The sequence below is a fragment of the Salvelinus alpinus genome, chromosome 30 (genome assembly GCF_045679555.1).
Source record: "Salvelinus alpinus chromosome 30, SLU_Salpinus.1, whole genome shotgun sequence".
Taxonomy (NCBI): domain Eukaryota; kingdom Metazoa; phylum Chordata; class Actinopteri; order Salmoniformes; family Salmonidae; genus Salvelinus; species Salvelinus alpinus.
In genome coordinates, this window is record NC_092115.1 from 12662832 (window position 1) to 12723779 (window position 60948).

The 60948-nt window shown below is 41.9% G+C and overlaps 4 protein-coding genes across 4 annotated transcripts; all 4 read left to right on the forward strand.

Annotated features, from left to right (window-relative positions):
* Window positions 1–23955: 23955 nt before the first annotated feature.
* Window positions 23956–28748, forward strand: LOC139560630 (regulator of G-protein signaling 8-like). The gene is made up of 5 exons (XM_071377575.1): window positions 23956–24251; window positions 25190–25288; window positions 25704–25765; window positions 26378–26544; window positions 28111–28748. Exons 1-5 carry the CDS (start codon window positions 24130–24132, stop codon window positions 28369–28371), a joined length of 711 nt encoding a protein of 236 aa, XP_071233676.1. The 5' UTR covers window positions 23956–24129; the 3' UTR covers window positions 28372–28748.
* Window positions 28749–35201: 6453 nt separating this feature from the next.
* On the forward strand, window positions 35202–36799 carry LOC139559563 (regulator of G-protein signaling 21-like). The gene is made up of 3 exons (XM_071375661.1): window positions 35202–35310; window positions 35542–35708; window positions 36629–36799. Exons 1-3 carry the CDS (start codon window positions 35202–35204, stop codon window positions 36797–36799), a joined length of 447 nt encoding a protein of 148 aa, XP_071231762.1.
* A 6444-nt stretch (window positions 36800–43243) lies between these two features.
* Window positions 43244–45579, forward strand: LOC139559851 (regulator of G-protein signaling 21-like). Its single transcript, XM_071376233.1, has 5 exons — window positions 43244–43407; window positions 43614–43673; window positions 43765–43823; window positions 43976–44142; window positions 44527–45579. Exons 1-5 carry the CDS (start codon window positions 43325–43327, stop codon window positions 44710–44712), a joined length of 555 nt encoding a protein of 184 aa, XP_071232334.1. The 5' UTR covers window positions 43244–43324; the 3' UTR covers window positions 44713–45579.
* Window positions 45580–57284: 11705 nt separating this feature from the next.
* On the forward strand, window positions 57285–60522 carry LOC139559969 (regulator of G-protein signaling 21-like). Its single transcript, XM_071376468.1, has 5 exons — window positions 57285–57441; window positions 57661–57735; window positions 59388–59449; window positions 59581–59747; window positions 60084–60522. Exons 1-5 carry the CDS (start codon window positions 57386–57388, stop codon window positions 60276–60278), a joined length of 555 nt encoding a protein of 184 aa, XP_071232569.1. The 5' UTR covers window positions 57285–57385; the 3' UTR covers window positions 60279–60522.
* The last annotated feature ends 426 nt before the right edge of the window (window positions 60523–60948 follow it).

Consider the following 60948-nt stretch of genomic DNA (forward strand, 5'->3'; position numbering starts at 1 on the left):
GCCCTTCTGAATTTTCAGACCAGGGATCGAATTACAGGGGTGCACCTGGGCACCTTCATAAGCAACAAAACTATTCATGTAAAGTGGGCACCCTCATACGTATCAGCAATTGTCCAGCCCTTAGTTTTAGGGCGCCCTTAGGACTCAATGTATAAATCAAACCCTGGTCTGCACCAGTGGAAGCTGCTGATGGGAGGACATGCTCCTGAGTGGCGCAGTGATCTAAGGCACTGCATCTCAGTGCAGGAGGCTTCACTACAGCCCCTGTTTCGAATCCAGGCTGTATCACATCTGACTGTGATTGGGAGTCCCATAGGGCGGCGCACAATTGGCCCAGCGTCGTCTGGGTTTGGCTGGGGCAGGCCGTCATTGTAAATAAGAATTTGTTCTTAACTGACTTGCCCAGTTAAAAAAAGGTTACATTAAAGTATACATATATAATAACGGCTGGAGTGGATGGAATCTTATCAAAGACATGAACAAAAATGTGTTTGATACGTTTCCATTTATTTCGTTCCATCCATTATTATGAGCCGTCCTCCCCTCAACAGCCTCCAATGGTCTATACTATACTCCACTCTTGTTATAAAGTTGACCCACAAAATTACCTACTGTATATCATTAATTTGTGGCTTTAGCTGAAACACTATAAATGTGGGGAATATAGGGCATAAAATGCTAATTATGTTTTTGTAGTGTCTCTGAAAATGGTCACGCTCACCCATCTCTTACTCACGTGCTTCTTTAATGAGTCGGTATCTAATGATGCTTGAAATTATTGCACAGGTCACTGCATGGGGCAAATTAAGTGTATTCTTTATTTAATAAATGCGCTTTGATGAGACCCTAATGAATTAGGCAAAACCGAGTGTTGACTTATATCAATGGGAATAACTAACAAGGTGTGTAAGAAAGCTGGGGCCAGTTCATGTTAGAAAATAGTTGCACTGTGTGTGATGAAAAACAGTGTAATTTATCAAGGCAAACAGTTGGGCAATCCTTATAGGAGAGGTCAGCAGATGGTTATCATTGAAAGGCAGAAAGGAAATTGACAACTCTTTGATGGGCACAGAATTCATGTTTAGGGCCAGTGCAGGGAAAACTCCAGTGCAGGGAAAACTCCAGGGCAGGGAAAACTCCAGGGCAGGGAAAACTCCAGGGCAGGGAAAGGAAAATCTTCTGGTCCTATTCATACTCAATACAGAATGACTCCATTTGATCTAAGCTATTCCGTTGTTATACTCTAGAATCTCGAGACCAACAGAAAATGAGCACGTCAACAAAAGTGACATACAGTATAACTGCAGTTAAATGTCACTATTTAGATGTTTTTTATTAGACCATGCTGACACATAGAATGAACACATCAGAGCTCTTGCTGCATGAACTGACATGTTGTCCAACCAATCAAAGGATCAGATAATGAATCTAGTACTGAAAGCATAAGCTACAGCTATCTAGAACTGCGGTGCATAAAATGTGTAGTTGACTCAAAGAGAGAGGAAAACAATAGTTGAACAGATTTGAACAAATTAATTTCTTCTAAAATCTTGGATAAGCAAGAGAGAGAGATTTCTTAATTTCTTTAAACTTTCGCTTACTTAGCTAGCAAATGCAGCTATCTAGTTTAGCCTACTCAAACACCAGCTCAAACAGAGGGATGCTATGTTAGCTGGCTGGCTATAACTATCCAACACAACACTGGAACTCTTCCAAGTCAAGATAAGCTTTTGGTTTGACTAATTTATTGCCACCGGGGCTTGCCGTTGTAACTGATAAACTGCTTAGTGACTGACTGTACACTGTAACGTTGTTGCGTAATTGTAGCAGGTTTTCTAACGCGTTAGTTCTATTAGCTACTGTATGTTGACTATGATGCTACTTTAGCTAATATGGTGACAACGATGTAGGCTGTGTGTAGCGGTTATGATATGGTTTGGCTTGGAAAGGTTTTTTCATCTGGTCTCCTATAGCTGATGTGTTGTGCATTGAAGTCCACAAGCGAAGGGAAAAGGTGAGAGGAGGAGAGGGCATAGATGCGAGAAGGAATACAAGGTGGCTGCTATGAAAGTGAACTGTGTTTACACGTGATCAGGGGTGCATTCATTCCTCCAATTCTGTTGAAAAAAAATCTTAAATGGAAGCAAACGGAACGAAACGGGGATAGACATACCTGAATTTGTCCAATAGAAACTCTTGTTTGCAACTAATATTTACACCCTAGATCAGCTAGATGCAGGCAAGAGTGTGCAAGGCGTTAATTTTTCTTTCGACCTACACGCACCTACGTTGTAAACTGTCATTCAAGGGTTAGGTTGTAGCAACCTCATGATGGGTATAGGGAAAATGTGAGTATCATGTTGTAGCCTAAACCTATTGATGTTACATTGAACTGGGTGAACGGAATATGAATGACAGTCATCCAATATGCTGTAATAGAAATAAGGCCATGCTCATTATTCTTTTTTTATTGTCCTCCTTCATCTTAGACGGCACAGACCACCACTGCACACAGATAATCACTGGAATCTGTTTCAAAGGCCAGACTACAAACAGCTCCCTTTAATTTACACACACTGAGAGAAACCAGCGGTAGACGTTGAACAGAACCTGCCGGATGAATAGAAGGCGATAGGAGTGAGGGAAGGCAGGGAGAGATGGAGAGAGAGAGTAAAGATGAGGAGAGATAGGAGTGAGGGAAGGCAGGGAGAGATGGAGAGAGAGAGTAAAGATGAGGAGAGATAGGGTGAGGGAGAAAGCAGGGAGAGATAGAGAGAGAGTAAAGATGACAAGAGAGAGAGAGAGAGAGGGTGAGGGAGAGAGCAAAGCTGTAGGGAGAGAGAAAGAGTAGAGAAGTCAGGAATGAGAGAGGAAGAAGAGGGGAGAAAGAGGGAGAACGAAGAGAATAATAATAAGGTATTACACTTCTATTGCGCTTTTCGTAACAGAAAGAAATCTCAAAGAGCTTCAAAAGCAATATATCCAATCATGAGTATATAGCTAGACAAGTCAACCAATAGAGGCCAAGTCTGAGTGTTGCATCCTCCAAGATGGAGAGGATCTGTTCAAACAGATTGTAGATGATGGTGAAGGAGTCTCATGCCTGAATGGGATGGAATGGAGGGAGAGAGAAGGAAGGAGGGAAGGAGAAAAAGAGGAGAGAGAAAGAAGAGAGGGGAGACAGGCAGAAGGAGAGGGGGATAGATGACATATCCTTGTATCCTGTACGTTATGTGTTAATACAGAAAAGTCACATTTTAGATTCAACAGCCAGATTTACAAATGGAGGTTTAAAAAGTAACTTTGCAAACAGCAGTGAGTTACACTAAGAATCACAACAACTATTTATATGACTCTTTATTCATAAGTTATATTCATCAAGAATCAATGGCTATATATCATTCAATTAAAAGTCCAAAAATGGATGTAGTAATCCCAGATTACCCCTTTAATATATATATATATATGTGTATATGTATACCAGTCAAAGGTTTTAGAACACCTACTCATTCAAGGGTTTTTCTTTATTTGTACTATTTTCTACATTGTAAAATTATAGTGAAGACATCAAACTATGAAATAACTCATATGGAATCATGTAACGCATATGGAATCAAAAAACTGTTTAACAAATCTAAATATATTTAAAATTGGAGAATCTTCAAAGTAGCCACTCTTTGCCTTGATGAAAGCTTTGCACACTCTTGGCATTCTCTCAACCAGCTTCATGAGGTAATCACCTGGAATGCATTTCAATTAACAGGCTTGCCTTGTTAAAAGTTCATTTGTGGAATTGATTTCCTTCTTAATGCATTTTAGCCAATCAGTTGTGTTGTGACAAGGTAGGGGTGGTATACAGAAAATAGCTGTAATTGGTAAAATACCAAGTCCATATTATGGCAAGAACAGCTCAAATAAGCAAAGAGAAATGACAGTCCATCATTACTTTAAGACATGAAGGTCAGTCAATCCGGAATATTTCAAGAACTTTGAAAGTTTCTTCAGGTGCATTCGCAAAAACCATCAAGCGCTATGATGAAACTGGCTCTCATGAGGACCGCCACAGAAAGGAAGACCCAAGCTGTGTTCAAATACCCTAACATACTGTATACTACATGCTTAATGAGTACAGTGTCTTGCAAAAGTATTCACCACCCTTGGCGTTTTTACTATTTTGTTGCATTACAACCTGTAATTTAAATTTATTTTTATTTGGATTTCATGTAATGGACATACACAAAATAGTCCAAATTGGTGAAATTAAATGAAAATAACAACTTGTTTCCAAAAATTCAAAAAAATACAAAACAGAAAAGTGGTGCATTCACCGCTGTATTCACCCCCTTTGCTATGAAGCCCCTAAATAAGATCTGGTGCAACCAATTACTTTCAGAAGTCACATAATTAGTTAAATAAAGTCCACCTGTGTGCAATCGGAGTGTCACATGATCTGTCACATGATCTCAGTATGTATACACCTGTTCTGAAAGGCCCCAGAGTCTGCAACACCACTAAGCAAGGGGCCCCACCTAGCAAGCGGTACTATGAAGACCAAGGAGCTCTCCAAACAGGTCAGAAACTTTGAACATCCCACGGAGCACCATTAAATCCATTATTAAAAAATGGAAAGAATAGGGCACCACAGCAAACCTGCCAAGAGAGGGCCGCCCACCAAAACTGGCGGACCAGGCAAGGAGGGCATTAATCAGAGAGGCAACAAAGAGACCAAAGATAACCCGGAAGGAGCTGCAAAGCTCTACAGCGGAGATTGGAGTATCTGTCCATAGGACCGCTTTAAGCCGTACACTCCACAGAGCTGGGCTTCACGGAAGAGTGGCTAGAAAAAAATAAGCAAACATGTTTGGTGTTCGCCAAAAGGCATGTGGGAGACTCCCCAAACATATGGAAGAAGGTACTCTGGTCAGATGAGACTAAAATGATACTGCATGATGCTGTGGGGATATTTTTCATTGGCAGGGACTGGTAAACTGGTCAGAATTGAAGGAATGATGGATGGCGCTATATACAGGGAAATTATTGAGGGAAACCTGTTTCAGTCTTCCAGAGATTTGAGACTGGGACGGAGGTTCGCCTTCCAGCAGGACAATGACCCTATTCAAACTGCTAAAGCAACACTCAAGTGGTTTAAGGGGAAACATTTAAATGTCTTGGAATGGCCTAGACACAGCCCAGACCTCAATCCAATTGAGAATCTGTGGTATGACTTAAAGATTGCTGTACATCAGCGAACCCATCCAACTTGAAGGAGCTGGAGCAGTTTTGCATTAAAGAATGGGCAAAAATCCCAGTGGCTAGATGTGCCAAGCTTATAGAGACATACCCCAAGAGACTTGCAGCTGTAATTGCTGCAAAAGGTGGCTCTACAAAGTATTGACTTTGGGGGGGAATAGTTATGCACGCTCAGGTTTTCTGTTTCTTTGTCTTATTTCTTGTTTGTTTCACAATAAAAATTATTTTGCATCTTCAAAATGGTAGGCATGTTGTGTAAATCAAATGATACAAACCCCCCAAAAATACATTTTAATTCCAGGTTGTAAGGCAACAAAATTGGAAAAATGCCAAGGGGGGTGAATACTTTCGCAAGCCACTGTATATACTACATACTATATACTATTAGTTCATTTTAGTTCATGGTATCGTTTCAGTTGAGCGTACTAGCGCTTCGCCTGTCTACTGGAAGTAGATGCTGTTGCTATGCAACCTCTTGCTAGCTTGTTAGCGTAACTAATGACAAGCTAGACATTTTACAATTTCGGGTGTGTTCATAAATTCAATATGGAGTGCCAGAGTGCACTCTGTGTGTCCGTAAATCCAGAGCGTTGTCAGATTGTCCGCTCATAAATTTAGAGTGTTTCGCTCTTGGAGCGCACACTGGACGCCCTGGCCGAGGAGAAGGGTTGATCCAAGTGTTCAACGACAGTCAAGCACCCAAGCTAACTGGCTAACATTGGCTAGCTACTTCCAGACACAAATTGGAGAGAACACCTCACTCTGATAATTTTACTTGCCCTAGCAGAGCTGGTTGAGCTATTGTCATGTTATCCGGAGCGTTGGTGACTAACTGTGCTGCAAGCAACAATTTAATTATGCTTTTTTTGCCAACGTTTACTGACACCGGCCATATTCAACGGGTGTCGAGCGGAAGTCAATTCATCATTTATTCTGCGCTCTGGCAGACTAAGACGAGAGTTCTCTGAAATTAACCATGTCCATTGAAATGCACAACGACCATACCTCGAAGCTAAGTATGATGTGAAAAATCAAGTCAATAAACGTTGGGTAGTTAGTTAGATAGCAGATAGTTAATATACTGTCTGGCAAGTTCGATGTATTAGTAGCCAACTAATGTGAGGTAACTAGCGAACATACCGGTACATGCTGCTGTAATACTATGCGGTTCATAAGGATAGCATAGCTAACAAATTGTCAGCCAACGTAACTCATTTTCTTAACATTTGTCATAATTAGTTAAAGCAATGAATTTGTATCTGCTCTTGTCGTACTTCGACTGCATATTTTCCGCCATTTCTTCAAATCAGAAAACATTCTGAAGCCACGGCCATTTTCTGAAGAATTGCATTATGGACCGGTGGAAATTTGTCCTTTGGTCTGATGAGTCCAAATTTGAGATTTTTGGTTCCAACCGGTGGAAACCACCTTCACCGGTGGTTTCCACTGTGAAGCATGGAAGAGGAGGTGTGATGGTGTGGGGGTGCTTTGCTGGTGACACTGTCTGTGATTTATTTAGAATTCAAGGCACACTTGACCAGCATTGCTACCACAGCATTCTGCAGCGATATGGCAGCCCATCTGGTTTGCACTTAGTGGGACTATCATTTTTTTTTTCAACAGGACAATGACCCAAAACACACCACCAGGCTGTGTAAGGGCTATTTGACCAAGGAAATGTATGGTTTGGGATGAGATGGTTTGGGATGAGTTGGACCGCAGAGTGAAGGAAAAGCAGCCAACATGTGCTCAGCATATGTAGGAACTCCTTCAAGACTGTTAGAAAAGCATTCCTCATGAAGCTGGTTGAGAGAATGCCAAGTGTACAAAGCTCTCATGAAGGCAAAGGGTGGCTAATTTGAAGACTCTCAAATATTCAATATATAGTTTGATTTGTCTTTTTTGTGGTTACTACTTGATTCCATATGTGTTATTTCATAGTTTTGATATCCTCACTATTATTCTACAATATAGAAAATAGTAAAAAAAATATATATTTTTTTTTTTACCTTGAATGAGTAGGTGTGTACAAACTTTTGACTCGTACTGTGTGTATATATACAGTTGAAGTCGGAAGTTTACATACACTTAGGTTAGAGTCATTAAAACTCGTTTTTCAACCACTCCACAAATGTCTTGTTAACAAACTATAGTTTTGGCAAGTCGGTTGGGACATCTGCTTTGTGCATGACACAAGTCATTTTTCCAACAATTGTTTACAGACAGATTATTTAACTTATAATTCACTGTATCACAATTCCAGTGTGTCAGAAGTTTTTATACACTAAGTTGACTATGCCTTTAAACAGCTTGGAAAATTCCAGAAAATTATGTCATGGCTTTAGAAGCTTCTGATAGGCTAATTGACATAATTTGAGTCAATTGGGGGTGTACCTGTGGATGTATTTCAAGGCCTACCTTCAAACTCAGTGCATCTTTACCTGACATCATGGGAAAATCAAAAGAAATCAGCCAAGACCTCAGAAAAAAAATGGTAGACCTCCATAAGTCCGGTTCATCCTTGGGAGCAATTTCCAAACGCCTGAAGGTACCACGTTCATCTGTAAAAACAATAGTACGCAGGTATAAACACCATGGGGACCACGTAGCCATCATACCGCTCAGGAAGGAGACGCGTTCTGTATCCTAGAGATGAACGTACTTTGGTACAAAAAGTGCAAATCAATCCCAGAACAACAGCAAAGGACCTTGTGAAGATGCTGGAGGAAACAGGTACAAAAGTATCTATATCCACAGTAAAACGAGTCCTATATCGACATAACCTGAAAGGCCGCTCAGCAAGGAAGAAGCCACTGCTCCAAAACCGCCATAAAAAAGCCAGAGTATGGATTGCAACTGTCATGTTTTGTCATTGATTATCATGTCTTGTCCCTGTGCTTCCCTTCTATTCGTTTCCCTCTGCTGGTCTTATTAGGTTCTTTCCCTTTTTCTATCCCTCTCTCTCCCCCTCCCTCTCTCCCTCTCTCGCTCTCTCTCTCTCTATCGTTCCGTTCCTGCTCCCAGCTGTTCCTCATTCTCCTAACTACCTCATTTACTCTTTCACACCTGTCCCCTATTTTGCCCTCTGATTAGAGTCCCTATTTCTCCCTCTGTTTTCCGCTTCTGTCCTTGTCGGATCCTTATTTGATGTTTGCTGTTCTGTGTCCTTGTTCCGCCCTGTCGTGTTTTTGCCTTCTTCAGATGCTGCGTGTGAGCAGGTGTCTATGTCAGCTACGGCCTGTGCCTTCCCGAAGCGACCTGCAGTCTGTGGTCGCGTCTCCAGTCGTTCCTCTCTACTGACGAGAGGATTTCAGTTTTCCTGTTTTGGATTTACCTAAGATAATATCCAGGAGTATCGTTTTTTGTTTAAGACTGGAATAAAGACTCTGTTTCTATTAAGTCGCTTTTGGGTCCTCATTCACCAGCATAACAGAAGGATCCGACCAAGAATGGACCCAGCGACTACGGATTCTCGCAACACTGCCGTCGAGTTCCAGGAAGCAATGCTCGGCAGACACGAGCAGGAATTGTCTGCTGCTCGTCATGCCGTTGAGACCCTGGCCGCTCAGGTCTCCGACCTTTCAGGACAGTTTCAGAGTCTTCGTCTCGTGCCACCAGCTACTTCCTGGTCTTCCGAGTCTCCGGAACCTAGGGTTAATAACCCACCATGTTACTCTGGGCAGCCCACTGAGTGTCGCTCCTTTCTCACCCAGTGTGATATTGTGTTCTCTCTCCAGCCCAACACATACTCAAGAGAGAGAGCTCGGATCGCTTACGTCATATCACTCCTTACTGGTCGGGCTCGGGAGTGGGGCACAGCTATCTGGGAGGCAAGGGCTGAGTGTTCTAACGATTATCAGAACTTTAAAGAGGAGATGATACGGGTTTTTGATCGTTCAGTTTTTGGGAAGGAGGCTTCCAGGGCCCTGGCTTCCCTATGTCAAGGTGATCGATCCATAACGGATTACTCTATAGAGTTTCGCACTCTTGCTGCCTCCAGTGACTGGAACGAGCCGGCGTTGCTCGCTCGTTTTCTGGAGGGACTCCACGCTGAGGTTAAGGATGAGATTCTCTCCCGGGAGGTTCCTTCCAGCGTGGACTCTTTGATTGCACTCGCCATCCGCATAGAACGACGGGTAGATCTTCGTCACCGAGCTTGTGGAAGAGAGCTCGCGTTAACGGTGTTCCCCCTCTCCGCATCTCAACCATCTCCTCCCACCGGCTCAGAGACTGAGCCCATGCAGCTGGGAGGTATTCGCATCTCGACTAAGGAGAGGGAACGGAGAATCACCAACCGCCTTTGCCTCTATTGCGGTTCTGCTGGACATTTTGTCATGTCATGTCCAGTAAAAGCCAGAGCTCATCAGTAAGCGGAGGGCTACTGGTGAGCGCTACTACTCAGGTCTCTCCATCAAGATCCTGTACTACCTTGTCGGTCCATCTACGCTGGACCGGTTCGGCTGCTTCCTGCAGTGCCTTGATAGACTCTGGGGCTGAGGGTTGTTTTATGGACGAAGCATGGGCTCGGAAACATGACATTCCTCTCAGACAGTTAGGGAAGCCCACGCCCATGTTCGCCTTAGATGGTAGTCTTCTCCCCAGTATCAGATGTGAGACACTACCTTTAACCCTCACAGTATCTGGTAACCACAGTGAGACCATTTCCTTTTTGATTTTTCGTTCACCTTTTACACCTGTTGTTTTGGGTCATCCCTGGCTAGTATGTCATAATCCTTCTATTAATTGGTCTAGTAATTCTATCCTATCCTGGAACGTTTCTTGTCATGTGAAGTGTTTAATGTCTGCTATCCCTCCTGTTTCTTCTGTCCCCTCTTCTCAGGAGGAACCTGGTGATTTGACAGGAGTGCCGGAGGAATATCATGATCCAACTCAAAGAGAGCCAACTCTCTTCCTCCTCACCGGTCGTATGATTGTTGTATTGATCTCCTTCCGGGGACCACTCCCCCTCGGGGTAGACTATACTCTCTGTCGGCTCCCGAACGTAAGGCTCTCGAGGATTATCTGTCTGTTTCTCTCGACGCCGGTACCGTGGTGCCTTCTTCCTCTCCCGCCGGAGCGGGGTTTTTTTTTGTTAAGAAGAAGGACGGTACTCTGCGCCCCTGCGTGGATTATCGAGGGCTGAATGACATAACGGTTAAGAATCGTTATCCGCTTCCCCTTATGTCGTCAGCCTTCGAGATTCTGCAGGGAGCCAGGTTCTTTACTAAGTTGGACCTTCGTAACGCTTACCATCTCGTGCGCATCAGAGAGGGGGACGAGTGGAAGACGGCGTTTAACACTCCGTTAGGGCATTTTGAATACCGGGTTCTGCCGTTCGGTCTCGCTAATGCTCCAGCTGTCTTTCAGGCATTAGTTAATGATGTACTGAGAGACATGCTGAACATCTTTGTTTTCGTTTACCTTGACGATATCCTGATTTTTTCACCGTCACTCGAGATTCATGTTCAGCACGTTCGACGTGTACTCCAGCGCCTTTTAGAGAATTGTCTCTACGTGAAGGCTGAGAAGTGCGCCTTTCATGTCTCCTCTGTCACATTTCTCGGTTCTGTTATTTCCGCTGAAGGCATTCAGATGGATCCCGCTAAGGTCCAGGCTGTCAGCGATTGGCCCGTTCCTAAGTCACGTGTCGAGTTGCAGCGCTTTCTCGGTTTCGCTAATTTCTATCGGCGTTTCATTCGTAATTTCGGTCAAGTGGCTGCCCCTCTCACAGCTCTGACTTCTGTCAAGACGTGCTTTAAGTGGTCCGGTTCCGCCCAGGGAGCTTTTGATCTCCTCAAGAAGCGTTTTACATCCGCTCCTATCCTTGTTACTCCTGACGTCACTAAACAATTCATTGTCGAGGTTGACGCTTCAGAGGTGGGCGTGGGAGCCATTCTGTCCCAGCGCTTCCATTCTGACGATAAGGTCCATCCTTGCGCTTATTTTTCTCATCGCCTGTCGCCATCGGAACGCAACTATGATGTGGGTAACCGCGAACTGCTCGCCATCCGCTTAGCCATAGGCGAATGGCGACAGTGGTTGGAGGGGGCGACCGTCCCTTTTGTCGTTTGGACTGACCATAAGAACCTTGAGTACATCCGTTCTGCCAAACGACTTAATGCACGTCAAGCTCGTTGGGCGTTGTTTTTCGCTCGTTTCGAGTTCGTGATTTCTTATCGCCCGGGAAATAAGAACACCAAGCCTGATGCCTTATCCCGTCTCTTTAGTTCTTCTGTGGCTTCTACCGACCCCGAGGGGATTCTCCCTGAAGGGCGTGTTGTCGGGTTGACTGTCTGGGGAATTGAGAGACAGGTAAAGCAAGCACTCACTCACACTGCGTCGCCGCGCGCTTGTCCTAGTAACCTTCTGTTCGTTCCTGTCTCTACTCGTCTGGCTGTTCTTCAGTGGGCTCACTCTGCCAAGTTAGCTGGCCACCCCGGCGTTCGGGGTACGCTTGCTTCTATTCGCCAGCGGTTTTGGTGGCCTACTCAGGAGCGTGACACGCGCCGTTTCGTGGCTGCTTGTTCGGACTGCGCGCAGACTAAGTCAGGTAACTCTCCTCCTGCCGGTCGTCTCAGACCGCTTCCCATTCCTTCTCGACCATGGTCTCACATCGCCTTAGACTTTATTACCGGTCTGCCTTCGTCTGCGGGGAAGACTGTGATTCTTACGGTTGTCGATAGGTTCTCTAAGGCGGCACATTTCATTCCCCTCGCTAAGCTTCCTTCCGCTAAGGAGACGGCACAAATCATCATTGAGAATGTGTTCAGAATTCATGGCCTCCCGTTAGACGCCGTTTCAGACAGAGGCCCGCAATTCACGTCACAGTTTTGGAGGGAGTTCTGTCGTTTGATTGGTGCTTCCGTCAGTCTCTCTTCCGGGTTTCATCCCCAGTCTAACGGTCAAGCAGAAAGGGCCAATCAGTCGATTGGTCGCATATTACGCAGCCTTTCTTTTCGAAACCCTGCGTCTTGGGCAGAACAGCTCCCCTGGGCAGAATACGCTCACAACTCGCTTCCTTCGTCTGCTACCGGGCTATCTCCGTTTCAGAGTAGTCTTGGGTACCAGCCTCCTCTGTTCTCGTCCCAGCTCGCCGAGTCCAGCGTCCCCTCCGCTCAGGTTTTTGTCCAACGTTGTGAGCGCACCTGGAGGAGGGTCAGGTCTGCACTTTGCCGTTACAGGGCGCAGACTGTGAGAGCCGCCAATAAACGTAAGATTAAGAGTCCTAGGTATTGTCGCGGTCAGAGAGTGTGGCTTTCCACTCGTAACCTTCCCCTTACGACAGCTTCTCGCAAGTTGACTCCGCGGTTCATTGGTCCGTTCCGTGTCTCTCAGGTCGTCAATCCTGTCGCTGTGCGACTGCTTCTTCCGCGACATCTTCGTCGCGTCCACCCTGTCTTCCATGTCTCCTGTGTCAAGCCTTTTCTTCGCGCCCCCGTTCGTCTTCCCTCCCCCCCCCCCGTCCTTGTCGAGGGCGCACCTATTTACAAGGTACGGAAGATCATGGACATGCGTTCTCGGGGACGTGGTCACCAGTACTTAGTGGATTGGGAGGGTTACGGTCCTGAGGAGAGGAGTTGGGTTCCATCTCGGGACGTGCTGGACCGTTCGTTGATTGATGATTTCCTCCGTTGCCGCCAGGGTTCCTCCTCGAGTGCGCCAGGAGGCGCTTGGTGAGTGGGGGGGTACTGTCATGTTTTGTCATTGATTATCATGTCTTGTCCCTGTGCTTCCCTTCTATTCGTTTCCCTCTGCTGGTCTTATTAGGTTCTTTCCCTTTTTCTATCCCTCTCTCTCCCCCTCCCTCTCTCCCTCTCTCGCTCTCTCTCTCTCTATCGTTCCGTTCCTGCTCCCAGCTGTTCCTCATTCTCCTAACTACCTCATTTACTCTTTCACACCTGTCCCCTATTTTGCCCTCTGATTAGAGTCCCTATTTCTCCCTCTGTTTTCCGCTTCTGTCCTTGTCGGATCCTTATTTGATGTTTGCTGTTCTGTGTCCTTGTTCCGCCCTGTCGTGTTTTTGCCTTCTTCAGATGCTGCGTGTGAGCAGGTGTCTATGTCAGCTACGGCCTGTGCCTTCCCGAAGCGACCTGCAGTCTGTGGTCGCGTCTCCAGTCGTTCCTCTCTACTGACGAGAGGATTTCAGTTTTCCTGTTTTGGATTTACCTAAGATAATATCCAGGAGTATCGTTTTTTGTTTAAGACTGGAATAAAGACTCTGTTTCTATTAAGTCGCTTTTGGGTCCTCATTCACCAGCATAACAGCAACTGCGTATGGGGACAAATATCGTACTTTTTGGAGAAGTGTCCTCTGGTCTGATGAAATAAAAATAGAACTGTTTGGCCATAATGACCATCGTTATGTTTGGAGGAAAAAGGCGGAGGCTTGCAAGCTGAAGAACACCATCCCAACCAGGAAGCATGGGGTGGCAGCATCACGTTGTGAGGGTGCTTTGCAGGAGGGACTGGTGCACTTTTCACATAATGAAAATATGTGGATATATTGAAGCAACATCGAAAGGCATCAGTCAGGAAGTTAAAGCTTGGTCACAAATGGGTTTTCCAAATGGACAATGACCCCAAGCATACTTCCAAAGTTGTGGCAAAATGGCTTAAGGACAACAAAGTCAAGGTATTGGAGTGGACATCACAAAGCCCTGACCTCAATCCCATAGAACATTTGTGGGCAGAACTGAAAAAGTGTGTGTGAGCAAGGAGGCCTAGAAACCTGACTCACTTACACCAGCTCTGTCAGGAGGAATAACCGAAATTCACCCAATTTATTGTGGGAAGCTTGTGGAAGGCTACCCAAAACGTTTGACCCAAGTTAAACAATTTAAAGGCAATGATACCAAATACTAATTGAGTGTATGTAAACTTCTGACCCACTGGGAATGTGATGAAAGAAATAAAAGCTGAAATAAATCATTCTCTCTACTATTATTCTGACATTTCACATTCTTAAAATAAAGTGGTGATCCTAACTGACCTAAAACAGATTATTTGTACTTGGATTAAATGTCAGGAATTGTGAAGAACAGAGTTTAAATGTATTTGGCTAAGGTGTATGTAAAACTCCGACTTCAACTGTATGTGTGTGTATACTGTATATACTACAAAATGTTAAAAAATATATATATGAAAATGCCTTAAATTACAGCAGCTCTCCAAAAATCTGGGACGGAGTGTCTCATTGTTAAATATGACTCACTTGCTCCTACACAGAGTAAAGTACACCCAGTCTAAATCCAATGCACGTTCTGAATGGTAATACCACCTAATTATATCTCACATGCAATTACTGGTATAACTCACGTAAGTGGACCAAATGTTAGTGGGGGTATTAATCGCAGTGTGGTACAACACTAACATGCTCCCACACACTCCTATGTGAGATACCTCCATGGACTCTCGTGGAGGACTTTACGTTCCCTGTATTGCCTCATCAGGGAACAATTATGTTTAGGAAAATACAGAACAGACGAGTAATGTTCGTTTTTGTTCCTAATGTCTTCTGTTTAAAGAGGTACTGCCTGTAGCTTCAATCGAGCCATTTTCAATAATCCTCACAGTTGAATCACAAAACAACCATGGAAGTATGATACTTTTTTAATGTTCACAGAAACACATTTTCTGTCTACAAATGTATCCGAGTCTTTTGAAATTACGCCTTTTATTGACAGTGTGTGATATACAGTGCCTTGAGAGAGTATTCACACCCCTTGACGTTTTACACGTTGTTGTGTTACAGGGTGAATTCAAAATGGATTCAATTTAGATTTTTTTTTGTCACAGGCCTACACACAATATCACATAATGTCAAAGTGGAATTATGTTTTACAAATTAATAAAACATTTAAAGCTGAAATGTCTTAAGTATTCAAGTCAATAAGTATTCATCCACATTCTTATGGCAAGCCTAAATAAGTTTAAGAGTACAAATTAATAAGTTATATAATAAGTTGCATGGATTCTCTGTGTGCAATAATAGTGTTTAAAATGGTTCTTGAATAATTATCTCATCTCAGGGAGAACACATTCAACCGCAAAGACCAGGGAGGTTTTCCAATGGTAGATGTGTAAAAAATAAAAACAAAGCCGACATTGAATATCCCTTTGAGCATGATGAAGTTATTAATTACACTTTGGATGGTGTATCAATTCACCCAGTCACTACAAAGATACAGGTGTGAAGAAGACAGTGAATGTTCCTGAGTGGCCTAGTTACAGTTTGGAATTAAATCTGCTTGAAAATGTATGGCAAGACATGAAAATGGTTGTCTAGCAATGATCAACAACCAATTTGACAGAGCTTGAACAATTTTGTAAAGAATAATGGGCAATATTGTACAATACAGGTGTGCAAAGGTCTTACCGAGAAAGACCGAGAAAGACAGCTGTAATCACTGCCAAAGGTGAGTCCAACATGTATTGACACTCAAGGGTGTGAATAGTTATGTAAATTAGATATTTCTGTATTTAAATTTCAATATATTTGCAAAAAATTCTAAAAACATGTTTTTACTTTGTCATTATGGTGTGTTGTGTGTAGAAAGGTTAGAGAAAAAAATCAATTTAATCCATTTTGAATTCAGGCTGTAACACAACAAAATGTGGAATAAGTCAAGGGGTATGAATGCTTTCAGAAAGCACTGTATTTCTAAGCATACAACACCATTGAAATAGATGATGAATAATTTACTAGAAAGTGATGTACAAATTGAGTATAGTACATATTGCTTTTCGTCATAAACAAGCCTGCTGTCCCTGAGGAGGAATCATCACAGAAAGGTATTGTTTAGATGAAGGTGATCGGTACATCATCCGAGCGATTCCTCCGCCAAACCACCCATCCTGTCCAGGCGTCACTGGAGCAAGGCTGGAATGCCTGTCACTGTTGTTGGCCTGACATTTCATTTTTTTCTCCGAGAAGGTGTTAAACATTGACCTCATACACTTCTCCTTTATGACCCTGCTCAGCGCTATGGGGTGTGTTCGATTTTCTCTCTGGTTTTGTCAAATGGTTGGTGGACCTAGGCTAAGTGATAAGCCCCAACACCTGTGCCCATGCAACATGTTGTCATTATACTCGTATCTTATGCGAGAGAAAGAGACGGAGGAAAAACAGCCTTGAGTTTTCAATAGTGTGCTCAATACGCATAGATATGAAATGCTTCACAAATCTTTTTTTTTTTATGTTATTCAAATCAAATTGTATTGGTCACATACACATGGTTAGCAGATGTTATTGCGAGTGTAGAGAAATGCTTATGCTTCTAGATCCGACAGTGCAACAGTATCTAATAGGTCATATCTAACAATTTCCACAACAAAACCTAATACACACAATCTAGTAAAGGAATGGGATGAGAATATATAAGTATAAAATATATGGATGAGCAGTGACAGAGCGGCTAAGATGCAATAGATAGTAAGGCTAAATAGTGAAGGATACAGTATACAGTATATATACATATGAGATGAGTAATGCGAGTTATGTAAACATTCTTAAAGTGACATTATTAAAGTGACTAGTGTTCCATTTATTAAAGTGGCCAATGATGTCAAGTCTGTAGGTAGGCAGCCGCCTCTCTGTGCTAGTGATGGCTGTTTAACAATCTGATGGCCTTTTCAATCTCTCTGTCCCATCTTTAATGCACCTGTACTGACCTCGCCTTCTGGATTGAAGCAGGGTGAACAGGCAGCGGCTCGGGTGGTAATTGTTCTTGATTATCTTTTTTGCCTTCCTGTGACATTGAGTGTTGTAGGTGTCCTGGAGGGCAGGTAGTTTGCCCCCGGTGATGCGTTGTGCAGCCCACACCACCCTCTGGAGAGCCCTGCGGTTGTGTGCGGTGCAGTTGCCGTACCAGGCGGGGATACATTTTTTCAGCCTCCTGAGTTTGAAGAGGTGCTGTTGCGCCTTCTTCACCACACTGTCTGTGTGCCTGGACCATTTCAGGTTGTCTGTGATGTGTACACCGAGACACTTAAAACTTTCCACCTTCTCCACTGCTGTCCCGTCAATGTAGATAGGGGGGTGCTCCCTTTGCTGTTTCCTAAAGTCCACGATCATTTATTTTGTTTTGCTGACATTGAGTGAGAGGTTATTTTCCTGCCACCACACTCCGAGGGCCCTCACCTCCTCCCTATAGGCCGTCTCGTCGTTGTTGGTAATCAAGCCTACCACTGTAGTGTCGTCTGCAAACTTGATGATTGAGTTAGAGGCGTGCATGGCCACGCAGTCATGGGTGAACAGGGAGTACAGGAGGGGGCTGAGAACCCACCCTTGTGGGGCCCCAGTGTTGAGGATCAGCGGGGTGGAGATGTTGTTTCCTACCCTCACCACCTGGGGCCAGCCCGTCAGGAAGTCCAGGACCCAGTTGCACAGGGCGGGGTCGAGACCCAGGGTCTTTAGCTTAATAATGATTCCATCATTCTCTGTGGTGCTGCTCTGTTGATGTAAAAAAACGCTAAGACTAAACTTTCTGATGTGTTGATGGGGAAATGATGCACTGCGAATAGTTATAGGCATTTTGTATTGATTACGACAGCTCAGATACTTACATTGTATTTATGAGTTTCACAAACCCCAGTTTAGACCACAATTAATCTGAAACCTTGATTTGATTTTCCAACACTGAGAGAGAAGACAGAAATCTCTCTTAAGGAGAAAATGTTTATTGATCCAGGCGACTTGGCATGTAAATCCTTATTTATATGTGTGGTGCTGTCTGTCCAGCACTGGGCAATGGGGAGTGTGGAATTCATCACTATTGGCACCTGGACCTGATTACAACAGACTCTGAAACTCTCATAGACCTATGATAAAGAACTCTGTCCGGCCCTCTTTACTATCGCATCACTCAGAGTGTCTGTACGATGGGACAGTGCATCGCTACAAAACACCCTGCTCTCCGCAGTCACCTTAACTTAGGCTAACCCCCATTGAGCCACTACAGCCTGGGTCCTGGGCCTACAAAAGGCCGAAATGAAATCCTTTAATATCTGTAATTCAATATGGGGGGGAGCAAAGCCACTATGTGTCTTTTTAAGAAAAGTAAAGTTTTCTTAAAGATAGGCGTTTGAGATGAAGTAAAGGAAATGGACTTCTTGTGATCATAAGGTTGCATCTTTAGATCACAAATGACAGTTGTGGCTGGCTATACCCTGACTATACCCTGGCTATATTGTGCTTGAGGTAGAAAGCTTCATTGTTTTACACAGCAGTAGGTGGCAGCATTGAGTCTGTGTGCTGGTATGACTATAACATGATAACAAAAGTACAAAGCCCTAGTGCAGAGTCTGAAACTTTCAAGTTTCAACTAACTACTGACTTTTTGGAGCCTGACTAAGCCAGACTTGGTTGCAGATAAAACATACACATCAGATAAGGAAACATGGTTTCTGGTAAATTAAGTTTAAAAAAAATGAAAATGAAAACACTTGAGAGATACTGCTACTGAGATACTGATACTGAGATACTGATACTGAGATACTGATACTGAGATACTGATACAGAGATACTGATACAGAGAAACTGCTAGAGATACTGATACAGAGATACTGATACAGAGAAACTGCTAGAGATACTGATACAGAGATACTGATACTGAGATACTGATACTGAGATACTGATACAGAGATACTGATACAGAGAAACTGCTAGAGATACTGATACTGAGATACTGATACTGAGATACTGCTACTGAGATACTGATACAGAGATACAGAGATACTGCTACTGAGATACTGATACTGAGATACTGATACTGAGATACTGCTACTGAGATACTGATACAGAGATCCTGATACTGAGATACTGCTACTGAGATACTGCTACTGAGATACTGATACTGCTAGAGATACTGATACAGAGATACAGAGATACTGATACAGAGAAACTGCTAGAGATACTGATACAGAGATACAGAGATACTGATACAGAGATACTGATACAGAGAAACTGCTAGAGATACTGCTACTGAGATACTGATACTGAGATACTGATACTGCTAGAGATACTGCTAGAGATACTGATACAGAGATACTGCTACTGAGATACTGTTACTGAGATACTGCTACTGAGATACTGCTACTGAGATACTGCTAGAGATACTGATACAGAGAAACTGCTAGAGATACTGATACAGAGATACTGCTAGAGATACTGATACAGAGAAACTGCTAGAGATACTGATACAGAGATACTGCTAGAGATACTGATACTGAGATACTGCTAGAGATACTGCTACTGAGATACTGATACTGCTAGAGATACTGCTAGAGATACTGCTACTGAGATACTGCTACTGAGATACTGCTACTGAGATACTGCTACTGAGATACTGATACAGAGAAACTGCTAGAGATACTGATACAGAGATACTGCTAGAGATACTGATACTGAGATACTGCTAGAGATACTGATACTGAGATACTGCTAGAGATACTGATACAGAGATACTGCTAGAGATACTGATACTGAGATACTGCTAGAGATACTGATACAGAGATACTGCTACTGAGATACTGATACAGAGGTACTGATACTGAGATACTGATACAGAGATACTGTTACTGAGATACTGATACTGAGGTACTGATACTGAGGTACTGATACAGAGATACTGTTACTGAGATACTGATACGGAGGTACTGATACTGAGGTACTGATACTGCTAAAGATACTGATACAGAGGTACAGAGATACTGATACAGAGATACCGCTACTGAGATACTGCTACTGCTAGAGAGACCTTGATACATTTCTCTTCCACAGCCATTTGCTCATTATACCAGATTCTGTAAATATAATATATATGGTTTTCTTCTTCTAGTCTTCCTCCATGTACATCCCCCATTTGCTATTCGGGATCTATGTAAACACACACTGGCTGCAGTTCCTGCTGCCCTGCTTTGAGACCTACAGTACACAGTATGCAAATGTCTCTGAGCTGTGGTTAGCTCTCTGCGTTTAGAGCTGCTAACCGTGTGGTTTCTCAAAGGAAATTATGTCACTTGAGATCTTGGTATGCAGGTGTCATTGCCTGCCTCTGTCAGGCCCAACGAGTTGAAAGCTGAGAGAGCTTCTCTTCCTGGAAGCCTGTAGCTTTCTGGTAAGGGTCTAACATAGTAAGGGAGATCCCAGAGTTGATATACTATGTAAACAACAGCTGAACCACCTCCCCACAGACGAGAAATGTCAATTCCAATGTATTTGGTGGATGATTGGAAATGAAGTCAAAGCGCACGAACCAAAATATTTTCTTCTTTCTAGGAAGACATTATCAATATACTATAACAGGGTGTACGATGAGGCTGCTGAAATTGACAAGCTTAATAAAATGGCATGTTTTTATTTTCCCTATATTTGCCGATGTCACTTGTTAAATGATTATAACCCAGTTTGGAGAAGGTGTAACCGATGTGAAATGGCTAGCTAGTTAGCGGGGTGCGCGCTAATAGCGGTTCAATCGGTGACGTCACTCGCTCTGAGACCTTGAAGTATTTGTTCCCCTTGCCCTGCAAGGGCCGCGGCTTTTGTGGAGCGATGGGTAACGATGCTTCGTGGGAGGCAGTTGTTGATGTGTGCAGAGGGTCCCAGGTTCGAGCCCAGGTAGGGGCGAGGAGAGGGACGGAAGCTATACTGGTACAAAGGCACCAAGCAGCGTGCTATTCATTAACAGAATACCCAATAGGGAGAATGATGAAAAGTTATATGTAGAGGGTGTTCCACCAGGGGGTCTGAGTCTTACTGCTGTACCCCCCTTTGTGAGAACGAGGGCCCTAGGGCCTGCTGTTTTTACTGCTGTACCCCGCTTTGTGAGAACGAGGGCCCTAGGGTCTTATGCTTAATGCAATATTGGGATGACTAGCTAGCTTTCTACATACTGTTCTACCTTTGTTATTAGCATTAACTTTGGGACAACGTGGTGATATTTGTGACCAGTAAATGAACATAGAGTCCCTGTTTTAAGTATATGTCTAAGACTGGGCCGGTCCTCGATCGGAGTTAGCATGATAGCACAAACATACTTGCACTCAGGCAAGACAGAGACATTATCTGAAATCTACACCTGACCAGACCAGAACTGACCAGAACTGAGCTGACCAGAACAGACCAAACCAGAACTGAGCTGACCAGACCAGAACTGAGCTGACCAAACCTGACCAGACCTAGCCAGACCAGACCAGGCAAGAACAGAGCTGACCAGAACAGACCAGAACAGACCCGACCAGATCTGACCCGACCAGATCTGACCAGAACAGACCCGACCAGAACAGACCAGAACAGACCCGACCAGAACAGACCCTACCAGAACAGACCCGACCAGAACAGACCCGATCTGACCAAACCAGACCCGACCAGAACAGACCCGACCAGAACAGACCCGACCAGAACAGACCCGACCAGAACAGACCCGATCTGACCAAACCAGACCCGACCAGAACAGACCCGACCAGAACAGACCCGACCAGACCAAACCAGACCCGACCAGATCTGACCAGAAAAGAACAGACTAAACCAGACCAGACCAGACCAGAACAGATCCGACCTGAACTATGGTAACAGTTCTTTATTTGGAAGAACATCAGACAGGAAGCACCTCCCTCTACTCTTTGCTCCCCCGCACCACAAGTCAGCACTTTTCAGTTTCAATGTTCATTTCCCTTTTTTCTACAGGCCTTACCCAGACTCACTCTTTACCAGGATGGGGTTTTGTAAGTCATTTTAGCAGACAGCCTAATCCAGACTGATTTACAATAAGGGCATTCAACCAATGTAGGCGAGACAACCACAAACCACTGCACCTGTCACCTTGACTCCGATGTGTTTGTCATTCACAGTGGTAATGTATGGTGTCAGTTACATTTAACCCACAGTTTAAAAAAATAGTGCCTTCATTTCCCCTAGTGTGTTAGTTACACTGAATCTACTCATCCACCCACCTCCGCAACTACACTCCAAGTAAATCAACATTTTAAAACCACCTGAAAATCCATAAAGACAGAAAAACGGCCTTTTTCTCTACAGTGTTCAAGCTAACGACGTGTAGCTATATTGCTTTTGGAATTAATTGCAGGAGCCGGTTGCAAGGTAATTAAACTGTAATGGTTATCTGAATATTATTTTGAATAATGAAACAAATCAAGTCATTGGTGACCAGCTGGGGGCATTCATTCGGTTCTGCAGGACCATCGATCCTCCAGTCATTCGCCCCAGAATAGTTAATGAGTCAACCACACCCGGGCTTACAAACTAATTTGATAGACTTTCATTTTAATTGGTTGTAATGATTCAACTGGTAGTAATTAACTTGCCACTACGGGACGGCACTTGAGTGTTGCCGCAGTCCAGCAGACTTAAACAAAACAGAAGGCTATACCCCCATACACCTTAAGTGCAATAAAGTAGCTACTTATACAAGCAGTGAAGTATGTGAACTAGCTAGTATTCTAGGTACAACTTTATTTGAAGGGCCCCTATATAAGGCCTTCATAACTCATTCATAACCCATACATATACCATTCATAAGAAGTACATGAGCATTTAATAAATGCTGAAGTCCAGTTATGTCAACAACCGCAAGTTGCCATTTTCAACTTGTGTTGTCTCGTGATTATTAAGATGGCATGAGTATAACTGATCTGGTATACTGTGAGTAGAGGATTGATGGTGCGTTACAGTACCATAAGGTCGTTGGTGTGGTGTCATACTGTACTAAGAACCAGGACCGAGGTCTGTGTTTGCTGCATACAACTGTATTGTTCTTTGGTTGTTATTGTTCCTCTTCTTTGCCTTTAAACAAATACATCACATTTGTCTCTGTTTACCTGCTAGGGCACCTACTCCCTGTTGCTCTCCGCCATGTCACAGTGAGTTTGTCTATCTATATTAAGATGCCTGTTGCCCTGGAAACCGCAGGGCCTATACCCAGCCTATCCTCTATGCATACCCATTTTACTATTCATTCCATCTCATATACCGGAATCACAGAATTACTCTGTCTTAAGGAATGATGGCGCTTTGCACTTTGAGAGGTTGAAAAGTCACCATCCTTAGCATTATCCCAATATGAGGGGGTGTTTTTTCATTTGTGAAGTATTAAAGCCTCTGGCTTCATTGGATGAGAATGCTAATTTGGATTGTTAATTGTGTGTTGGTTTTTATGATGCAACACTGTTCATAGTAGCAGTTTACAGACACATATGACATCTACAGTATAGTATGCGACAACATAATCAAAGTACCACAATCAGTCACTGTTATATCATGCATTGTCAGACAACTACCCAGATATCTGGGGTGGTCATAACAGTGACAGGGTTTCATGAACAAGACCGTGTTTCCTGTTTTTGAACAATACCTCGATACCCAGTCAAGTCATTGGCCTTACACTTCCATGCTTATTAAAGCGGGATCTTGTTTATCGAGACACATTTCCTTGCACTGTAATTTATTAATACACGTTCAACGCACATCCCTATACAGTAGTACACGACTTTGATGAGAATATCAATCTATTGCTTATAGAAGCTTGATGGAGTCCTATTGTAGGATGAATCCACGTTTGTGCAGAGTGTTACTGCTGTGAATGCAGCATTTATCTGCTAGTAGGAAGCTGTTGTATTCTGTGAAGTTCATAGTTGCTCGGTTTAAAGCAGGATGTTGAGCGTGGGGGGATTTTCTCTGTCACTGATGATGCGGTAAACTGAGTAGTTCACCTAGGTCAGGAAGTAGCGTGGAAGGTACAGGGGAAATGTTTGGGCTATGTTGTAGCTTTAAAAAGAGATGTGGGACAAACCGTAGGGTTAAAGGAGCACTAAGAACTGATTGTGCTCTGCTTTCATATATGCTAAAGTTAGAAGGAAGCTAGAATGGAAACACTTGTTTTTCTGTTTCCTCAATTGAACTATTTTGCCCCAAAAGAGGAAGCATATTTCAAAATGCTCGGTCCTGAGGACATGTTGGCACCGAGAATGAAAGCTAGTAATTTCAGGTAGGTCATTTTTTTCTCACTTGACATTTTCTGATCCTTTATATTTTATTGAAAGCAGCAATTGATTTTTGTGTCTTTGAACAATTCTATAAAGCTTCTAAGTCCTTCTTTCATTACATTTTGTAAGAATGCCACTTCCTATATTTGCATTGCGCAACAAGAATTGGAGAAAGACAGACAAAGTATACCTTTAATCTGATATTGTGACCTCCACTCTTCAAGTGTGACTTATTCTTCCACTCTTTAAGTGTTGCTGTCAACTTCATGATGTAAAGGGTTGTCCATAGCACCATGCTTGACTTGTTTCTATAGAGACTGTACATGTGTACCTGAAAGCCATTTCCATGGTCTCAATAGCTGGAGATGAGAAAACAAACATTACTTCATTAAGGTGACACCTTAGAATGAACAGTTCTGAGTTATGTACCTTGGTTCATTTTATTTGCGTCAGAGTATTTGCCAAGACAAGTGGAGCTATACAGTAGACGTTAATGAGTCATGATGTTGTTTGTTTGAGTGAAGTCATTTGTAGCCGTCTCAGTTTGTTGGTACTTTTGATGTAGAACAGTGAGGCAAATTAAATGACTCTATGCGACGGGGGGTAAATTGTGACACCGTTAAATCCATCTATGAACTATTCAAACAGTTGAATAATACAACCTAGACAGGAATTGGAGAGGAGACAGGGAAATACAAGTTGATGTGAAATGACACAGTTTCAGTCGCTGTCGCCGTGAATTCCTGTCTATGCAAATTCTCTTGCTGTTTCTTGTGGCTGTCTGAGTTGAGGTGCATAAGTACATTTCCCCTTGGTTTGCCTTTGTTCTGTGTTTCTGGACATTATTTGGTGGTTGGTTTCTAGTTTCATAATGTTGGTTAGCCCACTGATGCCATCTTGCTGTGCCAGTTTTCTCAGTGTTCATTCCTTCTGGTTGCAGATTGAAAGACAAGAAGAGCAGACTGAGCCTTCTGTTGACCAAGTCAGGCTCCCATGAAAACATCAATCCAGAAAAAAAGACAGACACCAACAACAACAAGTAAGACATCAGTCTTAAAGGCAAAGCAATGGAAAGAGATTGCCCTGCAGAATATCGTAACATGTTTAATTGCCCCAGTTGCCCAATTTGTATTGAAGAGCATTTTCAATCGTAAAGGTATATTTCAGCGTAATTATGTTTAGATAATTGTTACCTTATCTTGAAAGCAGCATTGCCCAAATACTACTTCAAGGAAACGAATACGAAGCTAAACATATCATTTAGCTGAATTATCCCTTTAAATTCATGCAATATGCAGTTACTTTTCCTCAATCCAAATACAAGAGGGAAACAACGGAATCTAAACATGCCCCACCGTCAGCTTTCAAAAGGATCAAACCGAAAGATATATAAACAAATGAACGCAGCATCATTAGCAGAAGACTTAAATTATATCTCTTACTGTTTTCTGCAGCATCTCACCAGAGGCAGCGTTGAGATGGAGCGACTCCTTTGAAGATCTGATCAGACATTCAGGTTAGATTGAAGTCAGCGATATCTCATTTAGTCACAAATTGCGAGTCTAAACCATTTTTGTTCAAAGCACAACTTTAATGGGAAGAAACAGTGTCTTTTGGGAAATTAAAGGTTAGAGAAGAACAATGGAATTTGACTTGAGGTTTTCAGTGTTTGGTAAGACTTTCAAACCTGTCTAACTTCCTGATATGTCTATTGAAGAGTGTTTTCTTACAGCTATAACTCATTTTGGTCTAGTGTCATAGAGATCAGTGGTTGAGTGTTTGATATTGTCTTTCCCACTTTTCATTGAGAGCAGGTTGGTAATCTATAGAGCTTGGCAATTTATATTATGAATATGAATAAACAATAAACAAATAAAAAATAATAAATAAATAATAAACAAGTAGCCTAAACAAATATAAGGCAAGTCTTTCAGTGATTATAGTCTGGAATTCAATCAATCAGGTGCTTACAAAGTAATACATCTACAGCATTAGCCTCAAGTGGGCACAATGCAGATCCCTTTGTGGCCATTACTCTGGTAACAGTACATGCTAATTTTCCTTCACATAGACCTCCTCGTTGAATCCAATAGATCATTAAAGAGTATGTTCTTCTCCCCCGATGCAGACGGAGTGGAGACGTTCTCTCAGTTCCTCAAGACAGAGTTCAGTGAGGAGAACATTGAGTTCTGGTTGGCCTGTGAGGAGTACAAGACCATCGACTCGGAAATCCGGCTCATCTCCAAAGCCAAGCACATGTATTCTGTCTTCATTGAAGCCGAGGCCCCAAAAGAGGTATATATATATATATATATAGTGCTCCAGAAATGAAACCAAATAGGCCTTGCTGGAGCTTTATATCAGTGGCATTGGAAAAACTGTGAGCCCTATCAATATAAATTCCCTGAAGCTGATGCTTGGTCAATGGGATTATTAAAATATTCAAAGAAAGATACAACTTGATCTTCTTTGCACTTCTATGATCTTGACATAGTTTGAAGAATGGCTGATTAGATGCAATGCATCAGCATTCACTGGTATACATACTTTGACCTTTATAAACTATGCACAGGAACTATGCGGAAGTTACAATGAGTAAGATGCAAGAACAGAGTCCTGAGAACCATGTGATTTAGAAATTGCTCTAATCCCCTAGTGAGACAGACATGACCATTACAGAACCATGTGGTTTAGAGACGGTATACCCACAGGCAGCATTGGATGAAGACTGATGTGACCGTGTGGTCTTCTTTCTCTGCAACTAGCAGCAACTGAACCAGTGATGTAAACACCCACGCACTTTCAGTTTGACATCAAGACGTTAGCTCAGTCAGATAATAAGCTAGCAGGACTTCAAAACCACATGCCTTTTCAGTCTGGTGTTCAATGTGCTGCAAGGACAGCGACATGTGAAGACTGAAAAGTGTAATATGGACACCACATTCTACTTATATGGAGGGTTCTGAGTAAAGTCAACTCAAAACAATGCCTCAATGAGGCTCTGAGTAAAGTCAACTCAAAACAATGTCTCAAGGAGGCTCTGAGTAAAGTCAACTCAAAACAATGTCTCAATGAGGCTCTGAGTAAAGTCAACTCAAAACAATGCCTCAATGAGGCTCTGAGTAAAGTCAACTCAAAACAATGTCTCAAGGAGGCTCTGAGTAAAGTCAACTCAAAACAATGTCTCAAGGAGGCTCTGAGTAAAGTCAACTCAAAACAATGTCTCAAGGAGGCTCTGAGTAAAGTCAACTCAAAACAATGTCTCAAGGAGGCTCTGAGTAAAGTCAACTCAAAACAATGTCTCAATGAGGCTCTGAGTAAAGTCAACTCAAAACAATGCCTCAATGAGGCTCTGAGTAAAGTCAACTCAAAACAATGTCTCAATGAGGCTCTGAGTAAAGTCAACTCAAAACAATGCCTCAAGGAGGCTCTGAGTAAAGTCAACTCAAAACAATGCCTCAAGGAGGCTCTGAGTAAAGTCAACTCAATACAATGCCTCAATGAGACTTGGGCCAGCCGTTAACTGTAGCTCTTCACCTTTCATCACTGTATTTTGACCTCTCTTCCACTGACTGACCTGAAAGAAGTCCAACTTGCCAATAGAAAGCATTTGGTACTAAACTGAGTGTAAAGTGACACATACTTTGGGCACACACTGGCCCAATCTCAAAATGTACCACTAGATCCGACGTCCTATGCACTTGTAGAGATCAGAGTAGATTTGATTGGTTTAAACAATATAGTGAAACTTCGACCTAGCCAATCAGAAGGAAAGGTGGTGCTATTACCATATCACCATATCTAAGGGTTGATTAGCCACATCCACTCAACATACTCATAATAGTGTCACTTGTCTTTTAGGTCAACATCGACTATGCCTCCAAGGTGGCCATCCAGAAGACCATGGCTTCGCCGACGAATACCTGCTTCGATGCGGCGCAGAGCAAAGTCTACAGCCTGATGAAAAAAGACTGCTACCCAAGGTTCCTCACGTCAGACATCTACCTGCACCTCACCAAGAGGAAAGGCCCCGGGACCACCATGTACCGCCGGAGGTCACGGTCCTGCGTTTTCAATGAGCCGCGAGGGGAGGCCACCAGCGACTCCTCTGACTGGTTGTAGCCGAGAGTAGCACAATGCACAATACACACACTCACACACGGACACACACACGCACTTTTCCAAATTCACTTGCAGTGCAATGCCTATCGCTGACTAGCTGTGTGATTGTGGAAAGTTGTACCTTTTTAATGAGAGACTTTTTGAAGAGATTTGACTTTACAGCTATCAATTAAAATGTTCCCCATCTAGACAGCAAACATGAACAGACTGTGTAAGAATACTAATATGCAATATTCATCTTGTTTACCGTTAAATGTCTTGCCACTGCTTGTATTAATTCAATAATTTATTCTAATAATATGTTATGTTGGCTTTTAGTTGTAAATTGTATATATTGTCTGGAGAGTAATTATTGGAATAAACAATATATTATGAAATGTTTTTTATTTATTTAATTTTTACAAAAGGTTCAATCATGTCAAAAGAGACAAACGTAATGGTAGTGCATTACACCGTCAGAAGGGTTGATAGAAGGATCTGGAAGGAACCCAAATCACTGAAACATTTATAGACCTCACCAAGCAAGTGAGTAACCACTCTAGGATTGGAATTATTCACGTCATTGGTATGCATACAGTATTCCTTCCAAAGACAAATATGTAATCATTCCAAGCTTGCCAGTGATCCAACTGAGTCTATGGCAGCGTTCCAAATTACACTTTAGTTCATATATAGTGCACTACATAGGGTTCTGGTCAAAAGTAGTGCACTTTGTAGGGAACAGAGTATCGTTTGGCACGCGACCTTTCCCTTTCAAATGTGTATGCGGTGGGAGGAAGCGTACACATAATTCACATAGTCCCTGGGTTTAGTGGGCCTATTCTCTGTCATTAACACATGTCAGGGTCTCCTTTAGCCTTTGGAACAATACAGTCGTCTCATGCTGAGTTACTGTCATTCCAGCATGACCAGAATGCCTCATAAATTAATATCTTTATGCATGCATGTAAAGGGCGTTGGAATGCATAATGCTCTGACTTGTATTCATTGAAATGTTGGGAAAAAATAAGAATAGAATAGAATAAAATAAAATGTGTAGTTAAAGATGTGTTATAAAAGTATCATTTCAGCCAGTTGTTTTAAAAGTAACGCTCACGAGCCAAAACAGGTCCCCCAAAAGTGTGCTTTACGTCATCCATTTCCTATGATATGTTACGTCCTGCAAAAAAACGAAATAAAAAATCCGCTGCAATTCGTGTAATATGTTACGGATTCCAATTTGCACAATAGGTTACGAATTTGTAAGCGCTTAAGTTTACGTTCAATCTCTTTAGTACAGTGCTGTTGTTAAATTCATCACAGCAAAGTGATGAACTTGTTTCCCTTCCTGTAGGAGTTAAATGACGTCCAGGACTGGCTCCATGGCATCTTCACCGAGGGAGTTTGGTCAGTCTGTTTAAAACACTGCATTGCCTGGACATGAAAAAACTATTATTAGTTAAAATCTTAGACAGTTCACAACAATGTTGAATCCTCCGAATAGAGAAATCAATAAGCGCAACACCCTAAGGCCCCTCAGACAAAAAAACATGATCAAATATTTAGATCCAAGTAACATTGGTTTAATACAGGAATGCTAACCATGTTCTATGTTTCCTTAACCCTCACTGATTCTAACCTATTTTTATTTTATTTAACCAGGCAAGTCAGTTAAGAACAAATTCTTATTTACAATGACGGCCTACCCGGCCAAACCCAGACGGCGCTGGGCCAATTGTGCGCCACCCCATGGGACTCACAATCACGGCCGGTTGTGATACAGCCTGGATTCAAACCAGGAACTGTAGTGACACCTCTTGCACTGAGATGCAGTGCCTTAGACCGCTGTGGTACTCGGGACTGTGACACTATGACTGACTTACAGTGGAGGAGGCATACAGTGCCAGGAGTGGATGAGGACGGACACTGTAGGATTCAAATCCTTGACATGACTTTTTTAAAATAGACATTCATATTTCTTTCACACAGACGGGCAGGCATTGTTGCAGCACTTTGGGAAAATTTGCAGGCTGCTGAAGGGGCCGACGAGGACACACAGCGCCTCACTGTGGCTTAGTAGAGAAGGCTCCCTAACCACAGTGTGGGACAGGAGTATTTCCTGGGCAAGTCCAGTAGCCCGAAAAAAAAACTCTTGGCCCTTGTTATGATTCATGATTAGGGCCTGGAGTTTTACCTGACCGTGTGATCTGCTTACTGGGGAAAACTCCTGGTGCTAGGTATGGCAGCTAGGTGAAATGGTGTTGGAAGAGGAAGAGACTAGTATAAGTGTAACACCTGTATATTATTGGTATAATAAACATTTCACAATGTCATATCTACATGGAAGCTATTTCTGTTTTTGTGTGGGATGCTTTCAAAGCCAACTATTCTGGGTTAACTTCAATGAGAATCAACCAGCTATGTATTGTTAGGAGGCAAAGTATCTATCCACCTAAATAAATAACAACCACAGAATTAACCAGCTATGTATTGTTAGGAGGCAAAGTATCTATCCACCTAAATAAATAACAACCACAGAATTAACCAGCTATGTATTGTTAGGAGGCAAAGTATCTATCCACCTAAATAAATAACAACCACAGAATTAACCAGCTATGTATTGTTAGGAGGCAAAGTATCTATCCACCTAAATAAATAACAACCACAGAATTAACCAGCTATGTATTGTTAGGAGGCAAAGTATCTATCCACCTAAATAAATAACAACCACATCAGCAATAAACAGTGTCTCAGAGTCTGAAGTGCACCGATGACAACACTTCTAAGCACTGTGCGAGACAGGCACCTCTTTTGAAAATCAAATTTTCTAGTCTTGGTTTGTCCACACGGATGCAAATCGGGATCCCTGTGGTGTTTTCCATCACCTGGTGAGATTTACATTCCTGGTTTTGTTAGGGAAGCACATTAGGTCTTGGGCTGGATGACAATGGGGGTCAGGATAGGTGAGCAACACAGGCAGCACTGTCCTCGTATACCATGAAGACTGCCTTCATATACCATGACACACCATCATTTATCTTCATTAGACAATGCACCACGTGTCTGACACACATGGCTGTGGGTTTCCTATAGGCAGAAAGGGTATGCCTTGCACTGATTGCAACTGTTGATGACCTTTGACCCTCCATCTCCACCAGATGTTAAATACTTAACACCACTCAAAAGCACACAAATCATCTAGTAACTCCAATGTACAGTGGGGCAAAAAAGTATTTAGTCAGCCACCAATTGTGCAAGTTCTCCCACTTAAAAAGATGAGAGAGGCCTGTAATTTTCATCATAGGTACACTTCAACTATCACATTGTAGGATTTTTAATGAATTTATTTGCAAATTATGGTGGAAAATAAGTATTTGGTCACCTACAAACAAGCAAGATTACTGTCTCTCACAGACCTGTAACTTCTTCTTTAAGAGGCTCCTCTGTCCTCCACTCGTTACCTGTATTAATGGCACCTGTTTGAACTTGTTATCAGTATAAAAGACACCTGTCCACAACCTCAAACAGTCACACTCCAAACTCCCCTATGGCCAAGACCAAAGAGCTGTCAAAGGACACCAGAAACAAAATTGTAGACCTGCACCAGGCTGGGAAGACTGAATCTGCAATAGGTAATCAGCTTGGTTTGAAGAAATCAACTGTGGGAGCAATTATTAGGAAATGGAAGACATACAAAACCACTGATAATCTCCCTCGATCTGGGGCTCCACGCAAGATCTCACCCCGTGGGGTCAAAATGATCACAAGAACGGTGAGCAAAAATCCCAGAACCACATGGGGGGACCTAGTGAATGACCTGCAGAGAGGTGCGACCAAAGTAACAAAGCCTACCATCAGTAACACACTACGCCGCCAGGGACTCAAATCCTGCAGTGCCAGACGTGTCCCCCTGCTTAAGCCAGTACATGTCCAGGCCCGTCTGAAGTTTGCTAGAGAGCATTTGGATAATCCAGAAGAAGATTGGGAGAATGTCATATGGTCAGATGAAACCAAAATATAACTTTTTGGTAAAAACTCAACTCGTCGTGTTTGGAGGACAAAGAATGCTGAGTTGCATCCAAAGAATACCATACCTACTGTGAAGCATGGGGGTGGAAACATCATGCTTTGGGGCTGTTTTTCTACAAAGGGACCAGGACGACTGATCCATGTAAAGGAAAGAATGAATGGGGCCATGTATCGTGAGATTTTGAGTGAAAACCTCCTTCCATCAGCAAGGGCATTGAAGATGAAACGAGGCTGGGTCTTTCAGCATGACAATGATCCCAAACACACCGCCCGGGCAACGAAGGAGTGGCTTCGTAAGAAGCATTTCAAGGTCCTGGAGTGGCCTAGCCAGTCTCCAGATCTCAACCCCATAGAAAATCTTTGGAGGGAGTTGAAAGTCCGTGTTGCCCAGCAACAGCCCCAAAACATCACTGCTCTAGAGGAGATCTGCATGGAGGAATGGGCCAAAATACCAGCAACAGTGTGTGAAAACCTTGTGAAGACTTACAGAAAACGTTTGACCTCTGTCATTGCCAACAAAGGGTATATAACAAAGTATTGAGATAAACTTTTGTTATTGACCAAATACTTATTTTCCACCATAATTTGCAAATAAATTCATTAAAAATCCTACAATGTGATTTTCTGGATTTTTTTTTCTCATTTTGTCTGTCATAGTTGAAGTGTACCTATGATGACAATTACAGGCCTCTCTCATCTTTTTAAGTGGGAGAACTTGCACAATTGGTGGCTGACTAAATACTTTTTTGCCCCACTGTACATGCTCTGATTCGCACAAAAGCCAATGAAGCCTAGTGTTATTGTAGAGTTAGATTTGGCAGACATATATCATATGCAGTATGCACAGAGTGCAGCCCAGTGCATAGCATACCATATTGTTGTCCATGTGTCCTTGAGATTAATGTGGAAGATATTCCACAACGGATATGCAAATCCAGTGTAATACACAGGACGCAGGGCGTTTCCCTTTATGCTCTATTAGTTTACGTCCAGGCTCCCGTCGCCTGGCTTCATCAGCCAGTTTACGGCCAGGCTCCCGTCGACTGGCTTCATCAGCCAGTTTACGGCCAGGCTCCCGTCGACTGGCTTCATCAGCCAGTTTACGTCCAGGCTCCCGTCGCCTGGCTTCATCAGCCAGTTTACGGCCAGGTTCCCGTCGCCTGGCTTCATCAGCCAGTTTACGGCCAGGCTCCCGTCGCCTGGCTTCATCAGCCAGTTTACGGCCAGGCTCCCGTCGCCTGGCTTCATCAGCCAGTTTACGGCCAGGCTCCCGTCGCCTGGCTTCATCAGCCAGCTTACGGCCAGGCTCCCGTCGACTGGCTTCATCAGCCAGTTTACGTCCAGGCTCCCGTCGCCTGGCTTCATCAGCCAGTTTACGGCCAGGCTCCCGTCGCCTGGCTTCATCAGCCAGTTTACGGCCAGGCTCCCGTCGCCTGGCTTCATCAGCCAGCTTACGGCCAGGCTCCCGTCGACTGGCTTCATCAGCCAGTTTACGTCCAGGCTCCCGTCGCCTGGCTTCATCAGCCAGTTTACGGCCAGGCTCCCGTCGCCTGGCTTCATCAGCCAGTTTACGGCCAGGCTCCCGTCGCCTGGCTTCATCAGCCAGTTTACGGCCAGGCTCCCGTCGACTGGCTTCATCAGCCAGTTTACGGCCAGGCTCCCGCCGACTGGCTTCATCAGCCAGTTTACGGCCAGGCTCCCGTCGCCTGGCTTCATCAGCCAGTTTACGGCCAGGCTCCCGTCGCCTGGCTTCATCAGCCAGTTTACGGCCAGGCTCCCGTCGACTGGCTTCATCAGCCAGTTTACGTCCAGGCTCCCGTCGACTGGCTTCATCAGCCAGTTTACGGCCAGGCTCCCGTCGACTGGCTTCATCAGCCAGTTTACGTCCAGGCTCCCGTCGACTGGCTTCATCAGCCAGTTTACGGCCAGGCTCCCGTCGCCTGGCTTCATCAGCCAGGTCGCAGTTGTAAATGAGAACTTGTTCTCAACTAGCCTACCTGGTTAAATAAAGGTTTAAAAAAAATATATGTATTGGGAAACCCTGCACTGGCTGACTATTTTTCTGTAATAATATATAGCCATGTATGTTAATTTTATGAATGTTGTTTTAACTGCCTATGGATGACTATCTTAAAGAGATTTTGGTAGCACTTTGTTTTACTGTGCAGTATTTATCCACTGAGAAATAATGTGGCGAAACGGTAATGGTACGCTCTTTTGACATTAGGGTTGTATTAGGATTATGTACTCTGCCTTTCATCCTCATATCTATAAATGATATTGAGGTGGACAGGATATAACAGAAGGCATGAGGGCCACTCCTTGAATCACAGGTGTATACTCTCTCACCAAATATTTATATATATACCCTCTCTCCAAACATCACTTTGCATACTGATTTTCATGTGTTCCAAGGGGAGCCTTGTTTAGATCAGTCCATGCAACTTAACTCCTTCACCTCAAAACAATCCCAATCTCAGCTTCACACTGGCAGGAACTATTTTCTCTCTCCCAGACAGACAACGCAGCCATGGCAATAAAGTGAGTTTCTTTATGTCTGATTCTGTAAATGAATGACTCTATATTTCAATATAAATTACAACTTGCTACAGAAATGTGAAGGGTCATATGTCCATTTTGAATTTAAGTTGATATGAATATATAATGTATTGGATAACAAGTAATTAGAATTTTTGGATGCTCTGTTGACTGGACAAAAGAAAAAAAAACGAATTGATGAAAACGATATTAATCTATTTTCTCTCCAGGTGTGAGGTAGATTTGATATTGTGTTTTAAGAACCACTGATAACTGCGCTAGTGATGGATCTCAACACTCTTTTCAAGGGTAGATTTTGTTGCTTTCCCAAGGACCCACTTGAAGAGGCTGAGACTTGGGGAGAGTCTGTGGACAAACTCCTGGGTTGTAAATGTAAGGACAAAGTTATATCTTTTTACTATATTGCCTGTCTGAAAGGCAATCACCAAGAGTGCTAAATATATCAAGTTAGTATTACTTCCAGTAACTAAAATGTATCAAGTTGGTATTACTGCCTTTATCAGAACTCATGTTCATATACTTTCTAACAATAACAAACAATGAGAAATTCCCATTTCCAATAAATCTTACATTTTCCCTTTTCATATTCTTCCCTATTTCCAGCCGGGCAGGCGGCTTTCCGAGAGTTCCTTAAATCAGAGTATAGTGAGGAGAATATTCTGTTTTGGCTGGCCTGTGAGGAGTACAAGAACATCAAGTCTCTTCCAGAGATGATCTCATCTGCAAACAGGATCTACTCAGAGTTTGTGGAATGTGAAGCACCAAGACAGGTAAGTAGCCATCTGGGACTGTGTATCGTGGAGCTGAACAGGATTGGGGAGGAACTGATTACATGTAATTGGTTACATGTCATCTGATTAAAAAGAAACTGTAACTGTAATTAGTCATGTGACCTGAAAAAATATTGTAATCAGATTACAGATGCTTTTGAAAAACTAGATGATTACTTCTTGGATTACTTTTAAATTCAGGAAGGATGTTTGAGAAAAAAATTGACATTATGACACCTTTCCATCTTCTCAATGACATTCAATTCAGTGTTGAAAAAAGACGCAAGTTTAAGTTTTTTCCACCTGAGCGAGTCTGACCACAAGTCAGAGACCACTATGATGACACACCAAATGCTTTTGATGGATAATGTATGTCTTCTTCTAATGCCTCTTATGGGGAAAGTAATTCAAAAGTAACTGAAAGTAATACGATTACGTTACTGAGTTTTGGGTAATACAAAAGTGGGCATTACTGATTACAATTTTGGACAGGTAACTAATAACTGTAACAGATTACATTTAGAAAGTAACCTACCCAGGGCTGATTCTGAACTAGGATCAGTTTAGCCTTTAACATCATAATGAATAAGATGATATGGGCCATGAGAGAACTGATCCCAGATCAGCACTGCTACTCTGACACATATATTATCACAATCTGGTAAAACAGAATAAAACTCCACATTTCAACACAATTTGATATAACAAACTTCCCTGAAAATGAACAAATTCCTTAAAGGACCTGGTTGGATCTACACCTGGTAATGCTTGTCATTGTGCATATGCAGAGATTTATTGCAGAGATATTTAATCGGTATGACCTGCGTAGTCAGTAGACATAAGATCTAGATATAGAAATCTGTATAAAAAAAAGAAAGACCAAAGAAATGCATTTACTGTACATTGTGTCTTGTTTAAAGATCAACATTGATTGTGGGACCAGAGAAAATATCACCAAGAACATCTCTCAGCCGAGCCTGACCTCATTTGACATGGCACAGAAGTTGATCTACAGTCTGATGGCCAGGGATTGTTACCCACGATTCCTCAAGTCAGACGTCTACCAGGATATGCTGAGGGGAGCAAGGTGACTCTCTCAAACGACAAACACTCTAAAAGTGTTTCTTAACCTTTTATGTACCAGAGATTGGCAAGATATATATAGTCCCTCCATCCATGGAGGACCACTTAGGTTAAAGGGGTAGTTAACTTTTTGAAGGTGTTATCATATTTTCAATTTACCTAGGGTTTTGTTACCTGGGATGTAGTTTAGCAACTTCCAGAATATCCTGGCTAGAAAGTTTTTAACCTTTTACGGCAGTGGGCTAAATCAGGGTCACACAGAGTGACTCTTGGTGGTCTTAAACAAATCTACTTTGAAACAAAAGTATACACCTCACAAACATGGTTATGGGCTTTAAAAAAGAAGACACATGTACCATGTCAGATATAGAGTTGAAATGTATTCAGTTTTGAGTTTGTATCCCAATATTACACTTTATATACATCACAGAAGACTGAAATATAACAAAACTGTTTGACATTGAAACACCGGATTTTCGTTGGGCTTTTTTAATAATCTTTATTAATGATGAAATGATGAAATATATGAATAACATTCCACCCATGAGGCCAAAGACAGAGCTTTTGGTCATTGTCTGCAGGAAAAGGCTACATGTAGCAATGCAAGTGGAAACGTATTGTATCATAGTGATGCAAAATAGTGAACTATCCCTTTAATATGTGGCAATCCTTAGTTGAAATAACAAAGTGGGAAACCTCGCCTCTGTTTTTGTAAAAAGCTGAGGAATGGGCCTGAAGAAATGTAACGTTTACAAACATTGGAGTAAAATAAGCTAATATTTGGGGTTCTGATGGATTTTGGCTGAACTATACTCGTGAGGCATCTATAAGTTATATTTGTCAAGACTCAATGGGTACATATCATTAATCTATACCTCCAAAAATGGATTTCGCAACTGCAGATTGCCCCTTTAAAACTAGCACTTGAGAACAGACTAAATGGCTGTCAGCTAACCATCTAACCAGAAACCATCTAATTGGTCCAGAGGTTGAGAAACACTACTCTAAAACATGAAGTATAAACTGGGTGGTTCCAGCCCTGAATGCTGATTGGCTGACAGCCGTAGTATATCAGACCGTATAGCACCATATGACAAAACATTTATTTTTACTGTTATAATTACGTTGGTAACCAGTTTATAACAGCAATAAGGCACCTCGGGGGTTTGTGGTATCACTGTTAGAGACTAAAATGGCTGTTAGAGACTAAAAGTTACCCCTTTGACCATAAATTAAATGACAAAATAAGCTCTTCATTTGTATCAATAGTATTATCACTTTTGTAATTATATGTAATCAGATACTGTCTCAAATTGAAATCAAAATTATCTGAATGAATCAAGCATCATATTCTAAATAAAATAAACTATGCAAATGAGTTTCCAAACTCCTGTCCTTCTGTGTGGAGAGATAGGTGCACTAGGTGCACTGATTACAGCAATACAAAGTGGTATCACAGTGAACTCAGGCCTTTAAAGTTCCCAGTCAACCAGGGAGACAAAGAGAAGGCCTTTTCTTTCGCAATGTATCTTGCATGCTATCATTTTGAATTTGATGCAAAACATCCCAATTGTTTTGATTGACCATGATTGTGGTCCGATTAACTTCCCTTCTCCCTGAAGAGAGCACACATTCACCCCCCATCGTGGATAAATATGAATGGAAACGAGAAATATGATGCAAACTCCCTCTTGCCCGAGTTGGCATCAATCCAATACTTCAAAATCCGTGAGGGGTGCGTGAGCAAGTCGACACACTTCAAGAATCCAGGCTGTATCACAGCCGGCCGTGATTGGGAGTCCCATAGGGCGGCGCACAATTGACCTAGTGTCATCCAGGTTTGGCCGGTGTAGGCCGTCATTATAAATGAGGATTTGTTCTTAACTGACTTGCCTAGTTAAATAAAGGTTAAATGAAAATTACAATGACATTTTTTTTTTATGGTTAGAAGGGTTTTGGAGGGATGTGGTCCCTGAAGTGCGTGCAGGTTTCCAACTCCAGATGGCAGCAAAGCTCTCAAATTAACTTACGTTATTGTAGTATGGAGACTATTACTTAATCAAATGAAACTGGCCCTGCACCAGAACATGAGGAGAAACGTTCTCCTACGGTGAATGGTGTGCACATTTAGCACAGAAAACAGACGCTGTACAAGTTTCACATAGACCGTTATGAACCACCACCATACTATGTTACAGACAATGTGTGTTTTTGGAGGAACTTTCACATCATTGAAGGTACAAAGAGAATACCTTTTTCAGATGTTTAAGACTGATCTAATAGAGCTTTAAACCACAGTGTTTAGATGCTCTGAAAAGTGAGTTTAATGTGCGTACTGGGGTCAAAGGTGCATTGCTGTGCGATGGCCTGATAGAGGTCGTTTGCATACCTTACGTAACCATGGTGAAGGCATGCAAAGTGAGCCTAGGTATACAGAGTGTATTTCCCAGAATACACATGGTTTCATAGAAAGTCTCCAATGTCTGTTGGGCTTGAATTCTATATTGGCCTCTTAAAATAGCTGAAAATACACATTTTCTTCATGAAATGTCCTTTTTCTAGTTATATATAATATGGGGGGGGGGCTGTATCCCATAGGGGGGCGCACAATTGGCCCAGCGTTGTCTGGGTTAGGGTTTGGCTGGGGTAGGCCGTCGTTGTAAATAAGAATTTGTTCTTAACTGACTTGTCTAGTTAAAATAAAGGTTACATTTAAATGTAAAAAATATATAAAATATGTTATCATGTACAAAATTCTCATGCTCTGTGTGGGCTGGAGTTAGCAGGTATGTTAGGAGGTATACAATACTATCACAGTACAGTACTAAACACACTGTACCTAATATGTCAATATGCCAATCCTATGTCAGTGGAACATAGAACAATCCTATGTCAGTGGAACATAGAACAATCCTATGTCAGTGGAACATAGAACAATTCTATGTCAGTGGAACATAGAACAATCCTATGTCAGTGGAACATAGAACAATCATATGTTAGTGGAACATAGAACAATCCTATGTCAGTAGAACATAGAACAATCCTATGTCAGTGGAACATAGGATTGTTCTATGTCAGTGGAACATAGAACAATCCTATGTTAGTGGAACATAGAACAATCCTATGTCAGTGGAACATAGAACAATCCTATGTCAGTGGAACATAGAACAATCCTATGTCAGTGGAACATAGAACAATCCTATGTCAGTAGAACATAGAACAATCCTATGTCAGTGGAACATAGAACAATCCTATGTCAGTGGAACATAGAACAATCCTATGTCAGTAGAACATAGAACAATCCTATGTCAGTGGAACATAGAACAATCCTATGTCAGTGGAACATAGAACAATCCTATGTCAGTGGAACATAGAACAATCCTATGTTAGTGAAACAAAGAACAATCCTATGTCAGTGGAACATAGAACAATCCTATGTTAGTGGAACATAGAACAATCCTATGTCAGTGGAACATAGAACAATCCTATGTCAGTGGAACATAGAACAATCCTATGTCAGTGGAACATAGAACAATCCTATGTCAGTGGAACATAGAACAATCCTGTGTCAGTGGAACATAGAACAATCCTATGTCAGTGGAACATAGAACAATCCTGTGTCAGTGGAACATAGAACAATCCTGTGTCAGTGGAACATAGAACAATCCTATGTCAGTGGAACATAGAACAATCCTATGTCAGTGGAACATAGAACAATCCTATGTCAGTGGAACATAGAACAATCCTATGTCAGTGGAACATAGAACAATCCTATGTTAGTGGAACATAGAACAATCCTATGTCAGTGGAACATAGAACAATCCTGTGTCAGTGGAACATAGAACAATCCTGTGTCAGTGGAACATAGAACAATCCTATGTCAGTGGAACATAGAACAATCCTATGTCAGTGGAACATAGAACAATCCTATGTTAGTGGAACATAGAACAATCCTATGTCAGTGGAACATAGAACAATCCTGTGTCAGTGGAACATAGAACAATCCTGTGTCAGTGGAACATAGAACAATCCTATGTCAGTGGAACATAGAACAATCCTGTGTCAGTGGAACATAGAACAATCCTATGTCAGTGGAACATAGAACAATCCTATGTTAGTGGAACATAGAACAATCCTATGTCAGTGGAACATAGAACAATCCTGTGTCAGTGGAACATAGAACAATCCTATGTCAGTGGAACATAGAACAATCCTATGTTAGTGGAACATAGAACAATCCTATGTCAGTGGAACATAGAACAATCCTATGTTAGTGGAACATAGAACAATCCTATGTCAGTGGAACATAGAACAATCCTGTGTCAGTGGAACATAGAACAATCCTATGTCAGTAGAACATAGAACAATCCTATGTCAGTGGAACATAGAATAATCCTATGTCAGTGGAACATAGAACAATCCTATGTCAGTGGACTGACTATACCTCATGTCGAATACACTGCCTCCCACATATTTAATTTATGGGATATTTCATTTATTTATTTTCAGGTCCTCATATGACATTACACATTTCAGTTGGCTGCGTAGGACAGAGGAAGTAGGTGGTTTGGGCAGTCACATGTGATCTGCCAACCGACAGTGAGACGTTTTGTTCTGTCTGGTTTTTGAATGTTCAGGTTATTTTCAGAGGTGCTATGTAAACTACATGGAAGGGGTGGGGTTGAGTTGTGAACACCACAACTTCCTCTGGGTTTTCTCTACTCTTATTTACCTCTGTTGGTGGTAAACCTACTGTACAGTACAAATCTACAAGGCGTGCACACAAATGATCAGATGTACACACAGAGAGAGAGAGAGAGAGAGAGAGAGAGAGAGAGAGAGAGAGAGAGAGAGAGAGAGAGAGAGAGATTAACGGATACAAAGCTGACAGGAATGCTTCAAAGTGATGAGAAATACTGCTGAATTGAACCTGCATTGCTGTGGTCAATATACAATTTGAATATCATTTGTTTTATGTTGATGTACAATCTTTACATGACACATCATACAGTACAGAACACAGCATGAAGCGGCCATGTATTCCTGAGGACTGTATCTGAAGCATTATGTTCTCTGCTACCATGTGACCATCACACAGTTATCCTGGTTGATTCTTCCCAGTGGCACTAACTGTTAGCATCACTGATGTAAAAGCAACACTGACTACTGGTTTTGTCTGCTCAGTTGTCATATGCTAAAGATCTGCCTTTTTTTACCTGAAGATGCAGTCTGGGATATTAAGCACTTACAAATTTGGAACATATTGTACAAATTTACAGGACGTTACATGTCATAGGAAATGGATGATGTAGTACACAATTGTTCACAACTTTTGGGGACCCCTTTCAAAACTACTGGCTGAAATATCTATATTTTTTAAAGCTCTGGAGCATCACTTTAAGTGTCTTTGACAGCATGATGTCTAGGCCTATAGTCAAGACTAACTCTTTTTTGAAATCTATTGTGATCCGGCCCCAATGTATCTGTGTATATAACATACGTTATATGGTTGGTTCTCTGTGACAGAAAAGGACATGTCAGAGGCCACTACTGGGATACTAAAAGATGGGCAGTGGGGTTTTCAGTGATGAATCCAGTCAAATCTTTGAAGTACTGTATTTTCCTCCCTTCTGTTTGCACCCTATTTCATTTGTAATATGCCATTTAGCAGATGCTTACAGTCATGCATGCATACATTTTACATATGGGTGGTCGCGGGAATCTAACCCACTATCCTGCCGTTGTAAGTGCCAAGCTCTACCATCTGAGCTACAAAGGACCAATAACTTCTGGCAAAAACTCCAGATAAAATGATTAATGGGGAAATAATCCATCCAGGTGTCATGATACCAACTCTACTGACACCTACACCAAAATATTTGAACACTGTATTATGGTACTGTCTCATCCAAAAGGTTATACTCTTCAAAAGGCAAAAGTTTATGTTGGTAGCAAGTCTTGTAAAAAAAGCATGCATTGACGCACACCCAAAAATGCTTGTAAATGTGTTAACTAACAGAGGGTAAACTGTATAAAAAATAAATAGATATAGAGTCACATTTAGAGTGGTGGAAACAGAAGTTGCAGAATCATGGGGACCTGAAATCAAAAGGACTTCTTATGAAAGTACAACTTCCACCTGACAAATGTTTGAAAACTTTAACAAAAGGACCTTGTTTTTTATTCTTCACCTAAGCCAACTCGCAGAGTAAAGGTAAATATCTGCTTATCTGTTGTTTAAATTTCCCCTGTCATATTTACATCTCCTGGCCTTACTCTCGACAGACCTGTGCAGGTTTCTGAACGTGCAGACAAGCAACTACATTGAGCTGGTTTGAACAAACGGGCGTCATACCTTACTTCCTCTATGTTTGCGGTTTGGAACGAACGTAACGCGTGACGCTCACAGCAGCCATATTCTGTATAAAGAGGGGTGTTGATGAAACTGTCAAAATATATACACTTTGACAACTAGCAGAGAACCACAACACTGAGTACTACATACACAGAACCCAACTATTGTTCCCCTAAAGATGCCTATCTTAGTCACGTCACCATCAAGGGAACTGCATTCACACAACATGGACATGGACGACAAGAGGAGAAAGCAGACAAAGTGAGTATATGCAGTGATACATTTTACATTCAAAGTTGGTTTATCGCTCATTCGGCACTTTAATTGTTCTAAAAAAACATTAAATGAGGTTGCTGGTTTCCTTTGCACTTAGGAACAATATAACTTTTGGTTTTATTGTGCATGTGCACGTTTTGTGTGTATTCTTGTGTTTTACAGTGTATTCACCTATTTACTTCATGTTTCAGGGGAAGCGACTTCAAATCCCGACTACAGCGCAGATCTTCCCAATCCCCCAACACTGAACGGTAAATAGGATAGACTCTGTCAGGACACATCCAGGAACCACATCTCCATCCAGGGTTTTGATCTGAAACTAAATGTCCTCCACTTTTACAGACTTAGCCCTGAGATGATCCTGTGGTCCCAGTCTTTGGAGAGACTTCTCGCATCGAAATGTAAGCATTTCATGTACTTCAAAACAACATTTAAACATATAACAGGAGGTTGATGATATAATCGTCATATGTCCATTTTCGTAGGTTTGCAGGTTGTTCAGCCTAGCTAAGTCTGTCTGTGTGTCTGTCCCCCCCACCCCCGCACCCTTTAGATGGCATGACAACATTTCAAGCCTTCCTGAAGTCGGAGTTCAGTGACGAGAACATTGAGTTCTGGCTGATCTGTGAAGACTACAAGAAGATCAAGTCGTCCTTCAGGCTGTCCTCCAGGGCCAAGAAAATCTACAAGACATATATAGAAGCCGAGGCTCCAAAAGAGGTATGTTGTACTCAGAGGGCTGTTTTTACACACGATTCAACGTGGAGTGCCTGGATACAGCCCTTAGCCGTGGTATATTGGCCATATAACACAAACCCCCAAGGTGCCTTATTGCTATTATAAACTGGTAACAAACTTAATTAGAACAGTAAAAATAAATGTTTTGTCATACCCGTGGTATATGGTCTGATATATCACGGCTTTCAGCCAATCAGCATTCAGGGCTCGAACCACCCGGTTTATAATACTTTACGAAAAGCATGTAGATCTTTGATCATGTATGTATTTACTATATATTTACTATACTATATTTACTATTTACTATATATGACCACATCTGCTTGTATCCACCAAGTCTCATCAGTTTCCTCTATCTCTCGCCAGATCAACATTGACCACAAGACCAGAGATCTCATCAGGTGGAATGTGAAGACGCCCACCACAGTTTGCTTCGACGAGGCCCAGAGGATTGTGTACAGATTGATGGAGAAAGACTCCTACCCCCGGTTCCTCAGATCCAACATCTACAGGACCTTACTGGACTCTGCATCAGACTACATTAAGGTGTAAATGAATACCAACGGTAGAAACTGGACCGAGGCTTCCAACAATGGACTGCAATGTTAGACAGCCAAGAAGGGTTTGCAAATGGAATTCCTAAGAAGATGTTTTCAAATGTCAATTCTACTGGGTACAGAGATAAGAGGCCAAAGGGAAAGGCTGGAAGAAACGTACAGAAGCGACTTTGAGTCCTTGCTGACATTTGTGTCTAGTAGTCCATGTGCTTCCACTTGAAAGAGAAACACAACAGGGGCAGCAGCTAGTGGTTAAGAGCGTTGGGCCAGTAACTGAAAAGTCGCTGGTTTGAATCCATGTGTTGACTAGGTGAAAAATCTTTCGATGTGCCCTTAAGCAAGGTGCTTAACCCTAATTGCTCCTGTGAGTCGCTCTGGATAAGAGCGTCAGCTAAATTAATAAAAATGTAAATTGAACATACGACACATAGAAAAGGATTACAGAGAACATAGAAATAGATTGTATTTCTATGACAGAGATGGGGTGCTGGGGGATTACCTTGCAGAGTATGTGATAGTTAGGGACTTTCTGTGTCTTGGGGGATGTTTTCAATTATGCATATTATGTAGCATGTTAACAGCCAGAGCAGTAACTGTATGAGCAGGTATCTGCAGTTGATCAGTGGAGTTATTTGATGAGACATTAGATACGATTATCTACTAAGTGTGTCTTTTAAAACCAATACAAGTTTACAATAGGATATGTTTTTACTCTGACACCACGCCATGAGGCATGTAAGCTGAAAAAAATTATAACAAGTTGGAGAATTAATATGTGAAGGAATGACAATGTAAACATGTTGTTATTGCACTGTATATATGTAAAAGAAATATACAAATTAAAACAAGAGTTCTAACGTAATGAATGTATTTGTTTGCTAAATTAGGATCTTACTGAATATAAATTCAATAAAAACACATACATTCACACACAACAATTACTGCTTCAATCCTTCAAAACACTGATAATTTACTTAGAACATTCTAAGGTTTATTAAAGACCAGTTTTGTTGAAGAAGCTTCACACATTTTACTGAAAAGGTAACTTTTTACTTCAAGCATTTGGGTAAATTATGCATTAGGTATCTGAACAAAATAACAGCCAGATAGTTTAACAGTTTATGCAGAGAAAGAAACAACATATTACAAGCCTTTTTATAAGACATTATAAAGGCTCCTACATGCTAATAACAACTTATAAAGCATTACACCAGGATGCTTTAGTTTAGGTAAAGTGTTACCGTGAGAAGGTTTTGGCGGGAGAGAATCTAACTTTATGTGGCAGTTTGTCGCTTCCTGTACCAGTTCTCTGTTTCAGATCTGTTTGGCTGTTGATTGAGGTAGTGAGACAAAAAAACACATCATGACAAATCGTCATAATTTCCTTGTTTAGACACACTGTGTATTAGTAACCAGTTTCTCCTCATTTAACTGGGTCATGTGACAGTCAGAAGCCTCAGAACGGTCGATTTAGCAGACTTTCTATCTCGTCAGAAGAACAGGATGTGTGGAAGTTTTTTTTTGCGCTGTGTTCTGACGGAGAGAGATATCTCACAGACATGTCATTGACAAAAAAACTGCAAGTTGAATATCCTGCTTATCAGGCACAAAAACACATACAGTGGGGAGAACAAGTATTTGATACACTGCCGATTTTGCAGGTTTTCCTACTTACAAAGCATGTAGAGGTCTGTAATTTTTATCATAGGTACACTTCAACTGTGAGAGACGGAATCTAAAACAAAAATCCAGAAAATCACATTGTATGATTTTTAAATAATTAATTTGCATTTTATTGCATGACATAAGTATTTGATCACCTACCAACCAGTAAGAATTCCGGCTCTCACAGACCTGTTAGTTTTTCTTTAAGAAGCCCTCCTGTTCTCCACTCATTACCTGTATTAACTGCACCTGTTTGAACTCGTTACCTGTATAAAAGACACCTGTCCACACACTCAATCAAACAGATTCCAACCTCTCCACAATGGCCAAGACCAGAGAGCTGTGTAAGGACATCAGGGATAAAATTGTAGACCTGCACAAGGCTGGGATGGGCTACAGGACAATAGGCAAGCAGCTTGGTGAGAAGGAAACAACTGTTGGCGCAATTATTAGAAAATGGAAGAAGTTCAAGATGACGGTCAATCACCCTCGGTCTGGAGCTCCATGCAAGATTTCACCTCGTGGGGCATCAATGATCATGAGGAAGGTGAGGGATCAGCCCAGAACTACACGGCAGGACCTGGTCAATGACCTGAAGAGAGCTGGGACCACAGTCTCAAAGAAAACCATTAGTAACAGACTACGCCGTCATGGATTAAAATCCTGCAGCGCACGCAAGGTCCCCCTGCTTAAGCCAGTGCATGTCCAGGCCTGTCTGAAGTTTGCCAATGACCATCTGGATGATCCAGGGGAGGAATGGGAGAAGGTCATGTGGTCTGATGAGACAAAAATAGAGCTTTTTGGTCTAACTCCACTCGCCGTGTTTGGAGGAAGAAGAAGTATGAGTACAACCCCAAGAACACCATCCCAACCGTGAAGCATGGAGGTGGAAACATCATTCTTTGGGGATGCTTTTCTGCAAAGGGGACAGGACGACTGCACCGTATTGAGGGGAGGATGGATGGGGCCATGTATCGCGAGATCTTGGCCAACAACCTCCTTCCCTCAGTAAGAGCATTGAAGATGGGTCGTGGCTGGGTCTTCCAGCATGACAACGACACGAAACACACAGCCATGGCAACTAAGGAGTGGCTCCGTAAGAAGCATCTCAAGGTCCTGGAGTGGCCTAGCCAGTCTCCAGACCTGAACCCAATAGAAAATCTTTGGAGGGAGCTGAAAGTCCGTATTGCCCAGCGACAGCCCCGAAACCTGAAGGATCTGGAGAAGATCTGTAGGGAGGAGTGGGCCAAAATCCCTGCTGCAGTGTGTGCAAACCTAGTCAAGAACTACAGGAAACGTATGATCTCTGTAATTGCAAACAAAGGTTTCTGTACCAAATATTAAGTTCTGCTTTTCTGATGTATCAAATACTTATGTCATGCAATAAAATGCAAATTAATTACTTAAAAATCATACAATGTGATTTTCTGGATTTTTGTTTTAGATTCCGTCTCTCATAGTTGAAGTGTACCTATGATAAAAATTACAGACCTCTACATGCTTTGTAAGTAGGAAAACCTGCAAAATCGGCAGTGTATCAAATACTTGTTCTCCCCACTGTAACTTGTTTCTCACAAGTGTAGCAAAGGTTGTGAGCTCTGAAAACAATGTGTCCACTCTGTAATGACTGTAATAATAATATATTGAATGCATTAACAGAAATTACCGTAACTAAACAAATTATTGGGATTAATGGTAAACGTACTACTGGTGATATACTGTATGTAATGGGGATTTGCTAGACGCAAACTATCAGAGGGCAAACAATTTACACAATGAAGTTATGAAACAATAAATACACACAAATTGGCAGGAGAGTGCATTCTGCAGAGAGACACACCTTGTGCATCTAAGCCACTGTCACGCCCAGACCTTAGTATTCTATGTTTTCTGTATTATTTTGGTCAGGTCAGGGTGTGACGAGGGTGGGTATGATTGTTTTGTATTGTCTAGGGTTTTTGTATGTCTAGGTGTGTGTGTGTAGTCTAGCCATATGTAGGTCTATGGTGGCCTGAATTGGTTCCCAATCAGAGGCAGCTCTTTATCGTTGTCTCTGATTGGGGATCCTATTTAGGTTGCCATTTTCCATTTTGGTTTTGTGGGTTATTGTCTATGTGTAGTTGCATGTCAGCACTCAGTTACAGTATATTAGCTTCACGTTCGTTTTGTTGTTTTGTATAGTTTGTTCAGTATTCTTTCTTTGATTAAAGAAGAATGTATTCAAATCACGCTGCGCTTTGGTCTCATCGTTACGACGAACGTGACAGCCACACTTCCCTTTCTTCTTTTAAATTATACCCAAGACGGTTTATCTTCACACATACTGTAGGCCTAAGGTAGTTTTTCCCAACAGTCCTCCAGTACCCCCAACAGCACACCATTTTGTTGTAGCTCTGGACAAGCAAACCTGATTACACTCGTCAACTAACATCAAAACTGTCCAGGGCTACAACAGAACTGTGTGCCGTTGGGGATACTGGAGGACTGTTGGAAACACTGGCCCAAGGAATACTCTCAGGAACGGTTTCAGGTCCAACGCAGTAGCCATTTATGGAAAACCAATGCAATTTAAAACGAATGTAATTTCATTTATTATATCAATTTGATCAAATTGCTTGGCATGCAAAAGGCAAATACCCTGCCTTATGTTGCCGATGCCTGGTTTGTCAGATCAGTATTTGGCAACCTTATAGTTTCTTAGTATAGATTCATAAACAATCTACAAGCTAATAATTAACTGTTGATAAATTACTATAAAATTACTGTACATTTCTTAGTAAAGTAACATTTTTCTTTTCATGCATGACCCAAAGTGACAAAGCAAGACCCCATGCATATACACTTATACACAATACACTGCAGGAGTAAATGCTCAAATGGAACTCACTTGGATGCTTGTGCATATTAACTGTCTATCTATGCCATCTATAGCCTCCGTGTACAGTATCTACAGAGCCTTCAGAAAGTATTCACACCCCTTGACTTATTCCACATTGTTGTGTTACAGCCTGAATTCAAAATGGATTGTTTTCTCACCCATCTACACCCATCTACACACATTACTCCATAATGACAACGTGAAAACATGTTTTTAAAAATGTTTGCAAATATATTGAAAATTTAATACAGAAATATCTAATTTACATACTGTATGTGTTCACACCACTAAGTCAGTGCTTTGTAGAAGTACCTTTGTCAGCGATGACTGCTGTGAGTCTTTCTGGGTAAGTCCGTAAGAGCTTTCCACACCTGGAATGTGCAATATTTTCCCATTGTTCTATTCTAACTTCTTCAAACTCTGTCAAATTGGTTGTTCTCCATTGCTAGACAACCATTTTCAGGACACCCGATTCAACCAGTTTTGGCTGTGAGATGCATCAAGGAGAGAGACTAGCACTCACCGCTGGAAAGGCCATAACAACAATAGCCTCAGGGTAACGGTTTCGCTCACAGAATCCCTCATTCCCAGTAGGCATAGGCACATTCGGTGAACCAGACGAAATTAGGCTTATAGGAACCAGAACCCGGATACCCCCTTATGAGGATGAACTCACTCGCAAATCGCACTTTTCTAACTTGAGATCCAGAAAGGGAATGCGGTGAGATGCAGTTTGACAACTCATTTTCTGGTTTCCTATGAAGCGTAGAGACTGAGTATGAGACCCCTGCATGTATGTGTGTAACACTGCGACTGTTATAGCTGGTGGCTCATGAGCATTCTGAATTCATAGACTCTGAGGTGCTTGCTGAGGACATATAAGTCTAGAACGGAGTGTAAAATGTACCAGCCGGTACTGAACCTGACATAAAAATCAGTCGGCTTGCCCGTGTCTGGAGATGGGAGGATGTTCCTTCCCTCAAAACAGGCACTGAGACCTCAGGAACAGTCGACTTGATGACAACGCAGCAGCGGGAGGGACGCGTGACAAATTGTAGCCTGTACCCTGATCTGACTGTTCACATGAACCAGAGCAACACAGCACATGCGCACCATTGGGACTGAATGTATTCAACTGAAATATGTCTTCTGCATTTAACCCAACCCCTCTAAATCAGAGAGGTGCGGGGGGCTGCCATAATCAACATCCACATCTTCGGCACCCAGGGAACAGTGAGTTAACTGCCTTGCTCAGGTGGAAGAACAATAGATTTTTACCGTGTCAGCTCAGGGATTCATTCCTGCAACCTTTCAGTTACTGGCCCAACACTCGAACCACTAGGCAATGGTTGGAGCAGACAGCAAGCCTCCCGTCAAGTGCCATCTGAAGGCACAGGGACTGGGAGAGCTTGGCTATCTTTCCCTTACCACCACTCTCAAACCGTGTCTAAATGTGGAGAGTTTTTAATTGAACCCACAACGGGAGACACAACACTTTGGATACCAGTGAACACTGTGGAACCTTGGGTTGACACAACTGTTTATGTGCCAAGGTTTGCATGATAGCTCGTTCAACTCAGGGTTTGGGGGCTCCTGTAAAAAATGGTACCCCGATTGGCAGTGGCACTTGGGGGTACTTCTGTCACAACAGGCGGTAAGATGCGCGCTGGTAACCGGCTTGCACCCAGCACTGGACCACACACATTAAAAATAGACCCAGGCGAAAAAACGCTATAATGAAGGTTATCACACCCGCCAGTCACAGGTACCAGTGTGTCACGTTCTGACCATAGTTCTTGTGTGTTTTACTTGTTTTAGTGTTGGTCAGGATGTGAGCTGGGTGGGCATTCTATGTTGTGTGTCTAGTTTGTCTGTTTCTATGTTTGGCCTAATATGGTTCTCAATCAGAGGCAGGTGTTTTGTGTTGTCTCTGATTGGGAATCATATTTAGGTGGCTTGTTTTGTGTTGGGGTTTGTGGGTGGTTGTTTCCTGTCTTTGTGTTCGTTTCACCAGAGAGGACTGTTTCGGTTTGCCACGTTTGTTATTTTTGTATTGTTGTAAGTGTTCACAGTTTCGTTTATTAAACATGTTGAGCACTGGCTACGCTGTGTGTTGGTCCGATCCCTGCTACACCTTCTCTTCTCGTGAAGAGGAGGAAGGCTGCCGTTACACAGTGCCACAGCACCTTGCAACCCAGCTGGAAGAAGCTCTGAAACACTCACCCCTTCTGTGGTAACAGACAGAGGCAATTCTTAATTTAATCTAATCTAATTTCCAGGAATTAAACCAATCGCCTATAGAACCCATAACCTGTATCACTAAGCACCTCATAGTGACTAGTGAGCTACAGGCAGGACACAGCAATGAATCCCTGTAATGAGCCACCTATGAGGGAGAAGTTGTGGACAGAGAGCGAATTGCCCAATTTATTACTCTAACCCTGGGGAGATTGATATACCCCTTAAACCCTGTGAAAACCATGGAATGTGGGGCAACTGAGGGGCATTAAACATGAACAAGCTTCCAACACACTTTGAGCCTGCATGAAGCCCGGTCCCCTTATGGGCACAGAGGGCTCTGGCAATGGATAACGTAGGACTCTGTTTGCCGTAACAAAATGTGGGGGCACTGTCCGGTGGAACCGAACCCTTCATTGATAAGTCTGGGAAGAGAGGCAAGCAGTCCTTAACCACAGAACCTGGTCACCATCTCTCTACGAGTAGCCATCAAATCAAATCAAATTTATTTATATAGCCCTTCGTACATCAGCTAATATCTCAAAGTGCTGTACAGAAACCCAGCCTAAAACCCCAAACAGCAAGCAATGTAGGTGTAGAAGCACGGTGGCTAGGAAGAACTCCCTAGAAAGGCCAAAACCTAGGAAGAAACCTAGAGAGGAACCAGGCTATGAGGGGTGGCCAGTCCTCTTCTGGCTGTGCCGGGTGGAGAAGTATCCTTCTGTCACTATCGGAAACACCAAGCCCTTTATGGAATACTACAAGATTGTTGAAAGAACCTACGCCACGGACCACTAGAGCAACAGTGGCAGCCGTCCCCTAGTCCCACACATGAACTGATTCGAGCGAGGGCAGCCTGAGCATGGACCGAGCCGAGACATACAAAATAACAAACGTGAGTATCTTTGGGGTATGACCGGGAAGCCGAAACTTGGCTTGTTAGCCTTCGTCATTTCAGTCACGTTAGCTATCGTACTTATTGCTATAGCCAGGCCAAGCAATCAAAATAATAACTCATTGTTTTATTAGTAAACATGAGAACCATACAAAACTTCAACACACAACGTCCAGGGGGTGAGCACGCTCTACCAATAAGGGACAGTTTAGTTGGCGCAACGTAAGACAGCCTTGTTTTCCAATTGTTTCTTTTAGTACCGTGAAACGTTCCTGTTCATATTGAGGTGAAGAGCGGAATAATTTAACCTCTATAGAATCGGTGTCCCTATACCGGGAAGGTTGAGCTAACGTGTGTTAATGTGATTAGCATGACGTTTGTAAGTAACAGCAAACCTTCCAGGACATAGACATGTGTTATATGGGCAGAAAGCTTAAATTCTTGTTAATCTAACTGCACTGTCCAATTTACAGTAGCTATTACAGTGAATGAACACCATGCTTTTGTTTGAGGAGAATGCACAACAACAGCAAAACATTTATCATGGCAACTGGTTTGATACATTTACCTCTGAAGGTAAATAATGTACGTACATTCAGTAATCTTGCTCTGATTTGTCATCCTGAGGGTCCCAGAGATAAACTGAAGCTGAAGTTTTGTTTGATACAATACATTGTTATATTCAAATGTAGGAACTGGGTTCTACAGTTTGAACCCCTGCTGTGTCTGCAGGAATTTCCACTGATTGTTTTCGATCAGCAGGTTCTCACTTCCTCTGCGTCGGGGTCAATTGGGTCGTCACATGAAAAATACTTATTCTTAAAATAACATTGTCTACATACCTATCTACCTATGTGCATAGTAACCTACTTCATGTTCCACGTTTGTGGTAACAGCGGAAACAAAGAAAAGTTAGGCCCTTCAGAACATGAGCACAAATTAAGTATGTCTATGTTTGGGCCTGTATTCACAAAGCGTCTCAGAGTAGTGTTGAAGTAGGATCGGTTTTGCCTTTTAAATCATAATGAATAAAAGAGAAGACCTGATCCTAGATCACGGGGTGGCAGGTAACCTAGTGGTTAGAGCGTTGTGCCAGTAATCGAAAAGGTTGCTGGATTGAATCCATGAACCGGCAAGGTAAAAATCTGTCGTTCTGCCTCTGATCAAGGCAGTTAACCCACTGTTCCTAGGCCGTCATTGTAAATAAGAATTTGTTCTTAACTGACTTGCCTAGTTAAATAAAGGTTCAACTTTAAAATAAAATTAATCAGCTCTCCTACTCTGAGACCCTTTGTGAATCCTTTGTCCTGGTGTTAGACTGTTCCTGGGCTGAATACACTTCCTGTTGGTTGGCTACAACACAGATCCTATAAATAGACTACCACCTGTCAGAGAACATTCCAGTCATTCCTCACCACACCTTCATCCACTGAGGTGTATTTTTAACTCCTCAAACAGTCTATTTAAAAAACATTCTTGACCTGATTGAACTGCATCCTCAACCTGATGAATAGAATAGCCTGAGATAACATCTTGGATAAAGGCCACAAACACAAGTAACTCACAGGTTTCATTCTTCCTATTGAACAGCTGATAACATAGCAGTAGTCTACCAGCAGTAGTCTAGTCTACTTGTTACTTAATTTTACAGTTTTAATCTTTCCTAACTTCTAGCAATGTTTCTGCCCTTATCCCCACTTTCTATGTCTCACAACAACAAAAAAACAGGTGCAAATGCTTTGTAAATTAGGACCCCATGAACTCTACATTTTGTCTCGCTTACAAAGTTAGACAACTCAAAGCACTTGCAATCCTAAAGGGAACATGCAGATACACACTTATTCTCTAAACAATCAATTAATCAAATTTTATATTGCACATTTCTTACAGAGAATGTATTTTAAAGTGCTTAACGATCCTTGGATGTGCTGGAGTTTGGCATGGTGGTCTAAAACCGACACTGGACCATGCATTGCCCTCTGCTATGGAGGTTTGAATTCTCCATCTGCAACGTTAAAGCATGTCCATCCACTTATATTCTATCTTTCTCACATTTATCTTTCTTATGAAGTCACACACACACAAAAAAACATTTGGATTGATCTAAGTCACAAATAAAATGGTGACATAAACACAACAACTCCTGTCATACCCTCCTGTTACCTCCGTTTTTATTTTAATGAAGCGTTGTGTTGTCGCTTCGAGATCAGTTTGATCAATGATGAACACGTCAGCTGATATCCAATGATTACACCTTCTAAAGACAAGAATGTGATTCCATTCAAAAACTAGACATGCCTCGTAATCCATTGTTATGTACAGGTGTAGGATCTTAATTTGAGCCAGTTTGTTACAGCAGGAAAATAATCCTGCAGCAACAGGAAATGTGAATTATTTTGTGGATTATAATGAATGGACATTTATGTAGGGGTTGATATATTTTGTACTAGGACAAATCAAGTCTGAAATTTCTAAATGAAAATCACAAACTTTAGAAGCATTTTTAAAACTCAAATACACTACAAGTTTGCATGTCCTGTAGTGCAGGAAAATTCTCTGCAAATTAAGATCCTACATCTGTAATTAGCCAATAATAAAGGGGAGCATGAGGTCTGAATCTCGTTGCTCTCATGTGCCCTCATCTATTATTCCACAAAAGGCCTGGCAAGTAAATGTGAGGAATTGGAGTGAAGCTCGTCAGATAAAAGCACGCCCAGCTAACCCATAACATTCTGAGACCCATATGTCTCTTAGAGCATGGCGAGACCATGGTTGTCCTATGGTTATTTTGCATACAACCTTCCCACAACTTTTTGGGAATGGTGCAGGATAGTTTCTTGGTATTTCATTAATTTAACACATTTACTAAAAGTTCAAACATAGTTTCATTTAATTTCAATTTTACTAATGTTCTAGGAACGTTCTCGAACTGGTCAAGTTTGACATTGGGAATGTTCTAAAAGAAGAATGTAAAAAAATAAATACATTCTTCTGTGGGAATTTCAGTACTTCAGCATAACGTTTCCTACAGTCTTCCTCATGGTTCTAATTCAAATCAAATCAAAATTCAACCCAATTTTATTTGTCACATACACATGGTTAGCAGATGTTAATGCGAGTGTAGAGAAATGCTTGTGCTTCTAGTTCCGACAGTGCAGTAATATCTAACAAGTCACCTAACAGTTCCCCAACAACTACCTAATACACACAAATCTAAAGGGGTGAATGATAATATGTACATATAAGTATATGGATGAGCGATGGCCGAGCGGCATAGGCAAGGTGCAGTAGATGGTATAAAATACAGTATATACATGTGATATGAGTAATGTAAGATATGTAAACATTATTAAAGTGGCATTATTTAGAGTGCATTGTATAAAGTGACTAGTGATCCATTTATTAAAGTGGCCAGTGATTGGGTCTCAATGCGGGCAGCAGCCTCTCTGAGTTAGTGATTGCTGTTTAGCAGTTTGATGGCCTTGAGATAGAAGCTGTTTTTCAGTCTCTCGGCCCCTGCTTTGATGCACCTGTACTGACCTCGCCTTCTGGATGGTAGCGGTGTGAAAATGCAGTGGCTCGGGCGGTTGATGTCCTTGATGATCTTTTTGGCCTTTCCTGTGACATCGGGTGCTGTAGGTGTCATGGAGGGCAGGAAGTTTGCCCCCGGTGATGCGTTGTGCAGACCTCACTACCCTCTGGAGAGCCCTGGGGTTGAGGGTGGTGCAGTTGCCGTACCAGGCTGTGGCCAGTACGGCAGGACAGCAGACTGTAGCCAGCCCGACAGGATGCTCTCGATTGTGCATCTGTAAAAGTTTGTTCCTAAAATGTTCTCAAATTGTTCAAAGAACATTAATTAGCAACGTTCTTCTGTGGGAATTTCAGTACTTCAGCATAAAGTTTCCTACAGGTTTCCTCATGGCTCTATGTAAAGTAATGTTCTCAAATTGTTCAGAGAACGTGATGAAAACTTTCCATAAAAACCACAAGAAAACGTTAGCAACGTTCAGAGAATGTTACAAGAATGTTATTTTAAAACATACATTCCGTTTTCAGCATTAACAAAACTCTCTTGATCCTCTATCTTGTTAATAATTGTATTCAGATGTGTTGGCCGTGCCCACTAATTGGCCACACCTGATCTTAACGAGTGATTGTTTCCTTTGAAATAGGGTCTGTTTGAATAGACTCAAATGAACAGCTTTGTATGCCTAAAGAAACATGGTATGCTAGCTCCATCCTGGTGGCGCAGTGGACTAAATCCATGGTTAGAGAGCATATGATTATAGGTTTTAATCTCACTGATGCTGTGTAACAATAACAAATAAATGTGTTTGTATGATTAATGCGTAAGGAAATTAATTTCCATGTGTCCAATAGGTGCTTGGAGTTCAAAAATGATTACCCCAAATAAGCTAGCAGTGTTATTAAAAGTCTTATTGAAAAATTATTCTGTCAAAGTTTTAAGGAAGTTATTCGAAAACCTCCAAATAAACCTATAATGTCCATTCTCAGAGTGTTAATTAAACCTCCTAGGAGAACAGTTAGGGAACCAGAGTTGGTTACTACATGATACCATATGTGTTACTTCATAGTTTTGATGTCTTCACTATTATTCTACAATGTAGAAAATAGTAAAACATAAAGAAAAACCCTCGAATGAGTAGGTGTGCCCAAACTTATGACTGGTACTGTACATTTGCACAATTTCAAAGGAACCAAATGTGCTGGCTGGGACTCCATTGACCTATTGTTAGCTTGGGACAATGCTCAGTGACTCGACATCCTGGTTGTTGAGTGTAGATTTCCCCGTGATTATGGAGAAGAGCCAATCAGGATTGAGATGCAAGTGGAGCTTGGGTATTCTTGGCTGTGTCAGAGAGCATAAAGAATCCACCGAGCTTCCTTAAGAATTGGGAAACTCAACGAACAGGGTTGAGAGGGTGATATGTACACAGTATTTAGCCATTGAACACAAATAATTTTTAAAAAATGGATATGTGCTGTGAGACGGCCTCGGAAGACCTTGACAAGACCAAAAGGCTTTTGTAAGTTGTTGATGTAATTTGGTTTTGTAATTATTATTATTAGTTTTAATAAAAGTTGTTATAGTCGTTATGAGCACATATTTGTATTGTATTACATTTGCATAATTTCATCACATATGAAACATCGTAATGTGACTGGGCTATAAATAAGTGTACTATAATACTTTTCTAAAAAGACCACTGAACATTCTTTCTGTGTTCTTATCATTTATTCTGCAGGCATGTACCCTGGAAATCGAGACTCCACAACTTCCTCAATAGTCCCTCACCTCACTCAAAGAAGAAAATGCGCAGGTATGTGAAACTGAAAAAAATATATATATAATTTTGCTGGTATGTATTTTAAATATGTTGTCACTATACCATCATTTTACTAAATATATGATACCAGGCCAAGTATCACGATACCGAGTAGTGGGGGGGGGGGGGGGGGGGGGGGTTCTGTGGCCTAGCGTCCTGTTCGCCCCGTCCTCCTGACGCTTGTTCCCGTTTTCTAAACGTTATGTGCTTAAGCGTCCTGTTCGCCCCGTCCTCCTGACGCTTGTTCCCGTTTTCTAAACGTTATGTGCATTAGCGTCCTGTTCGCCCCGTCCTCCTGACGCTTGTTCCCGTTTTCTAAACGTTATGTGCATTAGCGTCCTGTTCGCCCCGTCCTCCTGACGCTTGTTCCCGTTTTCTAAACGTTATGTGCATGTGCTACAAAACAAACTCGTCACAGACATTCACACTTCTACTCAAAACAACACATATTAACTTCACACTGTTCACTGTATAATAAAATACTGCATAGAATGGCTATTTTATTTTACCTTTATTTAACTAGGCAGGTCAGTTAAGAACAAATTCTTATTTACAATGACGGCCTAGGAGCAGTGGGTTAACTGCCTTGTTCAGGGGCAGAACGACAGATTTTCACCTTGTCAGCTCAGGGATTCGATCCAACGCTCTAACCACTAGGCTACCTGCCGCCCCAAAATTTGCACAGGCCTACCTATAATTTGGCTGGAGGAATGGGAGGAAGGAATATACATGCATAATGATCCGCATGTCACTGTAGCAGTAAGGAGAAAACGCTATATATGAATCAAATCTACCTTTGAAGCACATCTCATGAGTTGCAGACCCTTTTTATTTCTTCCTGTGCCAATCAAATTGGCTTAGACCTACTGTCAAGTTAGCAGGTTGTTAGCTAGAAAGGTAACATGACTGAATAACGTTGTTTGTTATCAAACCAATACTTAACGGGCCGGGATTAGTTTAAAACCGCCCGCGACATGGTTTGTGAAATATCACAGAAATCGCGCAGAAAGAAAAAGGGTAGCTCCGTTTATAGGAGTAATATTTTTTTTTTTACCGTTTGAGCTAGAAACAAGCCGTTTTCTTTGCTCTAAAGCTGCAAGCATGTCTGTCGTGAAGCGGGTTTTCCTCTCTGGCACTGCTGTGTGACAGCGAATTTGTCACTACTGTATACTCAGATTGGCCTGTGCTCTTGGTTATATCAGGATGAAATTATATACAATGTATCAACTTTGCTCGTTCTGCGCACTGCTCCGGTGTATCAAACATACACATGTAATAACAGAAGACCGATCAGGGTCTCCATCCCCGCTCGCCATCAAGGCTCAATTATATTTTAAAAACTGATGGAGGAATAGATATGCATGAAGAGTGGACAGAGAAGCAGGTGAGTGAGGGCTGGCAGGGGTTACGGCTTGCTGATCACAGCTGCCACACATGATAAACATTTTATAACAGGCGACCGCGAGTTCTTTAGATCGGTAGGGCCGAAAATGTTTGTAGTATTATATAAAACTGTATGTTATTCTAAAATGTTGGTATCATGACGTTTTGATTATATTACTGGTCTACCAGTATACCTTGCAACAATAATTCAGTTACACTATTCCCATATTTCAACCTCTTTTTGTTATTTTTTTTATTTGCAGACAATCTGTTAATGAAGCGAAACAGTGGGGACAATCCTTAGAGAAACTACTCAATCATAAATGTAATTTTTGTTTTATATATATATATACAGTAAATACATACAACATATTTTTGTAAATATATAAAACACACTACCGGACTGCAGATTACGCCTAAATCAACCCAAATATTTTCTCTCCATTTTGCTTCTAGGTGGCCAAGTGGCATTTCGGGTCTTCCTGAAGTCTGAGTTCTGTGAGGAGAATCTGGAGTTTTGGCTTGCCTGTGAAGATTTCAAGTCCATCACCAGTTCAGAGAAGCTTGCCTGGAAAGCTACTAGCATTTATGAAGAATTCATCCAAAGTGACTCCCCTATGGAGGTAGAAACACATTATATTATCATTATCACAGTACCATCATGTATATCACTTCATGTTCCTTATAGTGATAATAAATGAGTGACTTTCTTGGCAAGTTATACAGATTAAAAATAATAATATTTAGAAATTCCCCATGAGTAACTCTGTAACTGCTGCACAGTGGGAGAATATCATCTGTAAACTTTCCAGGATGACATGAAGGAAAACTATAATAGATTTAAAAGTAACCTAAAACCAAATTAGATGAAGAACGACTGACATGTATGATAATAGTGTATAAATAGGGTTATTTAAGGTTGTGTCGAGTGTGATTATTGCATTTCTTTCTCAAATCAGGTCAACGTCGATTACCACACAAGAGACACCATTGCTCAGAGTCTCCACAAGCCAACGCCATCTTGTTTTGACGGTGCCCAGAGGAAGGTCTGTAGCCTTATGGAGAACGATGCGTATCCTCGATTCATTCAGTCTGACTACTACAAGGACCTGTGTGCTGGTGGCAGGGGCTTAGGAAAACATACAAGAACTTGAGACTGACTGACTCAGACTCCAAAAAAATGTACTCTGGCAATCCAATTCTCTGCTCTTCTCTTGAAGTGTGCACTTGACTTGAACACTCCCTCACATGGAATGGACTTGAACACTCCCTCACATGGAATGGTTCATCTGATAAACAACCAACGAATGCTACTGACTTCAAGTGCCTGTGTTATTTGTATATATTGATGGTGATGTATATTTGTAAACTTGTAATATTTAATATTTAATAACTCCATTGTAAGTTGTACTTGTAATTCAGCTTGTTGCTATAAAGATTTATTGTACATTTAAAAAAAAAACTTAATCATGGATTTAGCAATGTAAAAATTCCTCCAGCCAATGATTACATCAATCCCATGTGTAAGTACCGGAGGAGAGTAGAGAATCGGGGTGCGGCCTTAGTCCTCTTCATCCCCCTGTGGCGCGTTAGGGCATCGACCATGGCTCTCCACCTACACTGAACATTGCAGCAAGGTCTCATCTGATAACACAATCGTAGCCAGATATTGCAGCCGAGATTCAATCAATCAATCAATCAATCCATCAAATGTATTTATAAAACCCTTTTTACATCAGCAGATGTCACCAAGTGCTTATACAGAAACCCAGCCTAAAACACCAAAGAGGAAGCGATGCAGAAGCAACGTGTCTCGGGAAAACT

Excerpts from the sequence above, each read along its gene's own strand:
- LOC139560630 (XM_071377575.1), top strand. The coding sequence starts at position 24,130 with ATGGAAACACTTGTTTTTCTGTTTCCTCAATTGAACTATTTTGCCCCA. Across the intron at positions 25,766-26,377 it reads AGATCTGATCAGACATTCAG|ACGGAGTGGAGACGTTCTCT; the intron begins GTTAGATTGAAG and ends CCCCCGATGCAG. Across the intron at positions 26,545-28,110 it reads AAGCCGAGGCCCCAAAAGAG|GTCAACATCGACTATGCCTC; the intron begins GTATATATATAT and ends CTTGTCTTTTAG.
- LOC139559563 (XM_071375661.1), top strand. The coding sequence starts at position 35,202 with ATGGATCTCAACACTCTTTTCAAGGGTAGATTTTGTTGCTTTCCCAAG. Across the intron at positions 35,311-35,541 it reads CAAACTCCTGGGTTGTAAAT|CCGGGCAGGCGGCTTTCCGA; the intron begins GTAAGGACAAAG and ends CCCTATTTCCAG. Across the intron at positions 35,709-36,628 it reads AATGTGAAGCACCAAGACAG|ATCAACATTGATTGTGGGAC; the intron begins GTAAGTAGCCAT and ends TCTTGTTTAAAG.
- LOC139559851 (XM_071376233.1), top strand. The coding sequence starts at position 43,325 with ATGCCTATCTTAGTCACGTCACCATCAAGGGAACTGCATTCACACAAC. Across the intron at positions 43,674-43,764 it reads CAATCCCCCAACACTGAACG|ACTTAGCCCTGAGATGATCC; the intron begins GTAAATAGGATA and ends CCACTTTTACAG. Across the intron at positions 44,143-44,526 it reads AAGCCGAGGCTCCAAAAGAG|ATCAACATTGACCACAAGAC; the intron begins GTATGTTGTACT and ends ATCTCTCGCCAG.
- LOC139559969 (XM_071376468.1), top strand. The coding sequence starts at position 57,386 with ATGGATATGTGCTGTGAGACGGCCTCGGAAGACCTTGACAAGACCAAA. Across the intron at positions 59,450-59,580 it reads GAAACTACTCAATCATAAAT|GTGGCCAAGTGGCATTTCGG; the intron begins GTAATTTTTGTT and ends TTTTGCTTCTAG. Across the intron at positions 59,748-60,083 it reads AAAGTGACTCCCCTATGGAG|GTCAACGTCGATTACCACAC; the intron begins GTAGAAACACAT and ends TTCTCAAATCAG.